The 72,089-nt window shown below is 47.7% G+C and overlaps 1 protein-coding gene and 1 pseudogene across 1 annotated transcript; both read left to right on the top strand.

The window, feature by feature from the left end:
• The first annotated feature begins 4,056 nt into the window (after positions 1-4,056).
• LOC144160013 (calcium-activated chloride channel regulator 3A-1-like) lies at positions 4,057-22,822 on the top strand (annotated as a pseudogene).
• A 10,104-nt stretch (positions 22,823-32,926) lies between these two features.
• On the top strand, positions 32,927-54,071 carry LOC144159082 (calcium-activated chloride channel regulator 1-like). The gene is made up of 7 exons (XM_077690352.1): positions 32,927-33,141; positions 33,876-34,175; positions 39,506-39,724; positions 39,900-40,176; positions 43,571-43,744; positions 46,150-46,449; positions 53,379-54,071. The coding sequence occupies exons 1-7, from the start codon at positions 33,037-33,039 to the stop codon at positions 53,999-54,001; spliced, it is 1,998 nt and encodes a 665-aa protein (XP_077546478.1). The 5' UTR covers positions 32,927-33,036; the 3' UTR covers positions 54,002-54,071.
• Positions 54,072-72,089: the final 18,018 nt, after the last annotated feature.

Below are 72,089 nucleotides of genomic sequence, written 5' to 3' on the forward strand. Positions count from 1 at the left end.
TTTAAGTTTTCCTTATTTTTTTGGATTTTCAAAAATTTTGTTTGACCGATTATCTCCATGCACGCTATTATAACGACTACAGGTGAAACACTCGCTAAATCTGCAGTATTTTTGAAATGCAGGGCGTATCGCGTTACGCCGTTTATAGGAATTTTGTAATATATTTCTCATTTTTTAGTTTTTCAAAATTTCGTTCGACCAACTATAAGTTTTATTTACGCTACTATAACGATTTATAGTTTATTTATAGTTTTATTTACGCTATTATAACGATTACAAGGAGAACTTTTGCGAAATCCGCATTATTGAGGAAATTCAGGGCGTATGACGTTTCGCCATTTTTCGTAATTTTTTATATTCTCCCTATTTTCTAATTTTTCAAATTTTGTCAGACGAATTATCTCCACTTACGTTATTCTAACGATTACCTTTGGAACATTCGCAAAATCTGCTTATTGTGGAAATGCAGGGTGTTACACGGTTCGCCATCTTCCGTTATTATTTTATATCTTTCTTACTTTTTTAGTTTTTGAAAATCTCGATCGACCAATGATCCCCATTTACGCTATTATAACGATTACAAGTGGAACTTTTGCGAAATCTCCTTTATTGTGGAAATGCAGGTCGTATCACGTTTCGCCATTTTACGCATTTTTAAATAGTTGTATGATTTTTTAGGTTTCCAAAATTTCGTACGAGCAGTTATCTTCATTTACGCTATTATGGCGATTAAAGGAGGAACTTCCACGATATCTGCATTTTTGTAGAAATGCGGGGCGTTTCACGGTCCTATCTGTGGGGGTACTCGGCAAACAATGCTAACATAAAAAAGTCCCTGCGCCTGATAGTGCAGCATTTTCATTTTTCTTTTCTTTTTTTTTGCGGTTATTAATGTTTAGACTTCGATCGGAATAACGGAATGGAATACAGTAGAACACACTATTGGGCAAGTTAGCGCATATTTGGTCAAACGTAGACCACGATTCAACAAGCGCTTGCGTTTGTCGTCTTTCTGTCGTCCTTGTTGAATCGCGCTCACAGTTTGACCAAAAAAAAAAAAAAGTAGTGAATACTAATACTGCCTGTGTGAACGCGTGTATGTCGTTGCCACAACACGACCAAGCTCGAAATTGGCGACTACGGGCGGCCAATGATGCAATATATAAACCGACATCGGTTCGCGACGCATATACCCACTCACCCAACAAATTTCGAGACGATTGCATAGTCATTCGCTGACATATTTTAGGCTCCCATACGTACCAAAACGTCTCCACCGCGACAGTACGGCGACCCGAATAGGGTAGTTCTCTTTTGGCGCCATCTTTCGGGGAAGTTCCTTTTCGGTGGACCAGTGGATGACGGTGATAATGAGCACAGGGTGATGTCCAGCATTATTCTGTGGACCAGACCACGGGGTAGTGTTAAGGCTTATTCCGGAGACCGCACCACGGTACATTTGATCCTTATTCGTGTAAAGCAAACTAAAAGATAGCAATACAAACTTATTGCCATCAATAATGCGTAGAATTGACTTAAAAGAACGGTTTACAGCAAAACAATTCACTTGAAAAAAAAAAAACACATAACTGCACTATGGGATTCAGAAGAGGGGTGCGAAAGGAGCACTTGCCCATTTTGAGAATAAATGTTTTTTCAACGATCTTCTAAACAGGGCTTTGCAGCAACTACAGCATTTTAGAAAGGACTCAGCTGTTGACATTCCTATGGGCTTACGACTTTATGTCCCCGCACTTAAAAAAAAAATCCCGGGCCAGATCCTGGTGAGGGGCGAACCATGCAGTGTACAAGTGTATTCTTGGTGCCGTGTAGTTTTTGCCAACGGCGATGAAACCGTTGGGGGTAGAGGTGCAAAGCTTTGCTGTAAAAGACTCCTCTCTTTGAAGCACAAAGCTCTCTAGCGAGAAGCGTAAAAGACTGTCTCGGTGTTTTTCAGTACGCGTTACATTATAGCGCGAGGCATAAACGAGTTTTCCGGTGTTCTAGTACCGCAACTACACCAGATAACGATTACGACGACGACGACAACAGGAGACGCCAACAGCCCCAGCCCTTGAGGGTATTGGCCCCTAAAAAGATGCCGCGTGGAGCGCAGCGCATACCCAACCACGGCACGTGCTGCAGCGGAACAAGAGAGAGAGAGAGAAAGAGAGAGAGAGAGAGAGAGAGAGAGAGAGAGAGAGAGAGAGAGAGAGAGAGAGAGAGAGAGAGAAATGTTTATTGACACCACTGGCCTAAGGGGTCGCCGCCATTACGGCTTGACACGCGGCGACCGAGACAGAACTCGGTGGCAGCGGCGCTAGGGCGTTCATATTTTCTGAGAAACAAGTTCGCCGTTCAATCTTATATTTGTCCTTTCACCACCACTATCGTATTTTTGAGTTGGCGCCTCGCTACAGTATGGACATAGTCTGGAGTTAAGCGTGATATTTTCCCACGTACTGTCTTTACTTAGTACACACTGTGCAATAACATGACAGAACATTTCACTGCATTTTGTTCAGTCAACTAGCAGTCCTTGGTAGGCTTATTTGCCTCAGGGTGTCGGAACGGAACGAAAACGGGACCATCATTTATTATTTCATTCAGCAGCGAAACCGAAAAAAAAATCGTTTCGGTTTTCGGTTTTGTGTGGAAAGTCATTTCAATTTCCATGCAGCGGGGTGGGAGATTTCCTTCGGTTCGCTGGCATAAAACTGTCTTTCGTCACGCTGGCGCCCTCTCTCTTCGGCAGGCTTGCGGCCTGCTTCCTTCGCAAGTCTCGATGGTCAGTGCTGAACGCCTCGTGTGATCGCGCACGCACCTGGCTGGGCTGCAGACGTCGTGGCCTTGCTTATTTGCTTAAATAAATGCATACCTTCACCCTACGGCGCTGTCGTAGGAGGTTGTTATAGGTGAATAACATGCGTCCGCCCCACGACATGCGTCCCTGCCAAAGTGAGTTAAAGCGTGGAAGTGTTCTAGTTTTATTTTACCGGGCAAACTTCTGGCTGACAGTTTCCCTTCCCGTCGTAGGCATCTTACCAGAGAGTTTTGTACTCCGTCTGTTCGGTCGTTTACGTAGCTACCGTGTTGACCGGGACCCGACTGCGCCTGCGCACGCGGAGGGAGAGGAGGCGCACCCCACCGGACGAATGCACGGGCATGAGAAAGAAAGAAACATCGGTGGTTTAAAGGGCAATACAAGTTTTAAATGAAGGTTCGGCGGTGGAGAGGATTCCCGGAGCGGCACTGAGTAAAGCGGCTTCACCGGAATGAAAACAAGAGGGGGGGGGTTACACATATACTGCTAGCAGTAAATGTCCCTATTGGACGATAGAGAGTTTGAACCGCGTTAATGCCATATTAGCAACAACAACGCGTTAAAGATACGAACTCTTATTGTAGTGGCCAATATTATTGCTATTTTAAGCACGAAGTGGAGACATATCCGGCATTTGTAATCACCGCTCAAAATTGATAACTTCACTGCAATGTGTGAATTCTGAACACTCAATAATCTTACTAATAATTTTGAAAACATTTGCATCTACGTGCGCTATTATTCCTAGTAGCATGATGTTAATTGTACGCAAAGCAATAAAGTAACCGGCAGTAATAAACTGTGACATACTTGTTATGATAGTACAATATCAATTGTAATAAATACCTTGTTGCGATCATAGCTTCCATAGAGACTGTTGACTTTCCGTTTGTAGTCAAAATTTCAAAACGTTCCAATATCGAAGTGAAAACAACGAGCCCTTCTTTCTTCAAAACATGAGCAACCGATGGATGTATAAACCAACTGATTCAATTCATCGCGTTTTAATCGCCACCCCATCTAAATGAACCGTTAGTTATTGCGTAAATAGCTGCATAATTATTAACCGGCCAATCAATAGGATTCTAAATTGTGCAGTAAATTGCACTTTTCAATTTGCCGGATCATTTTAGCTGTACACTTTTCCAATTTACTCTGCGTAGTTACGGCGCCACGACCTTCAGCTGCTCCCAACCACCCCTGCCTCCTCGTCTCCTCCCAGCATGAGCACCATGGCAAGGATGCTGATCGTCGCGAGTGCGTTGCTGTGCTTTCTGAGCACTGCGTCATCTCTAGAAATCGACCGCACAGACGGCGGCTACGAAGACGTCCTCGTCTCCATTAACAAGAACATCCCGCACAACGAGTCAATCATTGAAAACATCAAAGTGAGCGCGGGACCCGCATTTTGGGGGAACCCGGGTGGTTAAGAGTACGTTTTGAGGTTTTTAAACCTCACGTGACGCCGCTTGGCTCTTGTAGCGTCGAGCGTTATATACCCCGTGTCGGCGCGTTGGGAAATAGGGACATCCTTGCTCACGAATCAACAATGAATTTGCAACATACCGTGCGTCTTTTAATTCTAGTATGCAAAGAAGCATGAAAATGCGATGACGAACAAGCGTGGTTTATAGACCAAAGGGGCAATGGAAGGGCTGTGGTCAGCCTCCCATGTCGAGAAGGCCGTGAAATCACGCAGCCGTCACCGCCCAGTCGACCAGCATAGCTTAATGTTCACGGTCGTACCTAATGTGAGACGCAAAATAAGCACTGCAAAGCGGAATAAGGCGGAGGGAATGAGAGTTGAACTAGCCAAAAGGCAGATGGAACGTGTGAGTGTGCAACCGAGACTTTAGGGCTTTAGTAATTGAACCAGTTTACTGGAAGAACATGCAATACACCAAAACAGGAGTCACGTGTTTTTCGTGCACCCATTCTCCCCCCCCCCCTCTCCCCGCATGTAATCGGTCTGGTATGTCGCAGCATATGAAATGTTCTTCCAAGAATAGCGCCGTGAATGCGGCCAGTGCATCCGCATAACTTTGGAATGTTCGGCGGCTGTGGGATAGTTCACAAAGCAGATTCGTGCTTTTTTCGTGCAGAATCGTGTATTTTTTAAGTACTTAAAAAATACACGATAATGTGGAAAGCCGTTGCAGCGGCCAATCGGCAGGTGTAACTTTAAAGAAAGGGACAGATCTTGAGACGACACGGGAATGTTCATCCTTGCAGTACAGTGCGGATGAGGACTGACACATTTAGTGATCAAGACTTCTAGAGCATTTCGTTATTACCTCGACCTGCTTTTTACTGTTCTGGGAGGGTTCAAAGTGCCCCCTTTATTGGTCAGTAAGCGAGTGGCATTGTCATAGTTCGGGCTGTTAAAAGGCTTTCGGGCACAGGTCAAGGTGGGACAACGCTATGAAGAGCCATAGAATAAGAAGACAGGCCCTGTGTCCCGTGTTGCGGCGGTCCCACCCAGCTATGCACCAACTCCTGCTAGTTCAGACTCTCATGCTTTCAGGTCGCGCACCAGAAATTGCAGTACGTGATGACCGTGCTCCAGCTTTCGAATGTTCCCAAACGTGCAGTCCCTTTTCAAGTCGTCGTCTGAGTTCCTCCACCAAGCCACCAATGGACGAGTGTACTTCAAGAAAGTGACCATCGAGCTACCCTACACGTGGCCCAAGAGGACCAGCGCACTACCAGTGTCTGAGTCTTTGTTCGAGAAGAGTGACGTACGCGTCGATGTACCCACCAAAGCTCGCGGCGACAGGCCGTTTACAAAGCAAGTGAAAGAGTGCGGAGAGGCCGGTGATTTCATCCTGCTTACACCAGGATTCCTGGCCCAAGCGAAAAACCCGTCGGCGAGTGCTACGCTGCCCTCAGGCAAGTTGGAATTTCTCACTCTCGGTGGATTTTAGGTTTTTGTTTTAATTCAATTCGGCACCACGATAGTCCATCTTTTTTTTGCGTGCGAAAATTTTCGTCTTAAGGAGTACTCATACGAAATTCAAAGCTGAGATAACTATGTAAAAGATTTTTTTTGTGTGTATGGCGGTATCTCCCATCAAGTGTCTACAGAAACCGTTCAGTATTACATAATTTAAATCCATTTTACTGTCTGCGCGCACAAGAAAGCTCAGAACAGATACCGTTTCGCAATCGCCATTAGCATGACGCCATCTCCTCCTACTTGCCTCAAACTGCCGACGTGAGGACCCACGTGACGTGGCCAACGCGCTGTCTGCGGTTGGTGCGCGCTGCGCCGGCGTGCGCAACACTGCGAGTTTTGAGACTGACGGCAAGCTCCCCGGGCGCATGGAGATGGTGGACAGCACGGCCAGTCTCCCCCGAGGCGGCCCCTCGGTGTTCGTTTTGTCGAAACCGAAACTGGCACGAATACACAAGGCTGTAAATAATTATTTACGCTGCGGCCGACCGTTTAATGTGGCGTTCTAATTGCTGGGCTTGCAGGCACCCATAACAGCGAAAAAACGTAACACAGACATTTCGTGTCAGTGCTCCATTAAGAAAGCGCGTGATTTGTTTCGGAGTTTCGCTTTTCAATTTTAGCGGCGTCTTCGTGTACAAGAAAAGTTGCATAAGGCTTCTGCGCTTATGTGAATCTTACAATGTTGGCGCGCTAGCGCAATCGTCCTCTTTTTTGTGTGTGTTTAGCTCCTCCACGTTATTGCGACTAAGAGCACCAACCAGTCGCCCTTATTTAGGCTTAACATTTGGTAGCCAACGCTTTAGTCTTAAAAACGGGGCAAACCGACGGAAAACACATTATCAAGCAGCGTGTACCAGTTAGGAAGTAAGATCCCAAAGCAAAACGTTCAGCCCAGCGTCCGCTGCAAACCCGGAAGATGTTGTGGTTTTCTGGGCGTATATCCGTCATTGTCTCCTTTACCCCTCCTTAGTAACTTCGCCAGTCACCCTTGTCAGGCGGATGCTTAACGGTCAGTAGCATTAACTTTTAGCCTGTTGTGTGCATAACAACGTGAAACTCATTGCGCGTCAAGCTTCGGGTGGCGGTTTTCGACGCAAGACTTCAAACGGATCATTAGGCCTAACATCCGGTGGGCACCCCAAAAAGGCTGCGTTCCGATTCGCGGACAGCTTGGTAGGCAGGTTCATAACCAACGCAGACGACAACTTTGTAGCAGACTGTTGAGATACGGAAGCCGCACGTTTCGTAAATATTACCGTTATTATTACAAACATTAAGTGATTTAAAATTAAACAAAAGCATCTTCACCACTCGTAAACTATAATAAATATTTCAATAAAATAACAAGTTAATTTGTTACACCATTGGTACACAAAAAGGTGGCGCTGGCGTCAGTAGTTTAGACAGGATGGTAGTCTGCATCGTTACTGACTTCCATGCTGCCTCCTCGAAGCAGCCTTCATTGACTGTTTCGTTCGAATTAGAACGGGCTTAACATGTCGGACTCTTCGCGAAAACACCAACGAGGCCATCTAAAGAGGAAATTGGAACGCACCTAGAGACTACCGTTCTTTCCGCCTTGCTAAGAAGGCGTTACTTCCGGGCTCTCCTAGGGGTCACGGGGGAGTCACGGAATGCTACCCAAATAACGCTTTCGCGTGCACGTTCCAAATATGGTACGGGTAAATTGCTCGGCCCTATAGCCACAGTTGGAAGTCTACCTGCTCTTTCTAGGTAGTCGTTTTTGTCCCTGTTTTCACGTCTGCAAGAGTTTGCAGTGCGAATCCATTCGTGTTCGACATCAATTTCTGGTAATTCTACGAAACCAAATTATCTCTGCCAACAACTGTATCCACAAGTCACAATCTGCGCCTGGCCCGCGTAATTCGTAATTCCATGCGGTAATGTTTCCATACACGACCAATATTGCGTTTACAACTTGATGCCGTAGTTAACCATCCTATTTTGGCTATCCTGTTTGCCTGCCCCGCTAATTGTCTGTGCTTGCTGTGAGTTTTCGCCACAGGACCCTATACCTGGGTTGACATCCTTTGAGTGCAGGAGGGAAGACACTGACCATATGACGCATGGCCGCAGTCCTTGAAAATCATCACAAATTTAATTTTCCACTGGCGTGAGTGTTTCTGTACTCCTCTGGAGTTTTCTGGATTGAAGCACTGCGCAAACTAAAAAAAAGACAAAAACTGCTTCACGGATCTTGTTCGCACCGCATTCCATCCTTGCAGTTTTCTCATTTTTTTCGGTGCTGTGTCCAACCACAATATTTCGCAGAGGTAGCATCATACAGAATGTTCGACAAACCAAACCAAAAATTAATGATAATGCCGAAATTGTCGCTCCTTGGACCATACACCGGTTAGGTGAAGCAGCCATATATTCTTCCTGGGAAGAAAACCGCCTTTTGAGTGAGCTTTAGCATGCGGTAGCGAATCCCACCGGAAAAATAAAGAGGTCTGAGAGGTCAGAGCCCCTGTGAACAGCGTTCGCGCATTGCTCGGTTTCAGTTGTGGTGTTGAGACAAAAACTTACAAGTAAAAAGGTTTTCAAGTAAAAGCAGACGCACTGGCGCACTCGCGCCGGCGCCAGTGCGTCTGCCGCGCCTATGACGTCACTCCTCTAGATTGCGCAGACCGGCGAATGTGCAGACCCTATCCTCTACACACCCGTGCTCCAATTGGATTGGATTTCCAATCCAATACAATCTAATCCAATACAATCTAATCCAATGTTCCTCGCGCTCTCGCAGCGCGGCCATCCAAGGTCCACGCGAAACTGCTCAACCTCGGCCAGTGTAGCTTACGCTACAATATCCAGTTCGACAGCAGCTTGAAGACGCGAGATGGACGGACTTTCGAGGCTTTTACCCTGTATTACTGGAGAGAAAGCACCACCCGCATTTCTAGTATTGCGTAACTTGCTTCTCGTCTGCACTCAGTTAATCAGAGTTCCCTTGATGTGGAGAACTTGTAACGGACATAAAATAAACAATGCTTTGAATTCCACCGCAGGTGGCATAAAATGGCCTGCGGCAAAACGGGACGAACTTATTTACTTTCGAATTAGTTCAGCCTCAAAGGTCTACCTCTGGAAGCCGGAACATATATAAGAGTGCAGCGTTTCATTGGTCTAGGCTATACATTTTCTTTTCGCAAAGAACATATTGTCGGTATGTGGAGCACAGCGAAGTGTCGCGTCTGACCCTGTAATGCACGTTTCAGCTTACGTCTTCGTGCACGAATGGGCGCACTTCCGGTACGGCGTGTTTGACGAATACGGAAGCCAGGATGACAGAATGTATCCCCTCACCTACTGCACTAGTAATCGAAAGGTGAGTGTCAGCGTTTGTCCGGATACAAAGCGAATGCACCATACGAGTAAATTCTTGAAAAGAGCTAAAAAGTAGCCTTCAATGAAAAAAATTCACAAGGCAGTTGGAAAATGTCAACTGAGGGAAAAGAAAATTCAGCTTAGCAAAGGCAGGTGAAGGATATATCCTTCAGTTCTAATCATTCAGTTGTAATCAGTCATATTGAGGGGAAATCCCCAAGGTGGAGTAAGTTTCTATGAATGAAAGTTTGACTTCGAGCTGTTGATCAATTGGCTCTCGCGCTACAATTCAACTAGCCTCCTGGATTGATCAGTTCGTAGAGCGACTGCTCTGGTTAAGCGGTGGTCCCAGGTTCGAATCCTTGACCAGGACGAATTTTCCTTAACTGCGAAGTTTCTAAGAAAGCTGTATAGCTTTCCTTCGTAGCCGTATGGCTGCATTTAGGTGGGCGTCAAACTTCCCTTCGTAGAAGGATAGTTCTGCTGTGACCTAACTACCCAAATCGCCTTGACAGAAAAAGATAAATCAACCACATGCTAACTCACGAATCAGGACAATGGCAGAATAACTAAAAGGAAATCATGGGTACTGAAACCTGTTGGAACCTGCCAATCTGGACTCTTTCGGGCGGTCGGAGCAGGAACGAAGTGTGTATAAACAGTTACCGGAAATTACTCTGAACGCCCGCTGCAGTCGCAAACTGTAATTGATAGCTTTCCTTACCACAAGCGGCAGATATGACAACGCAGCCAAACAATTTTTTTTTACCGCTACAGCTCGAGCATTCACAAGCAAGTTTCAGCCTCTTGAAAGAAGGGCGTGTTAAAGGAGATTGAGTTCGAGTGAATCCCTGGAATGTCTCCGATAGGAGCACCACAGTAGGCACGAACTGAAGTCTTCGAAAACAAACGTTGCCGACATTGGGGCTATTTATGGAGGAAAGAATCCTTAGGAGGTAGCGTCGCGTGATAATTGGAAAGCCTAGTCGCAAAAAATAAAATAGGAAAAACACACTGGAAGTGCACACCGCCACATTGCAGTCAAGCGGTAGTTCTCTCCGCCTTCGCCTACCCGCGCTGCGTGCGTGCGTCTGTTAGGTGCCGGGCTGTCCGGACGTCGCGTCTAGCGTCCAACCACGTGCTCTCTCTCTCTCTCTCTCTTTTTTTTACACAAAGCTTTACAGCCTTCGTCCGGCGGTTTTGGGAGGATGCGCAAGTTAACCTTTTGACCGGCGACACACCCTCAGCTACACTCCTCTACGCGCTACGCGTGATTCGCCGGGCCCTCAGGCGGCGCTGATCACAATGCCCAGTTTTACGTCGTTCTACTCACTTAGCGGCGGCGGCCGCTACGGGCGTGGCCGCTCAGCTGATCGGCGGCCGACCAAACCCGCGGCCTCCCACGCATGCGCCGCTGCGTCGTCTCGGGCTATGTGACTCATATTGCGCCGCCTTCGCCCAGAATGGAAGCGAGGCCGGGTCTCCTTCTGTGAGCGTTGCACGGGACCGAACGGCTTCGAGCCGTGGTCGGCAATACAGGTACAGTCTTAGTCTTTGTCAAAATTTTATGGGCCAAGCCGGAAACGCGGAGGCTGCAAAAAATTCAATGTACCAGCTCACGTCCCGAACGAGGGTGAAACTTTTTATGCAGGAAAGCTGAAGAAAACACCTTTCTTTCTTACTGCACTAAAATATTTTGCAACGTTTAAAGGTACAGCCGATTCTTTGAATTCTTTGTGGTCGAGAAGGCTTAGGATTGACCCACAAAACTTTAACAAAGGGTGTACATCAAAGGTTAACCAAGCAAAACTAAGACTCAACCGGACCAAGCCAAGATTTTGCTTTGCATATACAAGGTTAGCTGGCTAAGCCGCTACTAATTTTTGCAAAATAAAGTTTACTCTCCCTCTCTTTCTCGATTCACTCACGTCCGCCGTACCGTGTGAGATGCGTACACGCTGGCACTCGCTCGCTGCCGCAGCAAGTCACTGTAGGGACGTGAGGGTGAGAATGTTCCGTTCTTCCAGCACCCGCCCCCAAAATCCGTGGTCCTGCAACGTAATTATTTTCCAATGACCAGAAGAAGACAAAAACGTACCATAAAATTCATTACAACAATGTGGCACATACAACGTACTGCCACGCCGGGTCCCCGATAATGCGATGGTATTGAAATGCGCAAGCGAGGGAAACCAAAGCTTTTCGCGCCATCTATCAGCAGTTAGCACCTTTGTTACACCGCTACGATGCAAAAGGGAAAGTGGCGCGATAACGGCCTCCAAAATTCCCAACACAATTCATCGCAGCAAACCTGGAAAACACTACACAGCCGTAGGCCGCTCTGTGCTTGTGAATGCTTAGGGCTGCGCGTCCGAGCCAAGCTGGTCCTTTTTCGAGCGATCTAACGTCAGAAGTCAAATTCAGCATGGAGCCCATGAGGGTTCTTCCTGCGTATGCGATTTACCCCTCGCTTTGCTTTGGCTAGCGGCAGCACTTCCAGCGGCGGTATTTTGGCGTTTTGTCCGTTTTTTGTCCGTTTCAAAAGTTTCCGTTCTGAGCGAGAAGTGGATACCCAGATGTGACGCAACGCAAGCGCGGAGGAGCTACTGCGTTGAGCCGCGGCTTCTCGGCGCAGACGATTTTGGCAGTTCAAATGTGATTTCACCGGCCATCTGCTTCTTGTTGGCTCGCCTGCAGAACAGGACAAGAAGTAATGTTGGCCCGTTCGAAATGCCTCAAGAAGTATTCCGCCTCTGGCAGAGATAGAGTTTCTTAGTAAGTATAGTAGAGAGGAAACTGCGCCTGGGAATCCATATCGACGTGAGAGCTATGGTGTTATGGGAAGACTACAGCTGCTGGCTTGGCATGTCTATAGGATTCTTAAAGGGACACTGAAGTGAATTTGTCAAGCTCCCGTTTTTGCTTGCACTGTGTAGACTGGCTCAAATTAACACACTATTCATCGTTTATCTGGTTGACAAATCGGTAATTATTTTACAAAGCGCGAAAGAAGAAAAACTACTATGCGCGGTTTGCGGCGGCCGCACCAACTAAAGGCTGTGACGTCAGGAGGGGGGGCACCGTGATTGGACGATGCCCAAGGTTAGCAATCAAAAGTTTCGGTTTCGGTTTCGGTTCTGTAAAACAACATGCTTGACATCTGATGGCGTTGTTGGATGGGCATTCTCGATTTCTCAATTATCGCCGTACCGCGCTTCTGCCATGTTGTCGGCTGTCAAATGTCTAAGATAAACCTCCCAGGGCGGCTTGGAATCGTAGAAATCACTAGACGAGGCCTACGCAGTGGATGAACGCCCTCCGCGTCACCGCAGACTCTCAAATGCCATGCGCTTTTCCCGCATATTTGGAGCTTGCCTCACTCATGTCTGTTCGTAAAAAGCTAGTTCGCACCAGGCCAAGGGTGTGCTGATTCAGGCCTGGGCCCACTGCCCGCAAGCAGTCGGTGCTTATGGCAACAGCACGCCAACGAAAACTCGCTAGCGCGTCATTGTCTGTATGCGCGCGTTCTGCGATCTCGCTCGTGGAGCAGTGAACGTTACGGCCCAAAAATGGTGAACTCAGTTCAGAAAACATCGGCCGCATACGAAAAAATCAACTTACAAAAAAAAAAACATGTACCCTGGGGGATTCGAACTTGCGACTTTCAAAACAAATTCCCGCGCCTCAGACCGCTAGGCCACGAGCCGGCGCTGGCTTGATGGGATATATAAGGTTTATAATGTATGACCAGTTTACACTTTTATTTATTTTAAGCATTTTAAGTACTTTATGTGACTATTTGTTGTATATCACTCCTGCAATAAGTGTCCCCCAAACTTCCACAATATCTCACGTCTAGCAATTGCATTTCTTTGACGGAAAAGCGTTCGCAGATGTGCGGTCGTGCTGCTGACCGCTGTGCTTGTTTACCCAGCGCAAAAAGTGCTTCCTGCTCCCTAGTTTTGCGCTGTACGGTAAAAGTTTCAGGTGAATTAATTTTCTTAGTACCTATATTGACTTCGCTGACTCTTCTCCCGCCTTCAATTGGCCTTAGATTTTCCTACTAGCGTAAAGTCAGCGAAGCGTCGCATGTGCACTTGTGCAGCGCTTGTGTGGAGCGACCCGGACTCTGAGTTTGACACAGTGTACAAACTAACAAAGTAAGGAAAGGCACATTCTTTCATTCACAAAGGTGTTGTGGCTTAGTTTCAATTGAGCGAGCGAATAGCGACGACCCGTCGGCGGCCGGCGGACGAAACGCTAGGCCGACTGACTCGATGGGTAGGTCGGCTGGTCGGCGAACCGTGCAGTAGCGCAGCCATTTTCCAGCTCATCTCCTGCTGACGTCACACGAAAACGCCACAGAAAATGGGCGAGCGTAAACAGAGGAGGACAGCATTTTCGAATTGATTTTTCTACTAAATAAATTCGCGTAAACGCGGCCAGAGTGGTCGAAACAATGCCTACGGACTCCGAACTACAATTTGCGCTAGTAATCCCGCAATGTTTACAAATCACTTCAGTGTCCCTTTAAGTGTCTTATTTGGTTTGCTGTCTACACTACGCCGTGCTATGTCTACGAGGTAGCCGCTCCGGCCGAAATGGCCGAAACTCGCTTCGCTTGGAAACTAGAAATTAGCTCCATTAGTTCATGTTACGACCATAGAGTTTCATACAATAATAACTAGCGAGCAATTTGGCACTGCGGTCGTCCGCCGCGGTGTACGTGATTTGGTAGAAGTGGATTCGGATTGGTACTCGATGGCTTCACGGAAAATACTATGGTGCATCCAGTTTCATTTTCGTCGTGGTCTTGTATGAACGCCTTTGCCTATGCGGCGTGTTGGGAAGAAGCGTTCAAAAATACGTTTCTCCTTGAACAGAACGTTCCACGCACTCTCTCGCCGCGCTGAATCGAAATGTTCTATAACCAAAGTTGCAAATCGAGTGGGTTATCGAACCATTGCCGGCACAGCGAGCACGAAAACACAAATAACGGCGCTGTATGCGGAGAATTCGCCTGTGAATACAGAGTTGACGGCGCTCATTCGGCAGCGAAATGTATTTTCGAAGCTGACGAAGATTGCGAACTGCTTGGGACAGCCACGATTTTTGGTTCGAACTCCGGCTCCTACGGCATAGATCAATCGGGCCGGCGGCCGATAGCAATGCAGCTTGATGAGTGTCCCCGTGTTACCAATTCAGGCCGAAATAACTTCTCTAAAAGCAAACAGTTCCTTTCTTTTGTAGGAGCACAAAACTTTTCTTAAGAAGGAAAACTGCAAGCGCTGAAACTTTTACAAATATATTTTAAAGAAGGCCGCGTGCCGCTGTAGTTGGCGGCAAATGGCAAACATACTCCGCAAACCTCTTTGACTCCGGTCTGCTTTTTATCCAAACACGCCGTTTTATTTATTTTGAGACGAATTTTTAGGATCTAAATTTTTTGTGCACAGAGTAATTTTAACACGAAAGTGTTTTATTCCGGGGTACACAAGCATTTGAGTGACGTCATACCCGTACGGAAGTGACGCCAGTACAACGAAGCAAGCGGCCTGTAAAGGGTGCACCTCTGCACATAGGGTCTTCTTGCGGGGAAGCTACTTCTAGAATCAAAGAGTGCGTTATGCTTAGGGTTCGTTTTCGGGTTTTATATTTTCACACGGAAGTGCTTTATCCCAGGATACACCAAGATTTCACTGGTGTCATATCCGTCACGGAAATGACGCCAGTGCACCTTTGCCAAAGCGAACCTCCAGCAGGACGTCGCTCCCCAAGCACACCCACAAGACAGCCGCCGTCCCGCAAATCATTCTGAGCTGCAGATTTCGCTGCACATTTCCCTTTCGTGTTTTACCGATTCCTATGACAGCGGAATCAACCACAATTTTTTTTTAAATAGCGAACCGCGCAATAAGTGAATTTCTGATAAAAACATGATATGCGCAGTAATAAGCACGTTTCAATCCTACGCAATCCGGTTCCTTTATCACCCATCGTTCCCATCAAAGCGCAAGCACCATCTCGGTGTTCGCGTTAACACTAGTGCCAGATTTCTCTCTAGTTATTATTGTGTGAAGCTCCATGGCTAAGACAGCTGTGCTTCATTATCAGCAAGTGGGAGACTGGTGCGGGCGGACGCTTATTAGTACATATTTAGACAAGTACAGCCCGCAATGACGACAGATTAGTTTGTGGTAGGGAGAGTGCGCTTCCCGGTTCGTTTTTGCAGTAGCCGTATATATGTTAATATTGCCCGGACATCTTGACAGAGCGGGTAACTTGCCACTGGGAAAGTTGTAGCAGACGGTCTGTTACGAAAACACGAACGCAAATACCGTGAAGGTGAGGTGCTCGTTTTCATAGGTACGAGCATAAAACCTTTCTGAGCTTTTCCAACAATCTGTTATGCAAAATGTCTTGAAAACAAGTCTTTAATGAGTTTCTCCCAAAAAATTTTCATTATTGTTAGCTGCCAGCTTGGACTGCAGAATCATGGCCATAACCTTTCTCGCAGACTCTCAGTAAAAATAACACGGTTTACTTTTTTATTTCTGTCGCTTCAAAACAGCATGTGTTGTTTTATGTATATATAATTACACACTCTTCTGTGCGTTTGTGCAGCGTTGTATTTGAATTTAAGGCCACTTAAACAGTTCAATCCAAGTCAATGTCGGATTTAAGGCAGGGGCATGGTATAATGGCGGCCAATGACGGCACAGATGGCCTTCATGTGAGCCGCATAGACGCTAGCGCCAAGTTCCTCTCTTGTGCATATTATAGCCACTAGAGCGTAGCTTATTTAGGGGCTCTGGTTTATTTAGAAAGAAACTCTGTGCTTACAGAGGGCTGTGCGGTGGCTATGCGACAAGCTGCGACAGTGAAATAAGCGATCGTCTGCGAGCTTGATGGCTGCGAGCAAACACCCAAAATTACACAAGCAACGCCCTGCATTTTCATAAAAATGGAGATTTGGTGGAAGTAACACCTTTAGGCGTTACAACAGCGCAAGAGGAGATAATTGGTCGAACGAAAGTTTAAAATACACGAAATATAAAATATACAAAAATAAAATGTTTACAAGTATAATCTGACCAAATAAAAATGGGTCTTGTACATCTCCCAAAAATACGAAAACTAAACACAAAAAGCTAGCAGAAGAATGTTGGAAACATTCCTTTTCCGAAGATGCCCTTGCATCTTCTGAAAAAAAAAAAAAACGTAATGAGAGACGTAAAGCACTTCATAGCCGTATGACACTACAAATATATATAGGAGACTCTAAATTTGCATAATTGGCCAAGCCCTATTTGGTTGTAGAGAACTCACACTTTAGACAAGCTTTATAGGAATACTACGCCCTAGTAGAAAATTATCTAAATTTCTGCATTTTTAGGGGCGAAGCCGCATAGGGGTTCGGGCTGTCGGCGTCTGATGTCGTTTTCGTAACCGTCGTCTTATGTAATCACGGTACAAAAACACCGGGACGTTCACTAACGCCTGAAGCTAGCACGTAAGGCGTATTAAAAAGACACCGGACACACGTGTACGCCTCGCGCTGGAACGCTGCGTAACGCGTATTAGAAGAGACCACCGCGACACTCGTTTTCCAACGCCCCGTGCTAGAACGCTTCGTGCTTCAAAGACACGAGGCACGAGACAAAGAAACCCCTCAACCATTTAATATCCGTTGGCAAAAACGTCAAGGCGCGAAGATTAATTCGCACTTCCCCAGGTTTCACGTTAGTGGAGATGGCTCGGGATTTTTTGTTTCACTCAAATGGCTATTCATCTCCTCAGGTTGCCCTCAACGTATGCTCAAGTCGGCTCAAGTTCGCGGCGAAACCTAAGAAAGGCCCCAGATGCAAGTTGGACAAGAAATGTCGCTTCACGGAAGACTGCGTGATTACTATCTACCAGCCAAGAGGGACACTCGTCGAGTCCTCCGTTATGTTCATGCCCTACATTGCAAATGTGAGGGTATTCTTGTGCTTTTTTATTTCAGTGATCACTGCACAGTTTGGTGTTGCAAGTTAGCAAGCCCGCGTTACAAATTTTTCAGATCAGCCAGACGAGTAAAACGCGTTATGTTTACTTGCTTTCCAGACGGCGTGTAGAAAATGCATTCTCCTCTCTGGAGGTGCGGTCAATGGACATTTTTCCAGTAGCGTAGCCCTCTTGCGGCGGCCACCCGAACCACACTTGCGGGATTATAGAAGAACACGCCCCCTTTTTTCCCCTGCCCTGCGCAATTGAGAAAGCCGTACCAGGCGCCATCGCGGTTTTTGTGGCAGATAAATTTTTCGATGGCAGCCGTAGCCCTATCTGTCGGCCGCTTTCAGGGCTCAAAAGACGGAGCAGCACTTTGCTGGGACGACGTCCGCAACTGGCTAATCCAATATGGCGTCGTTTTGTTTACATTTTGCCCCCAAGAATGGCGGATCGGTCACTGGGAGCGATGGTAGCGCATGCGCAGAGTGCTACTGGAAAAAGGTACATTGTTTCTTGTTGAGTGTTTATTTAGGGACGCGAAGACAAAATACAAGTTTGGGGCTTCAAAAAAAGTGCTTTGCCCTGATTACAATGAGACCAATTTTGTCGCAAACGTCAAGTAAGAGATATATTAAGGAAAACAAATGTAGCAGTGGCGACTCTCCAGATACTTTTTGGCGATTTTTCTATGACGTCACAAAAACATGTCCGTGCGATTGGCAGCGGTCGACCCAAGCCACCACCAAGAAACATGACTGGGCGATTGTGGTGGACGCCTGTGGATGTGGATGTAGATGTGGATGGATGTGGATGTGGATTGCGGATGGAGGAGACTTCTACACAAACATGCAGTAAAGAGAATAGAGACTTTTAGTTTGGCGTTTTTACGCACCGCTCAGCAGCTAAGCGGAGCGGGAGTGCGACTGCGCATGCGCTCTCCGCTTAGTGGCTAAGCGGGCTAGCGGAGCGAGAAGAACGGTCCGCTATAACGCAGCCTGAGCGGACCGTCGCGGCCCTCTCCGCTAGCGCGGCGGGGCGATGCGGCAGCCCTCTCGCGCGCGTGCGACGACTTTGCTTATTCTAAGATGGCTGCCACGCGTGCGACGAGCGCCGCGGCTTCAGGCGCTTGTTTGACGCGCAAACCGCGAGAGCGGTTCTGCATCGACGAGGGCTTGTGCTTGCTGCGAGAAGTGGCGACTGCGAACCGATTTAAAAGAGTTCACTGCGACAAAACGCCGCGTTGGATCGTTGCCGTCGAAAAGGATTCGAATGGATCTGGAACGCAACTTTGTTGGCTATTGTGTGGCTATCGTCAAGTCGAAAATTTACTTTCATTCGTTGTAATTGACCAGTAACGCAATACGATTGCACGTGTCAATACTTAATAAACAAATAAGCTATACGTACAGGTTTTACTTGTTTTCGGTTCTGTTTCATTACGCCAAACTTGGTCAGATGGCGCTGCTAGTCCGAAAGGACTAGAGTTCCTGTATATAGCTCCCGCAGGGAGCTGCGGGAGCTACATACAGGAACTCTAGAAAGGACCGGTCCGCTGCGCATTACGCGTAACTAAAACGAGAAAATCGCTCGCCGCTCCGCTGCAGCTTAGCGGGGCTACCCGGAGCGGAGCGAAGCGTAAAAACGCCAAACTAAAACTCTCTAATAATAACAATGCGTTAGTTCTGGCCCGTATCACGTCTCTCTTGCCCATATTACGTCACTGCCCCGCAAAATTTGAAAGTGTTTCAGTACCTCTTGCTCCTTTTTGGTTAAATCAACGTCTTGCAGAGTTTTGTCTTCATTGCCCCGTTAACCGTGTCCATTTTTAAAGCGGCCATGAAGACAAAATGCAAGTCTGGTCAATTCCAAAGACTGCCTCTTTAATATCATACTGACACCACTTTTAACGTAAACTTCGCTCAAATAAGCTACATAATTAGGACAAAAGGGAATGGCCATGCGAGCCACTAGCTCATTTCCCGCAACAGAACCTATGATGTCGAAAGCTTACTGTGTGATTGGCTGAGGCCGGCAAAAGCAAACGCAAACTAGGCACGGCTTATAAGATTGCCCCACAAGTTATCTGCGCTTAAATTTAGGGCGCATCCTTTTTATTGCGGTAAGAATGGTGGGACAAACAATGTAAGTTACGAAAATACACGTAAACATAGAAGTACCGATGCATACTGCTGTCGGTACTGTGCGCACTATGCTTGTCTTAGCTGCACAGGGCTTCGGGGCTTTGGGGTAGTCTCAGACGACACTGACCGATTGGCCTAAGCGAGGGGGTCTTACGGGACCGTATTTTTCAAGCGAACACCGTGTTTCACGAAACAAATTTTCTACTTTAACAAAAACAAGCCAGGTACGGATAGGGTCAAAAACAAAGCAAAGACAGAAAACGGCTCGACGCGGTATAGTGGCGGCGTCTGGGTTTGCTAACGGTAAACATGGTCTACAGCTTAGTTTTTTTTTTTGTAGGTTTAGATTGTAAACCTGCTCTTGTGATGTCATTACACACGGCAGGAAAACGGGAGAATCGAACTTTTAACCTCAATTGATTAATTTCTCAGTGAATAACGCATCGTTTGCTTCCGGACAAGCGCTGGGAGCACTACAAAACACGAAATCTTTTGAGAAAAACATCTTGTATTTTGTGTGAATGGCCCTTGAAGCACTAAGGAGCAAAATAAATACTTCTCCTGCTGGAAGCTACCACTTATGAGAAGCACAGGCAGCTCAAACTGGCCAAGATAAAATTGCTAGTAAGACGTATGTATAAATTGTTTAAGCACTAATACAACACTACCGTCATGTGGTTTTTGATAAAAGTTTTTTTGGAGGCCCTTTTTAGTTTCCACTTGTGCATGGTGGGTTTGTGACATACCAACTCATTTGTTTTCATTTTATAATATAGGCAATTATTCTGACCGTTCAATATCTATTTTTAATTCAAAAACTTCGATTCCCGATGAAGCTGCAGTTTCTTTTTCCTGGCTTTGCTATTTTTACAGGTGAGTCACTTTTGTGACGCGGCCAACAACCTTCACAGCCATAATCCGCTGGCCCCTAACAAGCAGAACGCCCTCTGCCAACAGAGGTCGACGTGGGAAGTGATCAGCGGGAACGACGACTTCAAAGGGTACGTGAATGTCATTTCAGTACTTAATCACGCAAGCCGAATTGATTGATTGTATGGTTTAACCCACCGACGCAACGCAGGCGATGAGGCGCGCCATAGTGGAGAGCTCCGAATTAATTTTGACCCCCTGGGAATCTTTAGCGTGCGCCGAAATATCGTACACACGGGCGTTTCTGCTTCTCGCCTCCATCGGAAAAGCGCCCACCGCGGCCGGGAATCGAACCCGCGACCTCGTGCTGAGCAGCGCAACGCCTTAGTCACTGAGCCACCGCGGCGGATCAGCAAGCCGAATTGATAGTTAACCTGAAGCATGACAATATGTACTCTTCATTTTATCACGCTGCTGGCATTGGTAGGAAAATAAGTGGCTACACATTCATTAAGTTCAAACTAAGCTTTTATTTAGGGTCTTTGAGGTACGAGAAAGTGCAAAATGAGGTAACGCTACGTTTTTATTTTATCAGGCGCAAGCGGATGACAGACAGCCTATAAGAACGCAGTGTCGGCGGAAACGTAACGGTTTATAAGGCTTGCTGTAGCCCCACGAATGACACAAGACAGCTCTTCCGCAAATCTGCCTTGGCAGTTGATTTTATAGCGTTATAGAATGGCCTGGTTGGTATTCCATGGTTCGTGGAGTACAGCGCGAAGAATACATGGGGACTGCGAAAATACACGACAAAAGTGGGCTACTACAACTAAAGTTCATTACAATGACACTCTCTTATAAGCACGCCATGAATAGATCAATCTGCACAAACAAGTAGAAAGAACAAAAAAAAAAAAAGAGGGGGAAAGTCACACGATCTAAAATTCGGCAGGCTCAGACACGCGTCATCAACCCCTCCGCCAGGAAACCCAAGAAATTCAATTTCTCTGGCCTAAAGGTGCGAAGATGGCACGCTGATGCACTTAGTATTGTGCAGTCTAGTGTGCCGGTCCTTCAATTTGACAAGTACCTCACATTTTTCAAATAACGGACTGCAAGCACCTTCTTTGCAATCTTTGCAGTGGGCGTCTAAGTGGCCCTCAATGCATCCCCGGCGTAAATTATTTGCATGTTCACGCGAACTAATGTTACGGCACTGTGCTGTACGGCCAACGTAAAGCTTTCCACATTTCAGAGGAAGGCGATAAACAACGCCTTCAACACGTCTAACATATTTCAATGCTGGATGTTGCAGAGCTTCTTTTTTTTTACTGCGGAGCAGTATTTGTCTCTCGCTCACAGTTTTCATTCCGGTGAAACTGACTTACTCGGCGCCGCTCCGGGCTCCTCCCCGCCACCGCCGACACCTCTTCCACAACGGTTATCACAACAGCTATTCCCTTCGCCACCACCAAGGCTTCTTTCACATGTTGCGCAGTCGGCTGACACCGGTCATAGCACCGTTATCAGAATTATTGCGGAGAATCAACAGCAACGCAAGTGGGTGTGAAAACGCTCGAAAACCGTCGCCACCGCCGCCGCCGAGAATGTAGCCGCGCCGGTTGCCGCCTCAAATTCCAGCTCGCTCACTATAGCTGCGGGTAATTGCCGGTGGAAGCAACTTGCTCCGTAAGAACGCCGGCGTGATCACATAATTCTTCTTGAGCTTGAAAGCCATCGCGAGCGACATTGTCGCGCCGGCGGCGCTCGTTGACCAGCTAGTCATAGTCCTTCTAGAGCAAGGATAAGAACATTTTTATTCTGTTCTGCCGCATATAAAGTCTTTCTCTCTCCCATCACCGGTGTATTTCACGCCTAATTATATATCTATCGCGGGTTGCTGGTACAGGCGTGCACGGGTTGGGTGTAGAGGGAGTGGGCATGCACGCACAGCAGGGCTTAATGGCACTACCGGTGACGTACCCGTTGTGTTGGGGGGGGGGGGGGATTTAAACGTGGGAGTCTCATCGCTCAATGCCCCTGTCAGCTGTCCTCCGCAGTCGAGCGGTTTGGGGCTGGGATGGTGGGTTGCTCAGACAATAAGATGCCTAAGAATGGGCAGCGAAATGGGCACCCACGTGTGTGTCCGCTAGAATAAAGGTCGAGCCCTTCCAGGTGTTAACTCAACTCGCTGTGGGACGGACGCATATCGTTCGCTTGGAGGAAGAGCGGAAACGGAAGAAGCGTCAGCCCGAACAGAAGCGCGAACGGGCGCGAAAAGAACGGAAAGCCGCTGGCGCCGCCGTTTTTCCTATACACCATTTTCCATAAGCAGCCGGGAAAGGAGGAAAATACTCTCAAACCAGTTCTCTCGGCGGCCGACCAGCGTTGCCTGAGCGCGCTGGGCTGTTAACATCGCTCGGCGCGGTGTGCTCCGCTGCGTAGTTCAGGAGTATTTCGCACCGTGTGCTTAGTTTTTGCGAAACTTTCAACTGTTTTAGCCAATGCTGCGATGCCGTTGAAGGCGCAAACGTCGCTTGGTCAGCACTGCGCGGTGGTGGGTTATTGAACAATCAGACAAAGCGAGAAACAGTCGCTGACAGCACGCATGTGCACGACACTGCCTGGAGAAAATGCAGTGCTGTTGCGGCGTGTTTTTCCGGCATCGCTTCCCTACGCAGACCGAGTTGAGATATCGGTGGATTCCGTTGATAAATCGCAACGACTTTGTACCAACGACCAACTCCAGGGTTTGTTGGGTGCACTTGGACGGCAAGCAGACGGAGCAAAATCCATTTATCACACGCAAAGCTGCGACACGGAACGGAACCCCCTGAAATGTTAGAAGCAATTTTATCCTTTACAATACAGCATTGATTGGTTGGTCGATTGATTCATTCATTATGGTGTTTAACGCCCCGACGCTTCATGGGTGATGAGGCGCGCCGTAGTGGAGGGCTGCGGGTTAATTTTGACCACTTGGGGATCTTTCACGAGCGCCGATACAATATAACACTACAATAACTTCTGGTTCCTTGTAGTCAATTTAAAATACCATATATTGTTTGGTCATTACGGCCGATTGGCATTAAACAATCCCGTTTTCATCTAATCTAACCTTTAAAATCACGGCGTTTTGTTTACTTGTTTTCAGGCCAACGCATCACACTGCCAAACGATATGAAAGGATAACTTTCTCCATCACACACTGCTTGTCGATAGCAGGATAAGCAGGCAGCCAAATGCGGAAACGCAGCTAGAGATACGCGTGAACGGTGCATTTGGAAAATAGCTCAACCTGTCCACAACGCGTCAAAGGAAAAGATTCTAATCCTTTTGCGTTGTCACGGAATCTAAAGTATTACAATTACAAAACAGTTACTGCTGGTCGCGTAAAGCATTTGTGGTGCATGCAGCGGTTTCACAAAGGTGGGTTTCGAGCGAAAGGCCACATGCGCTGCGCAGAGTTAGGTCAATCATGATCACGATCATGATCAACCAATATTAACTCGCCCGAACGTGAACCCTTTTGCTCAACCTTCGAATAGTAATTTGACTGGTGGTGCGGTCGTGTTATTTTTCCCCCCGGGTAATTTCGTTTCGTCAGTAACCGTCATAAGTGTAGTTAAGAAAGATTATATTGCATTGCAATGTCAACAGCGTAGCCATCGCCTCGTCGAAAGTCCATCGCGAGCACGGATCACCGTGACCCACATATGCTGTGCGCGCTCCGCATTCGACGTCCGCGCTTCCGTAAACATGACTTATCGGTGAACATAACAAGCACGGTGGCATTGAAAACACGTATTGACTCCCCGATATCGATTTCTATGTCAGTCGGTGCCATACCGGTACGTTTGCATCGCGGAACTGCGGAGCACCACCGGCACCACCACCACACTGCTACTGCTGCTCGCAACAGCCGGGGTCGGAATTTCCCGCTCTGGCAGCAAATTAGGACCTAAAATCCGCCCGCAGATGATGAAAACAAAACAGAACACACACACACAAGCACTGCAACCGCCAACTTAACGCCAAACCACTACGGTTCACTCGGTAATGCACGGATACCGAGCAGACGCACGCAAAGAACGATTAACAGCCCAGCGCGGAGGTTTCGGCGGTCGCTTCATAGACGGCGCTAGCGTCTGGTCAGAAAAAGCAAATGGCGGCGCCCACCTCTAGCAAGGAAAATGGTGTATAGTTAGAGCTGGTCGAGTAGCTGAGAATATCTCCCGGATGAACAGCAACTTGCCCGCTTGGAACGCCGACGTGAGCCAATATGAGTTGTTCAGCTTAAAGGGCTTTTGTGGTGACATTTTCGACCATATCTTACACTTCGAAGCACCCGCTCATGATCGGTTTCCGGGTTATGCACGCACGGGTTGGGATCGGAGGGCGGGGCGGAAACGAGTACGCGCAGCTAACGGTTTCATGCCCTTACCTATGACATGTCCGTTGTGTTGGCGTGAGGGTGGCCATCAAAACGCCCAATGCGACGGTCCCATGTCCTTAGTGGTATAGTTAATTAGGTTGGCTTGTTACGTTTTCAAACAATAAGATGCCTACGACGCCGGAGAGAAAGAGACAGCTCGAAGTTGTCCGCTAGAATGAAGATCTGGTACTTTTCAACGCGTAAATGTGGGCTAGTTGGTTCGAACTGTGAAACATGGTTAAGTAGCGCTAGTCTTGTGTGGTCTTTACTTTTGTCCCGTCCTTACCGCGCTATTTAACTATGTTTCAAAGATCTCGTCTTCACAATTTTCATCCAGGTATTCTGCTTGGAAGTGTGCTCGGTCGTAAATTACAAACAAACGTGTTTTGTTTCGTGCACTCCGTAAAATATTGCAGCTTCGCAAGTCATCCGTTTTCAGGAAGCGAAAGGGCACTCATTCTTTTTGTCCTTTCTCTTTGTTGTAGTTTTATCTGTTCATACCGTGTCTGTAAGACAGTGTCTGAGTAATAAACTCAGTCGCTGTCCAATCATTTGAGTTGATTTTCAGTTGATTCAGCAATTATGAACTCGCTCCCTGGCGCAAAAGTTGATTGAATGAGGGGTTTAACACCCCAAGGCTATACCTGGGCTTTGATGGGCGCTGTAGTGGAGGGCTCCGGCTTACTTTTAGCAAACTGTGGATCTTTAACATGCGCCGAAACCTCGACATCCGGTCGTTCTCGTTTTTCGCCGAGTGCTGGAATTTCTAGCTCAGAAAATAACTTTTCCGTTAATTGCTGAAACCGTTTTGGCAAAACCTTGTGGTGTCTACGTGGCGCTTCGGCCAAGTGTTCCATAGTAATTCAGTTACAACACACGCAGCCGTTCCTCACTGTTTGTCCAACTTGATACACAGAACAATACCAGTGCGAAGGGTTGAAGGTTCGGTTATGGCTCGTTGACGTGGGTATAGTGTGCTATTTCTTGTTTTGTCGTCCACTTCCTCCTCGCTTTCTACGTGGGCGGGGATGCGAACGGCAACACCGAGCGTATTACGGACGGCTGATACGGGCTGTTGTTCGTACAAAGGCGTCCGCAAGATCTACAGCTTCCGAACGCAATGACTGCGAAGACAAACTTGCAAACCCAAACCTAGTATAATTATCCAGCATATTCTACGTGTTGCTGCCACGATTATGTACAAAAGGTTACGTTAGTGTTCGAGTGATTAGGCTAAGAGCTTCAATGATTATGAGGTCTAACGCGCCGACGCTATAGAGGCGATGAAGCGCGCCGTAGTGGAGGGCTCCAGATTAATTTTGACCACCTGGGGTTATTTAACGTACGCGGAAATCTCGAACCCACGAGCGTTTCTTGCTTTTCGCCTCCATCAGAAAAGCGGCAGCCGCGGCCGGGGAGCGAACTCGCGTCCTTAGGCTCGGCAGCACGCCTTAGCCGCTGAGACACCACGGCGGGTTACTAAGTGCTTCAAATTAAGACGCCGATGCTCACGTAGCATCTTTTTGTGTCATAAGACTCAACCGACAACTGCTTCAAACTACTACTGGGAGATATTTGAATTTCCGAGGGTGTTAATATTCATAAAAAAACTTTATACGTCTGTATTTGCAGGGTGTTAATATTTATCAAAAAATGTATACGTCCGTATTTGCTTTTTTTAAACATTTGTATTTGCTTTCTTTAAATGGGGAAAAAGCATGAGTGATACAGAAATTACGAGCATTTTTCTTCTTCCGTCTTTCCAGTCTACCCGAGCCGAATATGTCGAAGCTAATTCAAGTTACCTTCATGGAGAAGCAACAGACTGCGGAGCTTGGCCAGCGCGTCGTACTTGTCTTAGATGTATCGAGAAGCATGAAGGTAAACATTACCTAATAACTTTTCACAAGATTAAGCATGCATACATAGATCCGCGTTCCGATAAAACAAAAGTGGGAGAGCTACTTCACGGACTGCGGAAAACGAACCGAGAAACTACATGATAGATCAATTACATGATACAGTGCCTTGGCATATTCTTTCTTCAAATGAGAGTTGTGTTAGTCGTTGCAAACACAAAACGACATGATGGTTATTGTAGACAAACCGCTATACTAATGAAACGGGGTGGCGTCGATGCGGGGAACCTCTACTGGCGCACCCAATACTAATTCGAATTCCTAGGGGGCTTGTCTGGACTGTAGGGTCCCGGATCCTCTCATGCACTTTGCCACATCAATAGCCGCCTTCGTGCGTGCCATACATGTCACGAGCCCAGTGCGTGATAAAAATTAGAGCAGTTCCACTCAACGTAAAAGCTGTCAATTGCGTAGCAGTGATTTGCTCGAGGGGCTGTGAAACCCTCTCTTGACTAGTTGCAGTATCAGTATGGCGTTGATTCCGTAAGTCGTCCAGAGAGGGCGCCGCCGCCACTAGAAAGGCCTCTAAATAGACACTGGGTTCAGTTTTGATTAATCTAGGGTTATTATTCCGTTAATTCATTGTTTTTCTTGTTTTATCATTGTCTGCTTATTTGCGGCCTAGAAACGGCTGCCGCCGTGCCGACGGTGCAGTGAAAAGATAACCCGAAACACTCTGGATAGGGAACCAGGGTCAATCCCCACCAGGGGAAGCGGTTATCTTTTCGAAGCCTCTGTTAGGGGGCGTGACGCCGTGACGCCGTGACGCCATGACTATGGTGGCTAGATATCGTGACCCCGGACAAGCTGCGACGACAAGCCGGGACACGAAGGGTCTCCTAACCAAAAAAAAAAAAAAAAACGGCACAACTTGCACTAGTTGTACAAGGCTGGAGAAACACCAAAGCTGGCGGCCTCTTTCCCTTCGTCGGAGACCGGGCTGTTGCAGTACCTTACATTTCTTTTTGAAGTTCCCGCTGAAAGCTCTTCATGACTGGCATGACCGAATCGTTCGTTCGTCCGCAGGCTTTCACATCTCTCCCGAAGTGGACCGCGTTTGCAAGTCCAAAGCCAACACCCGCGCTACGTACGAACACAAAGTAAATGCTTTGAGCCTGGAATGCGATGATAGCTCCATTGGATAGGCGCCGGTTTCATAACGCGAGGGGCCCAGGTTCAATTCCGGCCACAAAAAGCGTTTTTTTTTTCGGTTGGCGGCAGATGTTACTGTTCCCTGCTGCTGCTAATCTTGTATCCCTCGGGCCTTGGGGGTTGGCCCAGTGGTTAGAATGCCGGTTTCGCGGCGCAGAGGTGTTGCTTCCCGGAACCACCCTAACCACATTTTTTTCTTGAGACACAGCCTAAACAGCTCCGCGGTTAAAAAAATGTACCATTCCTTCATGAAGACAGTAGAGAGAAGCGGGAAAAGAAGCGGGTCTTATATTAAGGTATAGAGGCCCTAGGATTTTCGCTCGGCGAACGAGCCTATGGAGAAATGCCTTAATTTTTTGACAGGACGCTATCGGTGCCATTTGGGGAAGCTTTTGCTTTAAAAATGGCAAAGCGCCTGAGGATTGGAACGCTTTTACGCACCACTTAAGCACTTCTACGTGAACGCAGCATCAATAAATTACGCCCACCTCCCCTCGCGCAAACCCTGGTGTGATGCAACGCATCTCATGGGGGGTTCCACTAGCGTTTTCCATCGTATTGACTACGCTTATAGCAGGGATTCTCACGCGAAGGCGCCGGAGCGCGGCATGCCGCTTTATACTCACAGCGCCCGAAGGAGAGGAGAGCGCGGAGAGAGAGAGAGTACTGCACATGCGCAGCGCGCGCAGCGCCGAGCGCAGCGCCGCCCACCGGCGCCTATAGCAACGGAGTGAGAGCGCGCTGCGCCAACCCGCAGCTGTTTGGGAGAGAGTGTTCGCTATCGGAAAGAGGAGAGGAGGAGAGGCGCAGCTGTGCGGACAACGCCGGACAGACGCAGGAAGGACAGAGGGGCGAGCATGAGATGCGTTGCATCTAATAACCATTCTCAGCACATCTGTATTGAACAGTTTCGAACATATGGGGGAAGTGTCCTTTCAGAATATACGAGGCGAAACAGGTAAGACAGCAGCTGGTGCGAAGAGGCGTTTTAGGTGCGGAGTACCTTATAGGGCCGCACAATGTCCGTCCGCGTCCGTGCGCATAGCATTTATAATCGCAAAAAATCACACAGGCACCGGCAGGATTCGAGCCTGTGTCTGGTAGACCAGACAGAGTTAGTGTCAGTCGTCTTACCCATCGAGCTACGACCGTACCCGAGAGTCAAACGGCTTACTCCCTCACCTGTAACTGTGCGGAGTACCTTAGGACTTCCCAATGTCCGCCCGCGTCCACCCGTGCGCACACCACCATCAAGCGAAAAAACGGCAGCATCTCCACTCCGTGGATGATGGCGAAGGTGTGGAGTACGGGGACTCGAAATGACATGCAAGTTGCGCCCCGAGTGACGTCCGATTTGTGCCCCGACCATCATTCGATTTGAGCCGCGAGTTGCACCTTGATTATTACCGAAATGAAACTGCAACTCACGACTCAAATCGAATTTCGCTTGATTTTCACTTGACGGTGGTGCGCGCACGGATGGACGCGGATGGTTACTGGGAGGTCCTAAGGTACTCCGCACCGTTACAGGCGAGGGAGTAAGCCTTTTGACTCTCGGGCACTAAATCACGGTCGTAGCCCAATGGATAAGACGACCGACACTAACTCTGTCTGGTCTACCAGACACAGGAAAAGCTATGCGCACTGACGCGGACGGACATTGTGCGCTCTAAGGTGCTCCGCATCTAAAAACAAACGGATTTCGATTTCAGCCGTGAGTTGCAGTTTCATTTAGGGAATAATCATGAGGTGCAACTCACGGATCGAATCGAATGACGGTCGGGGCGCAAATCGTATGTCACTCAGGGCGCAACTTGTCATTTCGAGTTTCCGTACTCCGCACCCTCGCCTTCATCCATGGAGAGGAGATGCTGCCATTTTTTTTTCTTCTTTTAATGTGCTGATCTATACAGCATTGAATGTCAATGGCTTTGCAAAAAGCCTGGTAGGGGGCACCCACTTTTTCGCCATGTATGGGTTGCTTTTCCTCAGCACTTCAGCTTGAATATACAACACGTAGTCGTTCAACGAGACAACCGCTTACTTTCTTAGTAAGTATACGAAGCTATAGTAGACCCGCTTTATCAAAGAGATATTGGGAATGTAGCAGACATTTTAAAGCGAAGCTTTCTACCTCTACCTGCCAACGGTTCCTTCGTGGCACGCGGGACAAGAAACTTCGAAGGCGGATGGGGGGGGGGGGGGGGGGGGGGGTTCTCTCCCGGAGCACAGTGTAGATGGCGCGGCGATAGGACGCTCTTACAAAGCGTTCCCCGCGCGCAGCTGCCTGCTCGCACCGGCGGGCGCGTTGGAGGGTCGGCTGTGTCGTCCGCTCTAGCGACAGTCCTTTTGAGCCTGTTTTTGCTCGCGTCCATAGCGCGCTTCCTCCGCACGGCTTGATGAACTTGTTCGACAGGACCTGCTGTGTAACCCGGACCCGACGGAATTAAGTGGTCGTACGGCAAAGATACGTTAGGTATTGGTTTGCAAGGCGAGAAAACAAAATGTAGAGGACACATACAAACATCAGGCCGCTACATAAGCACCACCTTTTTCATACTGCTTGCCATGAATGGGACGCCGTTTTCTAAATCGGTGAATACCAATCGGTTGTCTTTTAACAAGTATTAAAAAAAGCGAAAGGAGCAACTGGATCTGATAAATAGCGATTATAAAAGTTCCCTGAGCTTTCTCGCAGTTCTCAAAATGGCTAAACTAAGTAGTTTAAATCGGTATAAATGGGAATCGCTAAGCTCACATGCCGAATTGTTTCGGAGTCTCCGCTTGTGTCGCGCGGTGGTGTAGCCCCAAGCAAGCACATCAGGATGGCTAGGTTCCACTATCTCACCCTTCGAAAGACGCTCCTCTCCATTCTCTATCTCCCGACTCACGGCCGGGGTACAGCGGCGGCGTCCGCCGCTTTAGCCCGGCCGTGGCCGACGCTGCTGCTGCGTTCGGGACGCCGCCCCCCCCGAATTCCAGGTAACGGCTGGCAGAATCTCTGGTTTCGCTCTGTGTATAGCCACGTGTGTCGATTCAGGTGATGTCGCTTGGGCAATTGTGTGGGTGTCCTTTAAAGCTTTGCTTTCCAACCACCTTCACAGCGTGGATTGGAGCCAATTTTTTAGATGCAACGCATCTCATTCACTCGCCTTGCCCCTGCATCCATCCGGCGTTGTCGGCGTCCACCCCTCCCCATTCTCCTCGCCGCGCCAGCTGCGCTCTCCGCCGCTCACCCCCTCTCCTCTCCGATAGCGAACACTCTCTCGCGAGGGACATTGAATTGGATTCGAATGGATTGGCTTGGATTGGATTTGGATTGGATTGGATTAAAGTGGATTGTGTTGGATTGTGTTGCGTCATAGCCGCGGCAGACGCACTGGCGCCGGCGCGTCCCCTCACCGTTATGCGCGCTATAAAACGCGGTGCCTGCGCCGCTCCCCTCCATCGTTCCAGCGCCGTTCCTTCGCTGTCCAACGCTGCAACGTGAACCCCCTATGCGTCGCATCTACACAGGGGTTTCCGCGAGGGGAGGTGGGGGTTTTTCTGTTTTTAACGGTAGCTTCGCGAGGATACTTCGCAGGCAAATCGGGGCAGTTTGGATTGCTAGAAGTGTAATAGCACAGCACAGTTAGAGTTAGGCCACGTTGAGCTACGCAACACTCCATTTCCTATTGTGTGCACAAGCCAGCATTTCCTCTGTGGACCTCGCGACATCTACTGCTTTACTATCGGAACACTTACCTTCTTTTATGCATCTGCTAAAGGCGATATGCTGTTCTCCCTTCAGTATAAAGCTTTGGGAGTACAGTCATTGGTTTTAGAATGAACGCGTTGCGTTCGATCCATTTTTTTTACGGCCCGTGATTTTTGGCTACAATATCTTCCCTGGGCTCAATTCCGCGCATTTGTTTCGTTATGAAAAGTGGCTGGACTGTTTTAGGTAGGCATAGAGGTGGGATTCGGCATATCAACACGTTTATTTGCGTTTTTCATAGCACCGGTACTGGCCGCCTTGCCCTATGTTTGAACGGGAATCCGCGTTGAACTAACTCTTGACCTCGACACTGGACCCAAACGAACCTTTCCTCCAACTGCTAACTTTGCAAGGAAATTTCGCGGAACACAGAAGTACTTTGGGCACTTAGTCGTAAAGGTAGCGCGGGTAGTGTGATTTCCCGGTGTATTGGATATCTGCTTGTATTCTGATGCTCACAGTGAACCATTTTTGTTCTGTGGAAGCAATCGCTATTTTGCTGACATGGAAGAAGTAGTTACAGATAATTTGCTATGAATGCATTTGTAGAATGATAGACTCGTGTGATATGCTGGCTGGTTGATTGGTTGGTTGTCCGCTTACCTACTCGCTCTTGCTTTCTTGCACACTGTTTGGGCCTGCGCCCATCATCCCGCCCTCCCCGCCATAGCTCACGCCACCGTGGCCAACTACGAAGACACATATTCTTGGGTGAAGCCGGCGCGAACTTAAACAAGACGACGAAAGTACAGCACAAGGACAGCCGCTAGTCTGACAACTAAAGTTTGATATCAAGAGGGGCCGACATAAACGCTTATCACAAAACAAGAAAAGACACTGCGCATGAGCGAAACAAGTTTACAGAAGCCACGGTGATAAGACAACTGGAAAGACACCGGCTACAGTCAAGGCCCACGCTGATGTGCAATCTCTGGGATTAAGACACACGCTTGCTTGGCTGACAGACTTGTTTCCTCTGCCTGCAATGTTGAACGCTTCCATAATTTCGCGGCGCGTTTGTTCGCGTGCCTAAATAAAATGTCAGTGGCTGGAAAATTCGGCACCAAGTGCGTTAGTTAAGCAAGCGTGTGTCTTCATTCCAGAGAGATTGCACATCTACGTGGGCCTTGACTGCAGCCGGTGTCTCTGCTGTTGTCTTGTCACCGTGACTTCTGTAAACTTGTTTCGCTCATGCACAGTGTTTTTTCTTGTTTTGTGTTAAGTGTTTATGTCCACGCTTCTTGATATTGAACTTTACTTGTTATACCAGAGGCTGTCCTTGTGCTCTACTTCCTTTGTCTTTAAGTTCATGCTAGTTTCATCCAAGAATGTCTTTCCAAGTAGCCCAGCTTGCAACTCTTCTGCTAAGAGGCGTTGGCCCAATCACGATCTCAATGCCCAGGTGGCCCCCTCAGCTTCATACCGAGCGCAGCCGCCAAGTCGGACCTTCTGCTAATAAAGCTTCTCTCTCTATCTCTCTCTCTCTCTCTCTCTCTCTCTCTCTCGTCAATTCATGCAGGATTACGGCCGGCTGGAATACCTGAAAGAGGCCGCATCCCACTACATCAACGACATCGAAGACGGCTCTCAACGACTGGCCATAGTTACCTTCAGTAATGTCGCAATAGTCCTTCACCCCTTGATGGCAGTGAATGCATCCACGCGACAGGGGTTCTTGGAGAAGGCAGCACGCCTACAACTCGAAGGAGCCACGTGCATCGGATGCGGCTTAAAAAAGGCCCTCGAGGTAGGCAGTTGATAATTCAAAATGGGCACGATTTCCCACGCGGCCGGGCTGACGTAGTATTTGTTCTGTCGAGTAGCATAGCTATTTGACGTAAACGTTTCCCGCGAATCGCAGTGCGAATTGCCTTTAGTTTATTTGCAACAGTCAGCAAGCGGAGTGTTTTGCTTCACCATTTGTGGCGAGACGCTTGCGAACAGGAGAGTTGAGGGTCTAAAAAGGATCATGGAAACAGGGTAGGGAACGGTTCCACAATGAGGGAACTTGCATTAACCTGCATCCACAAGAACCACGACTTGCATAGATTCCAAAGTAACGGTGGCGTACGTCTTCGGCGCTTGCGTTGGGCTAGATCAAAATAGAAGCGTCGTCCCACTTAGCTCGAAGGGTTCTTGCTGCACTTGCGCTTTCGCTTACAGAGGGTGATTCTTTCGAATCATTATTTCCTGCAGAAAGCTTATTGCTTTTCAGCCAGCGGTATTTTGAAGCCAAAAGAAATAAGTGCCGATTGTCGGCTTTTGTTCACCCAGTTCATTGTAGTTTTGTAGCAACGAAGAGGGGTAGGGGCGCTCAGCTGTCATGCTCTAAAAGTACAAAGGCTGGCGCGACTATTGCTACTTGAAATGTAATTTTGATCGTAATGGACGGTGTACGAGAAAAGAAGAGAAAATCGCATGTTTTGTATCGGTATTTTTAACAGCGAGATGGTCTGAGGGTGAATGTGTAACTTGTCGCAGGTGCTAAACACCGGGAGTGAGATGCCAGAGGGTGCAATCATCGTCGTCTTGACCGATGGCCTTGAAAATCGACACCCCAATATTTCCAGCGTGATGCCCCAGCTCAAGAAAGCAAAGGTCACGGTCAACTCGGTGGGAGTGGGGGTCTTGGCAGACCCGAAACTCGAGCAACTCGCAATGGCAACAAAGGGAACGGCACATGCATTCCAGGACCTCCGGGGAAACCTTGCTCTCCAATTGACAGCGACCTTCGTTGAGTCCACGACCACACAACTGGACGATACCCTGAGAACGCTAACGGTAAAAAATTACTAATATCAAAATTACTAAAAACTACTAAACTACTAATTACTACTAAGTAAAATTACTAATATCAAAAAACGATATCCATCCAAAATTCTTGATTGATGAGGAGAGGAAACATTTAGAAGGAGATCACGCGTTGGCGCATATTCATCTAGTGATTAGTGAGAAGTTTAGGGAAATAGAGGTCAGGAATCCTGCACCGGTAACATCATAACCTCAAAAGACTGCGAAAAGGGAAGTAAGTTCGAGCAATTTTCATTGGAAAAAAGCAGAGCAAAAGGTTTATCTTCAAAGAGCAGTGGGCCCGGACGGAATACCAATACAGCTGATAAACCTGCTTGGACCTAAAAAGTAAGGGATCGTTTATTAGGGCAACAGATAAGATGATACAAACCAAACAAACACCGGAGGATTGCCCAAAAATAGGATGAATTTAATATGTAAAGGCAGAGGCAACAAAGCCAATATTGATACATACAGACCGCTCACACTAACGTCAATGTTGTATAGATTGGTATTGCAGGTGATAAAATCAGAAATTTAAGCAACGATGGAAGAAAAGGAAATCCTTTGGGAACTGCAGAATGGATTTAGACAAGACAGGCGATGATATGATAATTTGTCCGTGACAACACAATGCATTGCAATTGCGAAAGCGCAGAATAGACTACTCCAGGGATTAGATGACGAGTTTATACAGTTCCTTATAGCAATTAATAAAGACAGTAGAGTACACTTTACATGGGAAGGACAGAAATGCGCCCAGCAGGTCAACACCCATCGGGGACTGAAACAGGGATGCCCTTTGAGCCCAGTACTGTTTATGCTTTACCCGCAGGGTTAGAAAAGAAACTCGAAGTAAGTCAACTTGGGTTCAACCTAAGCGCATATGTTGCAAAGCGAAGTGGTACAACAGCGTATTCCGGGAATGTTATGCGCAGACGACATTGTTCTTTTAGCTGATAACCAGACCGATGTGCAATGTCTCATAAAGATTAGCGGTCAGGAAGCCACCGACCTCGGGTTAACTTTTAGCACACGAAAATCGGGAATAATGCAATGACGCAGTGTCTAAGCAAGGCGAATTACCCAGAGTGAAGGAATATAAATATTTGGGAGTGTGGATAAAAGAAGGGGATAACTACTTAAAGGGACACTGAAGTGAATTTGTCAAGCTCCCGTTTTTGCTTGCACTGCGTAGACTGGCTCAAATTAGCACACTTTTCATCGTTTATTCGGTTGACAAATCGGTAATTATTTTACAAAGCGCGAAAGAAGAAAAACTACCATGCGCGGTTTGCGGGCGGCCGCACCAACTAAAGCTGTGACGTTAGGAGGAGCGGGCACCGTGATTGGACGATGCCCAAGGTGAGCAACCAAACAAGTTTCGGTTTCGGTTTCGGTTCTGTAAAACACAACCGTTGGTGTTGTTGGATGGGCATTCTCAATAACTCAGTAATCATCGTACCGCGCTTCTGCCATGTTGTCAGCTGTAAAAATGCATAAAGATAAGCCTCCTAGGATGGATTGGAATCGTAGCATTCACTAGCCGAAACCTACGCAGTGCATGAACGCCCTCCCCGTACCCGCAGACGCCCAAATGTCATGCGCTTTTCCCCCATATTTGGAGCTTGCCTCCCTCACGCCTGTGTCGTAAAAAGCGTGTTCGCACCAGGCCAAGGGTCTGTTCATTCTGGCCTGTGCCCACTGCCTGCAAGCAGTCGGTGCTTATGGCAACAGCACGCCAACGAGAACTCGCTAGCGCGCCAGTGCCAGCCTGCGCGCGTTTTGTGAACTAGTTCGTGGAGCCATGAACGTTGCGGCCCAAAAAAAGGCGAACTCAATATAGAAAACATCGGCGGAAAACGAAAAAGTTAACTTACAAAAAAAAAAACAAAAAAGCTCTTACCCGCGGGGATTCGAACTCGTGACTTGCAAAATACTTGCGGTGCCACACCTAGCAACCCAGACCGCTCGGCCACGAAGCGGGCTCGGCTGGCGTCGGTAATATAGGGTATATATTGTACAACCAGTTTACACTTTTCTTTAGTGTTGACATTTCAAGCAGCTTAGGTGACTATTTGTTGTATTGCGCTCGTGCAGTAAGCGTCGCCCGAGTTTGCACAATAGCTCATGTCTAGCAATTGCATTTCGTAGACGGAAAAGCGTTCGCAGATGCGTAGTCGTGCTGCTGACCGCTGTGCTTGTTCGCCCAGCGCAAAAAAGTGCTTCCCGCACCCTAGTTTTACGCTGTACGGTAAAAATATCAGTTGATTTTATTTCCTTAGTACCTATATTGACTTCGCTGACTCTTCTCCCGCCTTCAAGAGGCCTTATATTTTCCTACTGGCATACCAGTCAGCGAAGCGTCGCATGTGCGCTCGTGCAGCGCTTGTGTGAAGCGACCTTGACTTGGAGCTAGATACAGTGTACAAACTAACCAAGTAAAGAAAGGCAAATTCTACCATTCACAAACGTGTCCTGGCTTCGTTTCAACTGAGCGAACGAATTTCGACGACCCGTCGGCGGCCGGCGGACGAAACGCTGGGCCTACTGACTCTGTCTGAAGGCCGGGGAGCCGTGCAGTAGCGCGGCCAATTGCCAGCTTATCCCCTCCTGACGTCACACGAAAACGCCGCAGAAAATGGGCGAGCGTAAAGAGAGGAGGACAGCATTTTCGAATTAATTTTTCTACTAAATAAAATCGCGTAAACGCGCCCAGGGTGGTCGAAACATGGCCTGGGGACTCCGCACTACAATTTGCGCAAGTAATCCCGCAATGTTTACATATCACTTCAGTGTCCCTTTAAGAACTCCCGAGGAGCAACTTAAGGGTAAGGGAAAGCGAAACGCAGCTAAATGAAGCATAGAACTCTGTGGGGGTATAATAAATATAAAGTAGTGAAAGGAATGTGGAAAGGAGTAATGGTTCCGGGACTCCCATTTGCGAGTTGTACTCTGCTTAAAATCAGACGCTCTAGCAGGCCTTGAAGTGAACGAAAGAACGGTAGGTTGTTCGGTCTTAGGAGCGCATGGAAAAACAACTAACGAAGCAGTCCATGGAGATATGGGCTGGGCGTCGTTTGAAGTTAGAGAAGCTCAGAGTAAAATATGCTTTGAGATGAGCTTGAGGGCAATGGATCAACGAAGGTGGGCAGCTAAGGTTTTTAGGTACCTATACTTGAAAAGCGTGGACACGCAGTGGTTAAGAAAGACTAGAAGGCTAACGATGAAATACGGAAAGAACAGTGGAGAATCCAAAACAGCCAAGGTAACCAAAAAAGAGGCAAGGCAGATTGAAACGAATAAATGGAGGGAAAAATGGAAGCTAAAACGTCGTTAGAGATGTACAGGGCTGAGAAAATGAACATCAGAAAGGAAAATTTCTACGATTATTCCTAGGGCAGTGCTTTGCTTTTTGAGGCTAAAGCAGGTTGCCTGCGAACAAAGAGTTTTGTGAGGAAGTATTCACAAAATGATGGGGTATGTGTGGTCTGCGGAAAAGAAACAGAAACTATGCGGCACATAGTGTTAGAATGTGAGGGTATCCATCCAAATCTACATGAAGGGAATATTGGGCTTCCAGAAGCCCTAGGATTTAAGGCTATCAGTGAAGGAGTTATCTTCAAGGCTGCCGAGGCGACGAAAAGGAGATTAGAATGTTGGTGGACAAAAAGCAGAGAGGGGAATGTTTCTTAGGACAGCTACCCCCTGTAACAGAAAAAAATAAGTATTTTGTGCGTAATAAGTTTTTTGTGCCTGCTCTAAGAGCATCGCTAGTATTAAACAAATATAAAAATAGGTATATTAGTTGTTTTTTTGTAAGGTGACATATCATCACCCCACTACAAAGGAGATACCGCTTGCAATCATAATCATCATCATCATCATTTTGAATGCAGCAGCGCGGGACGCGCTCGGGAACTCTCCACCGACAAAACAGACACCTAGTAGGCACATGTTGTCAGCGGTGCCACAACATGGACGAGCGCAATGTATTGTCTCGTGCCAAACGCCCCCCACCGCTTTACTGAACTTATAATAAAATGCAATTTATAACGTAATAGCACTATGTATTTTTACTTCAAGTTGATAAATGTTTGCTTTTCCTTCTCGGATTTCTTTTCCACATATATCTAAACAGGCCGGATTGCGCCTAAACGGGGAGGCACCCTTGGTGCCAAGACAGTGCGCGGAGCGACGCCGACGACGCATCGCACGCACGTATTGGACCATGCGTCTCAAATTCACGCGTACGACTAGTCGTGGCCGCCATATTACCGACCAGTCGTGCATCGCATACGACGGCGCAGTGGTGCATGTGTTTCGCGCTTAAAGGAGCCATGAAGACAAAATACAAGTTGGGTTTATTAGAAAGACTGCTTAGTCCCGATAACAATGATACCAATATCATCGCAATCTTCGAACAAATAACGGAGATATTAAAGAAAACGTTTGAAGCAGTCGCGACCCCCTAGCCAATTTCCCGCAACTTTTCTATGACGTCACGGAACCTTGTTTGTGCGATTGGCGGCCGCGTAAGAGACCTGTCGCGATGACACATGACTGGACGTCTGTAATGGGGCCTCTAGTTCCATTTGACCGCATCACTTGAATGCTAACGTGCACTTAACGGACTGATAATTATGTTTTATTGTTGGCCCGTATGACGTCATTCTTGCTCATAACACGTCATTGTGGCGCAAAATTTGAAAGTTTTTAAATGCTTCTTGCTTTTTTTTCGTTAAAAAACATCTTTTGTGACTCTAATGGAGCTGAGTGAGATACTGAATCCTCGTTCTTTCAAATTAAACGAAGTTGTATTTTCTCTTCATGGCTCCTTTAAGGATATTGATTGACGAAGCTCTACACTACGATACGACATCATGAGTACAATTACATCACAATTTGAATGCTTTTTTTCTGCCCGCAGCTTCGTCGGTGCCTTCACTCCGTCTCTTGCGCTCGGCGTCTCGGGCTCGATGTCCCTACCGTGCCGCCGCTCCGATGCCACAATAGAGTTTTAGTATTCCATCTGTTCCGTCCTTTCCGTTCGTACCGTATTGACCGGGATCCGACTGGGAACTTTCGCATTTGTTCCGGTAGGGTGGATTAGTTCCGCGGGCCGGCCCTCGCCATGCCCGCGCATTCGCTACGGTGGGAGGTGTCCTCATCGCCTTGCCCGCGCACGCAGGTGCAGTTGGGTCGCGGTACAAACGGAAGAAACGGAACAGACGGAAAGCTAAAACTCCCTAGTGGCGCTCGCTCTCTGCTTTGCGACGACACGAGCTAACGCTTTTCTTGCATTATGTTTGTCCGCACAGCTGGTGGACGCAGTTGTGACATTCAAGAACAAGTTTGAGAAAGCATTCCCCATCGATGGCGGAGTGGGAAACAAAACCGTGGTCGTCATTCAACCTAACAGCCGCAAGAGTTTACGCTTGAAGGCGCGGCTGGTGGATCCCAGTGGAAACGAATGTAAAGAGTGCAAGGAAACACCTGATGGTCCCGGCATCGTCATCGCCATTCCAAGCCCGGCTAAGGTAACGTAAATTTTTGTGTACTTCTGCTAGGAACGGGATGAATTGCCTGTCGGATTTCAATGCCGCTAAACGTAAACAGCCACGTTCGTGCGCTTTTTAATGTATTCGCGGCGTTTTTTCATGCTTATATCTATTTACCTGATCTTCCTCGGTTTCGTTAACGTACTCGTCATAGGTAGGGACATGGAAGCTGAAATTGGAGACTGAAAGCCGAGACGAAATGGATGTGACCATCCAAGTCAAAACCAGAAGTAGAGGTGGCGAGCCGATTCGTGTCACTTCGAAAATCGGGAGCATAATCGTCGACAAGCCGTACAAAGCGATTGTGTATGCAAAAGTTACCAAGGGTAAGCAAGCCGTCTTGGACGCTGTTGTTCGTGCCGAGGTCACCGGTCCCAAGGTGCAAGGCAAGCCTGACAAGTGGACGATTCAGCTCCACGACGACGGACGAGGTACAGTGTCCCAGCTTGAGGAACACCCTTGAGCTGACTTGAGCAACACGATTAAACTTTCCCGGCTACCATTGCATTATTAGAAGGTGGTCTTGGCATGCTGTAATGTTCATACCATTTCATACTACCATCTTTTAATGGCGAAAGCGTCAGACACAAATACCATGGCTGATACCGTATTTACTCGCATAATGATCGCACTCCTGTAATGATCGCATCCCTGAAGTTCGCCGTCGAAATATGACTTTTTTTATTTCCCGCGCAATGATCGCACCCTAACTTGCCGCAGCCATATGTCGTTGTGTGCCAAGTCTAGACGACGGTGGTCCTGCTTACGTTAGTTTCCTCCTCTTTCAAAGCGGACATGGCTACGTTATTTCCGCGGACTTGATATTAGCGATATCGGCAAGCGTGCATGAGTTCATTATTGGTGCGGAAGAAACTCTCACTAAATGCACCTAATGTACTCACAAAAGATTAAAAAAAAACGGGCTCAGCTTGCTGCGTCGGCAGCCATGTCTTGATGTCCCACACTGTGATAGCAGCAGTCACTTATTGGTCTATCTGTTCTCACCTCACAGCAAACTCGTTCCGTAATTCCGTAATTCCGGCGCGTTCCGTAATGAAAACACTGCATTTTGCATCACTCGGTGGTCATTCGGTTGTCAGTGTAGTTTTTATTATGTTTTTATTTCTTTTGTTTATTATGTTCATGAGAGTTATCGTAAACATTCTGACCTGCAACTTGCATTTCCTGCGCTGAAACTTTTTCCCGAAAAATTTACCTCGCGTGATGATCGCACCCCTAACTTTGCGTCATATTTTTGGAAAAAAAAGTGCGATCATTACGCGAGTAAATACGGTAATTGGCTTTTGATAATTTGTCTCTGCCATGACTAAAACGTCTATAGCGCTTGAGTAGATCGGTTGAAACGACCCTTTTGATTGGTAGGTTGTTGTCAAGGAGCCTATCAAATCTGCTTTTGTGAAACTCATGGCTGCAAGTCCGCTAGACGGCTCTGGTGAAACACCGACGCACTCTGAGGATTGGACGATCAATGTTCTGACTTTGAGGACGAGTACACAGGTTTTAAACACTGGATAGCATAAAAAATAGGCTCCAATCTTCGCTGTAAAGGTGGTTGGAAAGCAAAGTTTTAAATGACACCCACAACAATTGTCCAAGAGACGTCACTTAAATTCACACACGTGGCTCTACAAAGAGTGAAACCAGAGATTCTGCCAGCCGCTATACCTAGCTGAAAATCGCGGGGGCCGCGTCCCGAACGCAGTAGCGGTGGCCTGACTGGGATAAAGTAGCGTCACTAAATAAGCTACGCTTAGTGACGCTAGGATAAAGCGGCGGGCGACACCGGTGTAGCCCAGCCGTGCGTCGGCGGAAAGAAAACGGTGAGGAGCGTCTTTCGAAGGGTGAGACAGCGGAACCTAGATATATTCTGATGTGCTAGCTCGGGGATACACCGCGCGACACAAGCGCAGACACCGAAACAATGAGGCATGTGAGCTTAGTAATTCCCATTTATACCGATTTAAACCAGTTAGTTTAGTAAGTTTGAGAATTGCGAGAAAGCTGGGGGAACTTTTGTAATTGCTATTTATCAGATCCAGTTCTTCCGTTCGCATTTTGTAATACATCTTAAGGCACAACCGAATTAGTATTCACCAATTTAGAAAGCGGAGTCCCATTCGTGGCAGGTAGTGCGCAAAAGGTATACCGTTTCTGTAGCGGCGAGATGCCTGCGTCTCTACATTTTGTTTTCCCGCCATGCAAACCAATCCTTAATGTATCCTTGCCGTACGCTCACTCAATTCCGTCGGGTTCGGGTTACCCAGCAGGTGCTGTCGGAAAAGTTAATCAAGCCGTGCGAAGAAAGCGCGAAATGGACACGAACCAAAACAGGCTCAAAAGAACTGTCGATCGCTAAAGCAGACGACAAATTCGTCCCGCCGACCCGCCCGCCGGTGCGAGCACTCACCGGCGCGTGAGGAACGCTGGGTAATAGCGCCCTTCCCATCCACAGCCGGGTTGGGAGGTTCTTGTCCCGCACACCACGAAAGAACCGTTGGCTGGTAGAGGTAGAGAGCTTCGCTTTAAAAGTATCGGGAAGTTTTTCAGTGCTTGCTGGCCTTCCCACTTCTTGGGAGAGTGTGTCCAATTGGTCATTTTGTTCAACCATTGCTTAAAATTTAGGTCGCGCGGTAGAATAAGGTGACACACGAGCAGCCAGACAAGCCGGCAGACTGAAGAACAGACAGACCGAGAGACGGACATACGGGCTGGCGGAAATTTTACCGTTTAGTTAGCCCATAAGAGACGATGGTCTTGATTATATCACCATTAATTAGGTGCGAACCACCAAGTTGTGGTACAGCCATCGAAAAAGGTTGTTTTGCACCCAGCAAGAGTACCAGAAATTTCTTCACTTATTCCCCACACAAGTTACCACTCTTGTTAAACCTGCTTTTAGTGAAAATATAAGCTGTTCCCATCAGTACCGCTTACGTAGTTCTCCCGAGAAAGCTATTCTAAAAAAAATAGCAGTGGCTTAGCTCGGCTATGCCCGGATATACGTAGTGTGAGCTAAGGTTCAGCTGGTTATTCTTAGCTTTCATAGGTGTCTGGGATTAGCTTGATTTTCATGCTTACTGCTGCTTCAATGACACACACACGGTATATGCATTATGTCACACATGTATATTTATTATCAAGCGGCTCCGGCACAGCGTCACCAATTGCCCCACAGCTAAGCTGGTTCCACAGGCGCTCGCAGGCGTTGCTGCGACGCACGAGCCATAGGTTGCACTCCCGGTCACCCCTCGCATGATCATAAAGTGGACCAGGCCGCCACGTGCGGAATGCAGTTCGGCGGAGACGCTGGGCGCGTGGGGTGTGTGAGAGACGCCGGGCAGCGAGCAACGTTCTGTGCACCGTATGACGTCACTGCTCCTCGCGCATGGGCAGCACAGCTCTCCAGGAGCCACGCGAAACTGCTCAACTTCGGCCAGTGTAGTACACGCTACAATAGATCATTATCATCATCATCATCATCACCATTTTTTCCCAAGGGCCCCTTTTAGGATAATACCTAAGGCCTACTGTAGCTTGGCACTGAACTCGGAAATTAGCTTGGTCGAAGCAATTTGTATCGAGCAGGTGTTTGTTTGCGACAGCAGATTAACAAACGAGGATTGAGAAAAGGGCGTTTGCTGAACTTGCAACTTTTTGAATTTCCAGCACCTAATACATTTTCTTAGCCCCGCCTACACGTGCAATCTTTCAGTTTCTTAAAAAAAAAAGGTGAAACACACAATAAAGGCTTAAGGCACTGTTGAGACTGTTTTTCTTTCTCATACCTTTCTCCCGGCGCTCTAGATCCTGACAATCACGCCGACGACGGGACATACAGCGCATACTTTACCAAATTTATCGGCAAGGGCAGGTACGGCGTTACTTCCCACGTATCAAATCAGGACGGGACTCGACTTGCTGATGATGTGGGAGGCTCGGAAAGCTTCTTCAGCAAACCCAACATCACGGTGGTAGTAGGTGAGTTGGAACCGAGGGAGAATTTTTTGCTGCCAGCGCAACAAATGGTTATTTAACGTGTATTTGAATTTTCGTAGCTTTGATACTTCACACGTCTCAGGAGCGTGTAAGCGCTGTGATTCGACTAGGACTTGTTTAGAAAAGTTGATGGCTGATTAGGATATAAAAGAGCAAAAAAATGAGGTGAACGGCGAAAATGTTCTTCGGTTATTGTCTTTGGTTTGCAGTCTTTTTTCGGCATGGCAGACAGTTTTTGGTATATCACGAGTGACGTCACTGTACATGAGAATTATTTCATGGTTCTTATTTCTTCTTTGGCGGCATGTCTTCCTGGCTGACCGCCGTGCCATATAAACTTTTAGGGTAGCACCAGAAGCTTCATTTGTATAAAGCGCCGTGCGTGTCTGTGTTTTCCTGTCGCCGCTCTTGACCTGCACTTTGGCTCGAACGTTTATTAACCCCTTTTATTCACCGAGAAAGCTTTTATAGCTGCATAAAACGAAGTGAAAAGTTTTCTTTTTTTTTGAGCTGGCAGGGTAGCTGACTTCAAACAAACAAACAAACAAACGAACAAACAACGCACTCTCCAGGTTTAAGCTCCCCAAAAACGCTCTGAGCTATCTGTTGCGCTCCAACGTGCAACAAACAAAAAAAAACAAACAAACAAACAATAAACTATCCATGTTTAAGCTCCCCGAAAACGCACGGAACGATCTGTGGCACTCCAACGCCCACCAAACAAACACACAAACAAACAATAAACTCTCCAGGTTTAAGCTGCCCAAAAACGCACTGAGCTATCTGTGGCGCTCCAACGCGCAACAAACAAACAAACAAACAATAAACTATCCATGTTTAAGCTCACCGAAAACGCACGGAACGATCTGTGGCACTCCAATGCCCATCAAACAAACACACAAACAAACAATAAACTCTCCAGGTTTAAGCTCCCCAAAAACGCACTGCACGACCTCTGGCACTCCAACGCGCAACAAGCAAACAAACAATAAACTATCCAGATTTAGGCTCCTCGAAGACGCACGGAACGATCTGCGGCGTACGTTCGGCTTCAGCGAAGCACCATCGCCAGAAGCGCATTCATGCCCGTTGCCCGACGAATGCTCATATCCAGTCCAGAATTCATATCCATATCCAGAATTCATATCCAGTCACTTCGTGCGTTCAGTACGCAAAACCACTTTTGGCATCCCGCAGATTCTCTTATTCTAACATAGAGTTACCTCTTTTCCCGTACACATTTGGTTCTGTCTCTGTAAGCCCTTTTCAAACCATATTGGGTCACAGTTTGTCACTTCGCAAAATGTGCCCATCCGAAGTTTTCTTCTAGAAGGGTTTATTGCACATAGAATTAAAATAACACATTCTATTTCAGCAGCGCTATTTTCTAAGAATATTCTACGTGAGACTGTACTGCATATGAGGCAACAAATGCAGTGCTAGTCTTATTGAAAGATGGTTGCGTCGTCTCCGGTGTCACTCCCTATTTTGCACGATCGTGGTTACGCGCGAATTATACCCGAGTGAAACCTTCCAGAAGGTCATAATCGAAGTCGGAAGTACCTAAAAATGATTCAAGTGAATTGAGAATATTGTCAGGAAGCCAAAGACTACGCGGTTATCTTCCAGGAAAAAAACAAGTTTATTGGAGCGAACTTCTGCACCCCTATCAATTCAAAGAATACAGAGGTGGCGAAGCCACAGTCCACAAAGTGACGTGCGCAGGCGAGTGTCGGCGAATCGAATTCCGTGGCTTCTGCTCTGCCGGCACCTATCTCTCGGCGCGAGTGCTTTTCGAACCATCGAATTGCATCCAGAACACCGTAGATTGAAGAAGATTATTCCAGACTGGTGACGTTAGTTTGAAACACTCTACCTATTAACACGTGCGGCATACAGCATGGGGTTCACTTGGCCCACGGATAATACATATAACACAGCCCGGCGCAGCCGGCCGGCAAAAACAAAAGGTAAATAAACAAACCAAATGCATGGTTTGCAGCAATATTGTCAGGAATAAAATAAGGCGTATTTTGCGATATTCACACTATTTACTATGGTTGCTAATGCAGCAGCGCATAGACGAACGGTTCGCAAGTTGGCCAATCAACCTTCTCTTATTCTTCCTCGAACCAAGCACCGACCAGTGTCTCGCGATGCTGCTACGTCTTGGTTGTTTGCCGGTGTGTTTGGAGCGCCACGTAACAATATTACAAATATTTTCCACAAATATGTTCCCGTAAGCTTATCAGCTAAGCAGCTAAGCTCACGTAAAGAGGGGTAGTAAGAGTTGTAATTTGTTTGTCTAATTTTAATTTGTTGAGTAAGCGGCTTTTGGTTCGACGTGAAGTTCATTAAGCTGTTCTGTTTTGTACTTTGGCCCCCAGGGGTAGCCCCTGAAGCTGAAGAGGGTAAAGACGAGTATTCCGTGGATGACTTCGACATGGAAGACACACCGAACGATGAGGAAAACCCAACGACGCCTGAAGTGTCGAAACCCATGGATGATTTCGTAAGGGTAGGCTCAAAAGGTACCTTCGAGGTCACGGAAAATATTACGGAAGAGGACGTGCCTCCCGGGAGGATCAGAGACCTCACAGTGGCAGGCTCAGAACCGGGCGGCAACGGGACGCTCCTTGTGGACCTTACCTGGACCTGGCCAGGAGCGCACATGACCGAAGGAAAAGGTGAGCGTCCTAGGAATTTGTCAAAGCAGCAGCAACTAAGGAGAATATCTTGCTTGGAAGCGTACTGCGGCGGGAGCGTGTGTCACTGCTTTCGTACACATGAGCAGGCTTTCGAGCACTTTCGGCGTTTGTTTGAGGCAATGGAAAAGACGCGTCGGTAAGCGGTAAGAATTATACGTAGCACGAGGTCGCGGGTTCGATTCCCGGCCGCGGCGGCCGCTTTTCTGATGGAGGAGGAAAGCAAAAACGCCCGTGTGTACGAGATTTCGGGGCACGTTGAACATCCCTAGGTGGTCAAAATTAATCCGAAGCCCTCCACTACGCCGCACCTCATCACCTGCGTTGCGTCGGCGCGTTAAACCCTACAATAGATCAAAAATTATGCGCAACAAATTACGCGGGATTGCATAACGCGCGCACGCGCACACCCACACAAACACGCACACGCGCGCGCGCACACATACACACACAAATCAGTAGGGTGAACTTTGATCGGGCACAAACTCATGTTCGTTCTTCGGCTGCAGAATCGATGAAGCCGTATCATCTAGTTCAAATCAAGGGTCGGCAACCTGCGGACCGCGGGACAGTATTAGGCATCATTCACACAGCCGTTTTCACACCGTCTTCCGTCATCGGCGGCGGTTTCTCACGCGATTTCTCGCCGAAAGCGGTGCGACGGTGACGAGAAGCCGAGCCCTACGTTTACGTTCTGTCAACGCGACGGGAACACGACCCGCGGTAAGCCAGCCCATCAGAAAACAAATTTTTACTTCTAAATTTAGCGAAAAGTGAGCACATGTACAAACCTAAGCCATTTTTTTTACTTTTCAGATTAACCACGCTCAATTCTAGGCTAAACTGATCACTAGGCAGACGACCCTGTACTCTGACGGAGAGCTCCAGTTCGAACGCTGCTCCGTTACGTCTCCGTCGCGGTTTTTTTTTTTTTTTGACGTGACGCTGCCGTGACGGAAAAGGTGCCGGCTGTGTGAATGAGGGCTCACGAGGCCGCCAGCAGGTCGTCATAAGCCTCATACCTCCACCTGTCACTTTCTTTTGTAGCGCAAGTTACAGCACGCTACCTTGGACAATCTTCGTGGGGTGACCAGTTTTAACCTTGAGCGCTAGAGGTCAAACCACACTCTCTTCCGCGAGAATAGAGTGTGGTTTGACCTCTGGTTTGAAAATTGCCCATTAGAATTTTTCACTTGTTTCTCATTTCCAAGCATGCAGACTACAAGTTAGTCGCATTCACTAAATGTTGTTTCAAAAAACAGTTTACTCAAAAATATTTATTTTGGGACGCAATGTCCTGAACAAGCTGCCTGTTCTAGCCATTAACTGGCAATTTATGGCATCTGTGGTCGGGCTTAAACTAATGACACCCAATGACAATTGACAACTGTAGATGCCCCGAGTAGATTCAGTGCTTCATGCTGACCCGCCGCGGTGGCTCAGTGGCTAAGGCGTTGCGCTGCTGAACACGAGGTATTCCCGGCCGCGGCGGCCGCTTCTCTGATGGAGGCGAAAAGCAAAAAACGCCTGTGTGTACGAGTTTTCGGCGCCTGTTAAAGGTCCCCAGGTGGTCAAAATTAACCAGGAGCCCTCCACTACGGCGCGCCTCATTGCCGGCGTTGCGTCGGCGCGTTAAACCATACAATCAATCGGTGCTTCATGCTCCGACGTGGCACCTTGACTATGAGCTGCACCAGATTGGAGGCGTACGTGCTAAGAAAAACACTTTTAAAATCCCTCACTCCAGCCAAAATCTAGCATGCAACAGGGTTTCTAGATTTCGGTCACCATTGAAAATGAAGGCCCCACGGCGGGCACTCCAACCCGCCGCCCAGTGTGGTCGAGCGTAAGGGCTTGGCAGTAATCAACCCCTTTTGGAAAAGGCAGCTTCGGTTGCAAAAATGCCTGCTAACTACTTCAATAAATTTTATACATATTTTACCTCGACTGACGAAATTCGTTGCTTTTAGTTTGCGTCGCCTCGAGCGGTGTTTTGTTTACTGACATGTAAAAAGGTTGAAATTTGGAATAATTGGACACTATTAATCATTAAACCAACAGCGCACACACCGGACATGACAAAAACGTTAATGAAGATCCAGCGAGCGCTGTATGAGCAGCGCTTGTTTCGTCCCTTTTGGAGTTCTCGTTCTGTCCACTTTGTGCGCTGCTGTTTCTGTGATATTTACATGGAACATATCCGCACTTTAAACTTCTAGCTGACTTAAAAACGTTGAGCGAGTGTACAACGCAGTCATTCTTAAACAGCCTGTTGGTATAAAAAAATATCGAGAAATTCACAGAATTTTCTTTTAGTGTGTAGCATTCTTATGGCGCTGCAGTCTTCATTAAGCTCTTTACAGCCAGATCTGGCTAAGAGTAGGCAAGGATTCTCGGTTTTCTCATTGCTTTAAAGTTTTCTTTTGTTTTTTTTTCTCCAAATATGTAAAATTATACCGTTACAGCGATTAGGTGCCTTCACTTTGCCAATTAGGTATTTTTCCGTAGATCCGAGGTGCAGTGCAGGGTCGGCCCGCGTTCAATATTTCTTTTATTCGTATTTCTGAGGTTCTTTCCCGGGCCTTTGAACAGCCGAGCTCTTTAGAAAGACCCAAATACACCCTGCGTAGACATAAAACTCGGAGCGCACGTGAGCGCGTTTCTCGCGGCGACCGGCCGGCGTTTTCCAGGCTTGCGCTTGGGCTTACGCCACGATGAGCCCCTGCCTACGACGTCGTCGTCGGCATGTAGCGACCGGCGCACCACGGGTCGGCCGCGCCGATGACGATGACGGCGAATCCGCAGGCCATCCTTTCACAATCAACACGTGGAGACGGGCACCGTACGGATGCGAAACAAACATAATTAGTGGTGAATCTAACGCACCATACACAGCATGGGGATATCCAGTACACAATGCGGCCCAATGACACCGCCTCACCCTGTGGAATGACATGCAATCCCCAACGCGGATTGGTAATTGCGTGCCAAAAGACACCAGCCCAGATCTCGCCTTCTCGAGGGGAATACCAGACGTAGAATGGGAGAGGCTAGAAGAAATACTGGGATGTAACCACCACATTGTCCAACTTAGCCTCAACCACTACCATGATTGAACGAAAATTCTGATACACAATTCCATCAGTCTCATACATTTTTGTACTGGGTGTATAAGATACGTATTAGCCTTACACAAACTTGTATCAGTTTTTCGTATCAGACGTACCAGTATAATTAAAATGAGCCTATTAGTGTGTACACATTAGTTTAAAGATTGATAGAGCGTTAATAGACGTCAGAATTATTAGATTTTATGAGTTTAGTACGAAATAATGGATAGAGATGCATTAGTTTAAATACAAAAATATATTCAAATGGACCCAGAAAGCGCAACGTCCTAAATTTTTATATTGTCCTGAAAACAACAACAAAAAAAGTTGAAATGAAGATGCCTAGGCAATAATTTTTCTTTGGTATAATATTATGAAGTGTTTTGTTCTCTGGTATTGGATTACATTGCGACTGCGAATAAAGCACTATTGCCATATTTTCATGACTTGGCCGGAGTCGTTATCGCAGATGAAGCCAGTCCGGCTAGGGGCCCCCCGCTCCCCGTCATCAGGTCGCCGGGGTCCTTTTGCCTGGCTACAGCGCCACGATCACTCGCTGGACAGACCGGTGTTGAAGATCTTGATCTTCAGTCCGCACCGCCTCCTCGAAGGCAGGCGGCATCCTTCTTGTTTTTAATTCGCCGGGTATGAGAGGAAATCGCAGACGATGTGCTCGAGTCTTGCTGGGGCTTTGCGACATACCCGACAGGCGGCATCAGGGTGTCTCCGGGTACATCTTGTGCTTTAGGTAGGGGCTCGGGAACGTCTTTGTTTGGAGTTGCGTTTAGACGACCGCCTGCTCCTTGCTCAATTCTTTGCAGGGTGGCGGGAGGATGCATCTGGAAAGTCGATAGGCCTGAGTAATTTTTTTTGTAGGTAGTCATCCGGTCTCGTGTGCTGTGCCACAACTGCTCTCCGACACTTTGCTCGGCGCGGTTGGTGAGTTAGCCCGCACAAGCATATGCGGTTTCATTGTGGCTCACAGCACTGTCCAACACCTTCCCTGCAAGGGCCGGAATCCACTTGATTCTTGTCTTCCCCATGAGGCTTGGTTGTTTTCGCAGTAGTTTCTCCGTTATGGGGGAAACTCTGCTTCTTGAGAAGTTTCTCAGAGTTTTCCTAGAATCACTCAGGACCGTTGTGCAGCCGCGATCTTCGACGGCCAGCCCGATCGCCACCTCCTCTGCTTCCTCGGGTCTGCCGCTTGCAACGCTGGCCGCCGCTCGGAAGTTTTCCTCGGCGTCGACCAGCGTCGCCACGAAACCCAGTTCGTTGTGGTATTCTGCTGCATCGACGTAGCGGGCTTCGGCGTCCCCGGCGCGTAGCTTCGACAGCGGCTTGGCCTGTGCTCGCCGCCTGCCCTTGTTGTACTCCGGGTGCATGTTGCGTGGGACTGGATCCACCTAGATTTTGTCCCTGGTGTCGTCTCGTAGCTGCGTCTTGGCGCCCTGCTGTTCGTGGTAGTTGCAGCCCAGCTTGTCCAGGATTCTTCTGCTTGCTTTGGTTATGGTCAGCCGAAATTATGTCAAGTCGCTAAGATTAGGTACACTACCATGCTCGACATTTGACTCCCTGGGGTCCTGCTTCTTTCATGGCCACTCATTGGCGGCCCTAAACCATTGTATTCTGAACCACTCTTAGAGTGATATTACCCTGCACCACCAGCAACACCGCCGAACCCTACATACCACCACTTCCTCATCACTGCTGCAGCTAACGTGTGGCGCTTCTGCAGACACACACACCCCTAATTGCTCGGCATGTGGGGATCTGAGCACCCACTACCACTCCTTTTGTGAGTGTCCCGCTTCTCCAAGCAATCCTCTCCCCTCGTGCACCCCCTGGGAACAGGCCCTAGGGAACCCGGACATCACTGACCATTGGTGACGCCGGGGCACTGGACCCCGTGGCGGCCCTGTGGGCCGTGGATTGAGAGTCACTCTGGCTTGGTATTGAAAAAGTAAATTAACTCGCCCCAGAAGCGCACTACCGGGCTGCCGGCAAGGACGGTGAAAATTCCCCAAAACGGAATCAGGGCCTCGCCTAAAACACTACAGGGAACTTAGAAGCAGTTGCCGCAACCGCACCCAAATCTTTAATGACACCAGCAGACTGCATTCAGACAAGCGCAAGTCCGTACGCTACGCACAATGGCTAGATTAAACCTCATGCAAGGTAGAACGACACATACCATGTTCCGCTCCTGCAATTCCGTCGCCAATCAACAATACAAATTATAGCAGTGCGCCCTCTATGCACAAATTAGACAATACTAACACTGAAGGCTGGCAGGCCACACAGAAGACCTGGGAAGAGCAGCGTCGCTTGGTGGCCTTCATCGAGGAGGACATCAGTGGGAGCCTGGACGAAGACACCCAGGCTCCAGGAAACTCTCCGACAGTCATTCTGCTCAGTTTTGCTAAAAATAAAATTCTCTCTCTCTCTCTCTCTCTCTCTCTCTCTCTATCTCTCTCTCTCTCTCTCTCTCTCCGCCGCCTCCTCCGTAAACCCAGAGACATTTTGATCCCTCTCTCCTCAGTTTGTTCTCTCTCTCCCAAGCTTCTAGACCGGTCTCTCGGTATCCACTATGCCAAATCTGGTGGCCTAGCGGTTGTCATTTTACTTACTACGTGGCCAGCCCCTTTCCACCTCTTTTTTTTCCTTTATTTAAAATGTAATATTATCTACTCGAGTTTGTTCCATGATCAGGAAGATCGTTTCCTGCTTATAAGTATTACCGCTGTCACTATTTGTTCAGTGGTCCGTTGAACCGACCTAAAACTGCTTTGTTGTATAAGGTGCATATTTTTGATTTCGTCAGATCATTTTTGTAAAATTTTTGCCTTTTCAATTGTCTTGTTATTGGGCTTTTGAAATTTCTGCTCAAACTGAAACTTCCAATAACGCTATTATAACGATGTTTTAATGTTTTTCCGCAAGTTGTGCATTCTTGTGGAAATTCAGGCCGTTACACGGTCCTGGCTCTGGCAGATATGAACTCATTAACCTACTTTACCTTTTTTTGTATAGAAACCCTTGGTGTCACTTATGGAGGTAGTTGCAGTTAATTTTCTGAACACTTATCGCAAGTATAGTTGAAAAGTTACTACGAATTTTTACCACGCACAACACATGGGTCGTTGCAATTGTAACATTTTAACATTCAGAAATGTCTTACTAGGAGTGTTTCAACGAAATGTGTTTTGCCAGGAAAGGTAGACCGGTGCAAGAAATCTCGATGACGCTGCGTTTATTGAGCTAAGCTCACGTCACAGTACTAGCGAGCAAGAGTTCATTGTTTTCGAATCTCTCCTTTGTGCTCTACAGCATGAATATCATGGCTGGTGATACGCAAAATCTTTTGAAGCTGTAGTAGCGAGCAGTGGTACTGGGCGTTTGGCGATTTAAAAAAAACGCTGATATCCTTTGGTTTATTATATATGTACCTCTTGATATGTCTATAGATACGTGCAAGCTTGTTTTATTTCATCACCTTTCATATGTTAGTTGCATCATTCCCAAACCACATATATCAAACCCATGCAGTATTCGCTGAATAAAGCAAACCCGGAACGGACGTTCCGAAATTTTTTGTTGAAGGAATTATTCCGGTAATCAAACAGAGAATTGTGGTGCGACATTCATGCTTGCAAGTGGATTTTTCAAACGCATCGTAACTTTAATTATGAGCCTATTCATGGAAAAAAGTGTCGTGAGGAATTAAAATACCAGTGGCTGAGGATAAATTTTGCGGGCTATAGGACGAGCAACGTCTCACCTTGGTTTCTGTTTTCTTTATAGCTTCAAGTGTGACGATCCGAGCAAGTGAAGACTACGCCAGCGTGAAATCAAGCTTTGACGACCAGACAGAGATCACCAAAGACGATGTCGTGGCCGGAAATCTCGACCCGCTTCCTTCAGGTGCCAAGCACGCCGTAACGGTCGCCCTGCCTGCAACATTCGCAACTCCTAAAAGCGAGGACAAATCTGGCTGGAGTGCGTACATAGCAGCTCGCATCACAAACAGTTACGGAGGGATTTCCAACACATCAAATATTGTGGAGGCCTCGTACACACCTCCGCCCGTTACAACTACTAGGGCGGCTGTGACGAATGAGACCTCGTACACACCTCCGGCCGTTACAACTAGTAGGGCGGCCTTCACGAACAAAAGACCGTCCCCTGGAGGAATTTTTGTGGGTACTACAACAACAGAAGACCCAAATGCCGAAGGAGACAGCGACTCTTCTAAAGGGTTCCTGTCGATCTGGTCTTGGATCCTAATTTTCATTGTGGTTGCAGCTGTCGTAGCTATCATTGCCATAGCTATCATGAGGAGAGCCGGCAAAGAGAGGCCATCGGGTACGGATTATACAAAGTTTGGATCAACTATGACATCAACTATGGACTCAACAACTGGATAGTTCGTCACGTCGTGTGCTTGAGACAGTGATCAAACAAGCAGATCCCTTCCCTTGTGTTCCTTCCCTTGTGCCCCCCTGCCCTAATAAAAAATTAATAAATGAAATAAAATGCAGTTTGCGCACAGGATTAGACCACCCCTGCATGGTAAATAAGAAAGCTCAAGACGCTGCTAGAGTGTCCCTGCCTGCTATATCCTCCAACAAAACTACTCCCCGACAATACCACAATTCCCGGAAAGTTTCGAGCATGGAGAAGCCACTCCAGGTATGGAAATTGCAACGTTGCACACGTATATTGCAGGCGTAGCTGATAACGTGCGTACTTGCAGTGACCGGCAACCGGTGTGTTTATTAAACATCCGAGTAAGACGTGCTCTCGGATCTTAGCATTTGAAGCACCAGGGTCTAATCGTCGAGTATAACTATTGCCTTACATTGCGCCATCGCGTGTGAATCCGTGAGCGGTGTTGGGAGGAGGAGGGGGAGGGAAAGCTTTATTTGGTCCTGCAAATAGTGATAAATGAACCACTAAGCGGGCCGCTCCCACGTCGGGACCGAAAGGCCAAGCCTCACAGCCACGTCGTGAGCTTGCTGGACAGCCCAGAATTGATCGTCCAGGTTCGGACTGCGAAGTGCAGCCTCCCACCTGGACGCGTCCTTGATAGCCGGATCTTCAATTCGCTCGCAAGACCAGAGCATGTGTTCCAGTGTGGCTAAATCACCACAGTCCATGCAATAAGGCTCCGTATACGTCTCAGGATAAAACATGTGGAGCCTCCGCGGGCAAGGATAAGTGCCAGTCTGCAGTAAGCGTAATGTAAGTGCCTGAGCCCGGTTTAGTTTAGGATGCGGCAAACCGTAAATCCTGCGGTTAAGAAGATAGTACTTAGTTACCTCATTGTATGTGGAAGGGGGGTCTCTGTTCTCAGGGAGTGCTGTCACGCCGTGGAGCGGGGCAGAGCTGAGGGTAAGGTCTCGCGCTGCCGCATGAGCAGACTCGTTGAGATTCAGAGGGGCTCCTTCAATCACCCCAAGGTGAGCAGGAAACCAACATAAGTAGCGCTGAGAGATCTCACAGGTCTTCATAATTCTGAAAGCAACCTTAGCCACCGAGCCCTTCTCGAAAGCCCTAACGGCTGACTTAGAGTCACTATACACAAAAGGCCTGCTCCTGTCAACCAGGGCGAGCGCAATAGCCGCCTGCTCGGCGTCCTCCGGTCTAACAGTCCGAACAGAAGCAGCGTTGACGACCGCGCCCTCATTATCCACGACAACTACGGTAAACGCCTTCCTTTCTTCGTTAAAAGAAGCGTCGACGAAGCTAACCCTCTGATTCTTATTGCGAATGAGTCTCAGCAGGCAAGCCCCCCTGGCCTTTCTTCTACCGACATTTCGCTCCGGATGCATGTTCCTAGGAATAGGCATCACTTGATACCGCTGACGGGCCTTCAAGGGTATACCGACGTGAAGCAGCGAAATCCTCTCCTGAGGAACACCTAACTCTCTCAGAATCTGCCGACCCGCGCTAGTCGTAGAGAGACGCACCATCTGCGCCCTCTCCTGAGCCTCAGCTATCTCATCCAAGGTATTATGTATACCCAGCTGGAGAAGCCGCTCGTTGCTGGTGCACATCCGCACTCCCAACACCTTCTTGGTGATATTCCTTATCTGCGTTTCAAGCTTCTCCTTCTCTGAAGGCTTCCACTTGTGCATAGCCGCCACATAGGTAAAGTGACACAACACAAAGGCGTGCATAAGCCGAATTAGACTGTCCTCCTTCAACCCATTCTGCTTGTTGGCCACCCTCTTCACTAAGCGAACCGCATTCTCTGTCTTGGCAATAAGTTTCGCGATCGTCAGCGTGTTGGCGCCACTAGACTCAATCAGCATTCCCAAAACCCTGATGTTATCTACCCTAGGTATCATATTCCCATTCCTAGTGCGAAGTTGAATGCTAATCTTGTCCACGGGAACCCAGGCCCTGGGCTTGGGTCCCCTTCTAGCGGGACTGTAAACCAACAGCGCCGAATTGGCGGGAGAGCACCTTAACCCCGTTGGGACCAAATAAGTCTCAATTGCATCTACTGCCTCCTGCAGAACACTCTCGATATATCCCTCACTACCCCCAGGACACCATATGGTTATATTGCCGCGAACCATACATTGGGTTTGTTTATTTGTGTTTTGCTTTTACCGCCCGGCTGCGCCGGTCTGCGTTATCTCTGCGCAAAGGGAAGCGCGTGTTCCATTCTTTCTTTCTGTGCCGCATGTGTTATCTTTTGTGATAGGGAGAGCATTCCGATCTAACGTGAACAGCCCAGAATAATCTTCTTGGATCTACTATGTTCTCGATGCGAATCGACGTTTCGAGAACCACGCGCACCGAAAGATAAAAAGCCTGCAGTGCGGACGCCGGGGCATTCGATTCGACGACACTCGCCTGTGCAAGTCACTTTGTTGACCGCTGCTTCGCCGCCTCTGTATTCTTTTGAGTTGTTAGGGGAGCACAAGTTCGCTCCAATAAACGTATTTCTCATTCAAGACAACTGCTTCGTCCTTGTCTTCGTGACAATATCATCAGCATACATGGTATGTTTAATACCATCAATTTCCAAGAGCTTTCTGGCCAATCCGACCATGGCCAGATTGAACAATGTGGGCGAGATGACGGCCCCCTGAGGAGTGCCCCTGTCCCCAAGATCCAGTGTCCGAGACTCCATCTCCGCAACCCTCAGGGTAGCCTTCCTACCTGACAGGAAGGACCTCACATAGTCGTGAAATCGCGCCCCCAAGCCTAGATCCGAAATAGACTTCAGAATATATGAGTGTCGAACGTTGTCAAAAGCCTTCTCTAGATCCAGCCCTAGGATGGCCTTAACGCCCCCACTACCCCCGTCAATGATCTGATGTTTGATAAGCTTCATTGCGTCTTGAGTCGACAGCCCGGCCCGAAAACCAATCATGGTGTGGGGGTACACTTCGTTCTCCTCAAGGTACCTCGTAAGCCGATTGAGCACCGCATGTTCCGCCACCTTGCCCACACATGAAGTGAGCGAAATGGGCCTTAAGTTATCAATGCTCGGGGCTTTGCCAGGCTTAGGAATCAGCACCGTGAGAGCTGTCTTCCACTGCTGCGGAACCTCCCCATCTCTCCACATAGCGTTAACCTCCCCGGTAAGGTACTCGATCGATCTATTGTCCAGGTTCTTCAAAAGCTTGTTCGAAATCCGGTCCGGCCCGGGAGCGGAGTTGCTGTTAAAGTTATGCAAAACCGTACGTATCTCTTCCACAGAAAAGTCTTCATCTAAGGAAAAGTTGTCGTCCCCCGTGTACGTCTGCTCCACCAGATCATCCGGGGCTGCAACAGGAAAGTATTTGTTGGCCAGCTGCTCGACCAGCTCTTCCTTCGAGGGCAACAAATTAAATTTTGGTGTTCCACTTAAAATACGCGATCATGTATTCCCAAATTTAACAATGCCTGGTTAATGTTACTCACACCAACCATGTGTTCGCTGGTTGGTTGAGAGACTGCTGCAGTTAAATCTCCCGTTCCCAGATGCAACGGTCTGGTATGCCGAAATGATAGGCATTTGCAATCCCAAAGCGCGCGCAGATTCATGTCGAAAGATTCTGTGGTTTCCTGTGGCCATTTCAGCTTGACACACGTACATGAAAAATGACATTAAGTGTTTAAGGCCTTAGGATATCGAATGACATTAATTGGGCGGGCCGTGCTACACGCGAAAACGCATGAGGCATTAAAGGGACCCAGAAAAGCCTTTTGTAAAAGTTACAAAATGCCTTTATTGTCGCGTTGTGCCAATATAGCGATGCAATGCCGTTGGAATTATTGATCTACATTCAGTATTAGCTGCACCAGAAGCAATTAAGTGCACCTCTCCCCCCTTGCCGATCGATTCCTCCTCCCTCTCTGCTTCTTTCAAAGCAGCTGGAAACACTGGGAATAGCCATGTGACATCGCAGCGCTCGACTTCCGTTCTTTGCTAGCTACATTCCTGCGCCCAGGCACGCGTGAATCGCTGCGGACCCGCCTTTGCCTCGGGATGGCGGAGGAAGGAGGAAGAGCAGCCGGAAGCCAATTGCAGTGACGTTGCCGGTGACCGACGATCGGCCGAATCAGGGGGGCGCCTCGCCGTTGCGCCAGCCGCGGTCGGCGTTGCGTCAGCCGCGGTCGGCTCGCTGCGGCGGCGCGCTCATCGGCTGAGAAAGGCGATCTTCAAAAATTGTTTAGAAATTATCCGTACAACGCATGTGGCTCACACTTGGCTGAAAAATCCCCCGTTATGTGTTTTACCACCTGAACGCATTTGATTGCCACCTTCACAAAGCTTTTCTGGGTCCCTTTAAGTGTGTTAGACATGATGGTGTAACGCAGAGAAAAACGTCTTACAAGGGTTAGAAATGTTTTTTGTGAAAGAAAACAAAATGAAAAAAAGCGCTTTCTTAAAAATGGTGTGAGCCGTTTCTAAAAGTGACTTCAGCAGCTGCCGTCGCAGCTGCCAGCGGTAGCCAAATCCTAACACGGCGAGTAACACGATATTTTGCCTTTTGCCGCTGTCTTAGTGAACTTCATTTGCAAAACTTTGCCACCAAGAGTGCACTGGAACAGCCTTGTAAAATCTGCTTAAACTTGTCCTCCCCTCAGCGGTCATCCTAGCTTAGCAAGAACATTGCAAAGCTTAGCAAACATAACAAAACTTAGCAACACCTGAAGAAACTAGGTCGACCCCCAGCTCGGCATGTTCTTTTTTTGAAACTGAACTCCTATTTCACACCGCTTCACCAACCTACAGAAAGCCAAGCGTGTTGCAGTCGGTAAACACCCTTTTCGCTCCACGACTGTAGTCTTTCTTAATTTTGAAGGTTCAACTTGGTGTTTCACGTGCCAAAGCTAAACTTGCGGCATGAGGTGCACCGCATATGGAAAGGAGCGATCATTGTATACCAGCAAGTATTTTTTTTTGCGCTTGAAAATTTGCGAGTAGAGGAGTATATGAGGGGACGTATTCTTTATTACAGTTCTATTATGCATCCAAATATGGCCTTATTCAATTCACAGCTGAATACCTTTTCCACGCCCTTTCAACACCCTAAGAAAAACCAAGGGTGTTGAAGTTGATCAAAACCCTTTTTTTTCACGCAAAAAAGGTGTAGACCTAGGAAAAGGGTGTTGAGATTCAAGAAAAAGGGTGTAAAGGGCTCCCAACACTCTTTTTCCACTTATGCTACACCCTTTTTGGCTACAAGGGTGTAAAACGTTTAGTGTGTACATTTTCGCAACGGCATACCACATGTACGCATATCTGCATTCTTCTGACGTTGTGATAGCCTCGCTACAATCTTGTCGCAACTTTCCAGCTAAACCTTTAACATGCAGTTTACATAGAAAGAACGTTACTTCAATGTTCAAGCAATGTTATTTCATGAAGTTGTTACAACATTGGTAGAATTTTGTTGCGACTTTCCCGCTATGCTTTCCTAACGTGCGGGTAACGTTTGGAGAACGTTGCTTTATGTTGAAACAATGGTTCCTACAACGTTACAGCAACATTCTAAATTAAATAAGTGCTTATTTTTCAAACCATCGAATTATATGGGGAACACTGGAGATAAAGGAAGATTATTACAGTCTAGTAAATAAAAAATAAGACAACCCGTGCGGCATAAAAAACTACAAGTGGAACAGGTGCTTCACTTGGCACAGATGTAACACAGCTGGGCGCGGGCGGCAAAAACAAAACACACAAGTAAGCAAACCCAAAGCATGGTGCGGCATTACCCTTCCCGTAAGAGTGCATCGACCCGATACTAAAATAAAGCAACAGTCCGAACAAACAATAAAAGGTCCGTCATCTTCCATAGTTCGCTTGAGGCGAACCACGTGGATGACATCGGGCCGCGTGCATCGTCGTCCTGTGCCGGAATCACCGCCACGGATTTCCTTGTAGGTAAGCTGTAATCCAGTAAGGTCTGAAATACCGTCGCTGAAGCTTCTGAGTCCGCTTCGTCAAATGGGAGTCCAAACCCACGCAAGATTCCCTGGGTGGTACTCGGCGTCGGAGGTTGTAGCATCCGGCATCCACCAGCTTCTGGTCCGTTGTAAGAACTCGAGCAAGCTGGCGTGCCTCCTCCGCACGCTGAAGGTATCCTTGGACATCGGCGTGAAGTCGTCGTCTTCTACGTGCGGCAGCATGACGTCAAGCATCGTAGTCGGCCTTCTTCCGTAGACGAGCTCGAACGGTGTCATCTGCGTAGTTTCCTGGATAGCCGTGTTGTACGCAAACGTGACATACGGGAGTACTTCGTCCCCTGTATAATGTTCAACGTCCGCGTACATACACATACAACTTATCCGCGATCGTCTTGTTCAAACGTTCCGTTAGTCCGTTCGTTTGGGGGTGGGACACCGTCGTTCTTCGGTGATCCGTGCTGCTGTAGCGTAAAATTGCTTGCATGAGCTCCGTAGTAAAGGCCGTTTCGCGATCCGTGATTAGGACCTGAGGGAATCTATGTCGAAGCACAACTTGGTTTATGAAGAACTTCGCGACTTCTTGTGCAGTCCTTGCTGTCAGCGGCTGGAACGAGTTGGGCTTGCATGGCGGCTTGCAGGGGGCTTAGGGAGCATGTACCCAGCACCTACCACATGTCACGTAGCCAGAGACGATGCAGCTTTTTTGAAGGAAGAAAGTCTCTTGCAGCGAACTTGTGTTCCTATAAGAACTCACAGAATACAAGGCGGCGAAGAAGCAGTCAACTAAATGACGTGCGCAGGCGAATGTCGGCGAATCGAATGTCATGGCGTCTGCTCGGCGAGCATTTATTTTTCGGCGTGATTTTTTCTCGAACCGCCGAATTATATGGGGAACATGGAGAACAGGAAGATTATTCTAGTCTAGCAACGACAGGGCAAAACGCTCTCTCTACCAAGTGAGATACCCCGTGAGTCATACAAATGAAAAAATAAAACACGCGCTTAATGAATTCGCTTGGCGCACAGATAGCACAGCCGGGCGTGGTCGGGCGGAAAAAACAACACACACAAGTAAATAAAACAAATGCCTGGTTATTGCAGCAATATACAGGAAAGTTTAGAGTTCCATCTGCCTAATATTAAACAATAACTAAGTGAAAATAACGGAAGTTGATTGTTTCCTAGTGGGACGATCGGTGAGTGCATGATAAGCGAACAGTTTAAACCTCGTCGGCATAAAATCCTGATGGGTACAAAATGGCATTTTAGACCTGTATATTCTGTAAGGCGAAAGCAGACTGGCCCAAGGGGACGGTAGTTCTAAGGCACGCCTCTTTACTCAGCTCACACGGAACTCGGTGAATCCGCAGAACGAGCACCCGAAGATGATGATAATGCACAAATGATGGCTATAGTGGGCATGTACAGGTGAGAGATTGGTTCCCCTAGCGAATAACAATTAATTATGTGGTTGGTTGGTTGTGGTTTGCGACGGGAAAAGGAAAGGAAATTCACTGGGGATATTTTGAGCTCGTCAGGGAGCTCACCTGCATACAACCCAGTGCAGGGGAAGGGAAGTAGAGGGGGAGTGATAGGATAAAGCAGAAAGAGAGAGAGAGAGAGAGAGAAAGGTATAAAGAGAGCTGTCAGTCCTAGAAAGCTGTCAATCCGGGCACATCAGTCAATCACTGCACTCCGGGCTACAGCCGCTGCGTAAGGCCGGTCGTCGCCAGGAAATGGAGCAGATAAGCGAAGACGTCCCGTTTGGGTTGCCGCAGGCCTCTTCGTAAACAGACGGTCCTCCATGCCGGCGCTGGGAAGGCCTCGACGCTGGGGCGCTCGGTGGAGCTCTGCTCTCGGCCCCGCGTGGTGGGGGCAGAAGCAGAGTAGGTGCTAGAGCGTCTGGCATCCGGGGCAACGAAGATGCCGACGCCCGCGCCAGGCAGGCCCACCAGGAGGGCACCCCAGTCTCCCAAGCCGTCACCGCGTTCGACGAGGCCCGCACTTCCCTGGCCCGCATGGTGCAGACGATGCACCCCGACCGTTGGGTCGTGAGCGGCCTGGCGCCCAGACCGTTGCCCGCACGCATCAGCAGGGACGCCGGCTGCCTGCTTCTCCTAATGCGGCTCACCTGCTGCAGTGTGGCGGAGCGTCTGCACGGACACGGGCGCAAGGACTCCCCTACATGTGCGGACTATTCCGAACTGGAGACAATTAATTCTGTCCATGAGTCCTCTGATGCAACCAGCACACCCATAAACGCTCACACTTCCTACCCCCTCGCTGGGAAGCGGCCGCCTGGACGGCTGTTAAGGGGCACGCTGGGTGAAACGCTTCATGCGAGAAACATGGACTACTTCAGTTCCAAGTCTGCGACGGTCGGTGGAGGCAGCTGCAGGAGTCGCTCTATAGCTTACAGGTGATGTTTGTTCCATGACGGTGTATGGACCAATATAGCGGTTCAAAAACTTCTCGCACAGGCCCGATGATCGTGTCGGTGTCCACAATAGCATTTCTTCACCGGGGTTAAAATGAATGTTGCGCGGCATCGTAATGGGCTTTTCGTTCTTGCTGCGTTGCTTCAGTGTGGATGCGGGCTAATTGTCCGCATGCAATGCTAAATTAAAGCTACTATTCTAGCTGAACAAAAGGGTGCTGCACAAGATTGCAAGAAAGAATTTCTTTTCATCATCCAACAAATCCCAACTGTCTGGACTATAATGGTAATCCAGACTGGTCTGTGCACTCCAAACTACTGTTCTCTCTGCAATTACGCAATAATTGAAGTTCTTCAATGCTCTTTGCGAGCCATATACTACTTAAAGGGGCCCTGAGATGGATTTCAAAGTGTATTTGTTTGTGTCAGAAAACTACTTTATAGTTCTTGTAGAAACAAGTCCAAAAATAGTAAGCATATTCGCTCACGCTAACAAAAGTTATTACTCCGACGAGACAGAACTATCTGTTGGCTCGGCGGCTTGCGATGACGACATAGTCCGACCTCGTCCGAGGCGAAGCACTCAGTTCATGGTTGGCCGCCGTAATGTCCGCGATTGTTGACGGCGGCGGTCGTTGTTTTACAGCGTCGTCGTTACCATGGTTACTTGTTAAAATAGGTGCAGTCGAAAGAAGCACAATTATCAATAAACAGAAAAGAGAGAAGGAAAAAGAACTTCGCCAACAGTTAAGGACCCTATTCTTAGAAGAAAACGCAAACGCCAGCGAGTTTAAGCAAGAAATAAGGACACAAAAAATAAACTAGAAGTCATCGATACTGAGCGTTATAGGGGGGCTATAATGTGAGCACGGGCAGATAAGATGTGTTTCGGTGAAATGCCTACAAATCGTGCGTTGTTTGATGAAAAACGGTACAGTACAATACAGTACAAAAATGTTGCTATGGCCCAAAAAGAAACGATTGAGCGGGCGTTCGTCGAGTATTACACAGAGCAGTCAGACACGCGCATTCCAATGAGCGATGGCTTTGCTGATGAATTTTTATCGCTTATGCCCAAGTTAGAACCAGAGCTTTGTGAAATAATGGAGCACCAATTAGTGTGTGGGAATTGGAATACGCAATAGATGATCTGAAAACCTGTAAGTCACCCGGGTCACACGGGTTAAGCGCGGAATTTTACAAGGCTTTCAAAAGGGAGGTAGCGGTATCTTTATATGAAGTATTAGTAGAGGCTTACAAACTAAATGTTCTCCCGCAGTCTTTTAAGGAGACGCAAATCATCTTGATACCGAAGTGTGAAGATGCAGTAAAACTGCTGTCCGTAAAGGCGTACAGGCCAATTAGTCTAGCCAACGTCGACTACGAAATTTACCTGAAAGTCTTAGCTAGACGGTTGCAAAACGTAATTCAGTTTTTGGTAGGAACGCATTAAACTTGCGGTATTAAACATCGCACGATAAGTACCGATGTGCACGTCGCCAGAAGGGTGTTAAGAGTGCTGTGATGCCTTCTCAGGTGGTGCGGCGATGGTGCAACTCGACCTTGAGAAGACTTTTGACCGGGTGTCCCATGACATACTTTTCAGAATGTTAGAATACAGGAATGTTGGGTCTGTTATCTCGGAGGGTATAAAGATGGCACATGCCGGATGCAACGCGAGCATAATTATTAACAAAAATTTAAGTGAAGGTATAAATGTTGGTTGTTCGGTCAGGCAAGGTTGTCCGTTGTCGCCACTTCTTTTTGCGTTGTGTCTCGAGCCTTTCTGTTTAAAAATATTCAAGCATGAATGAATGCGGGAGTTTGCATTACAGAACACTAAAGTAAAACTGCTCGCATACGCCGATGATATAGCAGTTTTCTGTCCCCATCAAAAGAGCATAAGCGAAGCAGTTAAGGTGCCGTTCACTCAAGTTTACAGAAAGGGTTGTAAGAATTTTTACTGTGTGAGCTCGTTGCGGAGAGAGCTCGTTGTGGAGATGCGCTATGCATTGGCCTTGAGGTGAAATTTAGGCATGGTGTCACGAAACGTGTAAAAAGCCGTACGGTGTGTTTTTAGGTAGGGGGGTGATTTCACGACCCCAGAAGAGAGGACGCGGCCGTAGCGTTTACGCCGAGGGGCCCTGTAGTGTGCCTTATGCCAGCGAATGCGTCGATGTAAACGCATTTTGCTGACGTGCTTGCTGTATGCGTTTGTAGACGCACGTATCCGTCAATACCCGCCGCAGTGGTTCGGTGGCTAGGGCGTAGTGCTGCTGAGCCCGAGGACGCCGGTTCGATTTTCGGCCGTGGCGGCCGCTTTTGTGATGGAGGCGAAAAGAGAAAGCGCCCAAATGTACGACATTTAGGCGCATGTTAAAGATACCCAGGAGGTCAAAATTAATCCGGCGGCCTCCACTACGGCGCGCACACCATATAATTGATAGATGCCGTCAAAGCGCGTTGGTGAAAACATATGTTTATATTGTAGAATATTCGGTGAGCATAGAACAGCTTTGCTCGATGCAACCGAGGTATGCAATGTTTCTTTTTTTTTTAAATTAGGATATGCATTTGTTCTTCAGTACCCTATCCGCAAACACTTATGCTAGTGCGCAAGACAGTGCTGCTTGTCAATGAGATCGAGGGAATCTAGCGAAGCACTGCGAATCCTACCAGTTTCAGCTATCATTTGTCTTTGTACAGGTTTTCAAGAGTCAAAAATTTAGTTCACCATGAAGGGATAACAGAAGCATGTTCCGACATAAAACCCCAACAGTAAGGAATCCCCAATGCCTCATAAAACTTTTTTGAAGGGTGCAGTCAAAAGTACTTTAAACATCATTGGTATTTGTTGGCATGCCACTACATTACCTGTATACTCGAGCAAACCAAAATAGTTCTAAAGCAGGCTAAAATTCTTTTTGTGGCTAATAATGTAGCCGTATATAGGACAAAAACATGAAATTGTTGCTTTTGGTTTTGCAGGTGCTGACCGAGGAGTTGGGGAAAAGTTTGAGCCAAGATGTCCCTGGCATGAAGCACGATGAGCACGTGAAAGGTTGTTCTTACGTTGGAGGTTATAAAGCGTTAAATAAAGAATTTTAAAGCTTTGCGACTTCATTTCATCTGGTTTGCATGCCACACTTTGCAACATGTAATCTGCAGTGTGCTAGATCTATTTCATTCAGCATATTTGTTTTCAGCAGCCTGCTTAACTGCTCAATACTTCACTTTTTCAAGCTAGCGCTTTGTTCTTTAGTGTGAATTGCTGGAAGTGTTGTCTTAGCAATTTAATGTAAATATCCCAAACATACTCCGTATAGATTCATAAAGCTTAATAGTGTAGGTTTCAGTTTTCTAGTAAACTAGAGAAACTGTACGTGCTGTAAATTTCAGTGCTTTATTGATAACACGCCTTGAAGCACTACTCCAGCTTTAATAATACTCGATACAAAAGACCCTTCTGTAGCTTGTTTTGACAAAACCCTAATTATAAATGCTTGCACCACACACTGTGTCGACCGTCAACTCCACACCCTATTCATTGTTTTCTTGGCCAGACTGGAAGCAGTGATTTTTGGAGTAGCATAATACAGTGGAAAGTTGCGAGCTTATTATCGTAACCACTTTTCAATGTGGCCTGTCAGGTTGAAGCATCCTGTTGACCGAGGTGGGCTGTCAAGTTGAAGCATCCTGTTGACCCAGGTGGTTCCTGCCTACTACAACTTATTCGCATTTATGTTGACACAACAGCCCGCAGTGTATGCATAGTCCTTTTTGAAAGGTCGTGACGATAAGCTTGGGACGTTCCACTGTATTATGCTTCTGTAACATCACTGCACTCTTAGCAAGACAAATATGAATAGGGTGGGGAGTTGCCTGTCCACAGAGTGCATGGTTCAAGCATTTATAATTAGGGTTGTGCCAAAACAAGCTACAGAAGGGGCTTTTGTATCAAGTATTCTTAAAGCTGGAGTAGTGCTTCAGGGCATGTTATCAATAAAGCTCTGAGGCTTACAGCAAGTACAGCTTCTTCCTGATTCGAAAAATTTGGGACCAGAAACGGACGTCCGGCGGACATCCATTATCCGCATTTTGTTATCCCCTGAATGTACCCTGCTCACTTCGGTTTCGAAATGTCCGATTTTGAACATCTGCCGGATGTCGGAAAATCCGGCTGGGACGTCTGTCGGGCGTTCGTAGGATGAGCAATTCCTTTGCATCGGACCATCCCACGGACGCCCGTAAAACGACTCCTGGCTTTCTGCGGATGTCTGACGGACGTCCAAATGTCCGACACCGGATGTATGACGGATTTTCGATGGACGTCTGTGGTCCAATAGGTCACTACGTTGGTCAATTACCAAGTAGAAATTACCACGGTGCTTGCGGGAGACAAGGTGGCTCAACTTTGAAGAAAAGCTTGTTATGACAACCAGAGCACGCTAGACACGACAGAGAAGCTACACGACGGGGTAAGCACTCCCGTCAGGCTTGTCCGATCTCGCCATTTTCGTCTTGCTTAATAAAGAAAAAATAACCAGGAAAGAAAACTCTGTCTTCGTAACTTCATGCTGTAGAAATTATTTTTTACCGCGTTTGTATTTTCATTCAGTCACCGTCAATTTGTGATGAACGAAATGTCTTTGAAAACCTTTTTAATTGCGAGGTTTTGTTAAAACCACACAACTGACATCGAGCAATGCGCGAAGGCTGTTATCAGTGGTAAGGACCTTTCAGACCGTGCTACTTTCCAGGTGTTATACGCTCCCACATGTTCAGGCTCACTCAGGCGGTTTTCTCTACATGAATAATATATCGCTCCTTCACCTAACAGGTGCGTGTTGCAAGGAGCGATTTCGACATTTTTATTGATTTTTGTATAATGAGTCAATCGGTATGACCTTACCTTTGTGAAAAACTGCAGTTAGACACACCACTGGAAAAAATGGGAAAACTGCAAGGATGGAATGCGGTAAAAACATGATCCTCGAAGCCACCTCTTCTTTATTTGCACAGTGCCTCAATCCAAAAAACTGCAGAGGATGGCAGAAACAGCCACGCGAACGCAAGATTAAATTTGTGATGATTTTTTCGGCCACTGCAATGCTGCCATGAGTCACGGTCAGTGTCTTCCCTCTTGCGGTCGAAGGATATAAACTCAGGAACAAAATCCTGTGGCGAAAGGTCATGGCAGGCACGGGTCATTAGCGGGACAGCCAGGAAGGGTAACTAAGAAAGTGGAGATGGTTAGCTACCGAACCACTTCGTAAGAGAAATATTGGCCATGTGGGGAAACATTTCTATGTTTTATTACGAATCACGCTGGCCGGGCTTGTGGATACAACTGTCGGCAGGGATAATTTTGTTTTGCAGTATGCTCAGAACTGCTGTCGAACCGGGATGGATTCACACTGCTAACTTTTGCAGACGTGAAAACAGCTTGGGTAAAAAAACTGAACAAGTATGCGTAAAAAAAACCTAGAAATAGCAGGTAGACCTCCAACAGTGGTGAGAAATTTAGCAGTACCACATTTTTCACATGCACGCGAAAGCATTATCTGGTCAGCCTTCCGTGATTCCAGCTTGAACCCTAGTGGTGCCCGGAAATAACGCCTTCATACCAAGGCGGAAACAACCGCAGTCTTTCTAGGGTGCCCACTGGATGTTAGGCGTAATTATTTGGTTTGAACTCTTACGTCGTAAACCGGCGCCCGAAGGTAGACGCGCAATAAGTTTCACGTTGTTGTGCACACGCCAGTACTAAAGTTAAGCCTGTCGACCATTAAGCATCCGAGTGACAAGGGTGACTGGCGAAGTTACTAAGGAAGGGTGAAGGAGACAAGGACGGAAATACGCTCCGAAAACCAAGGCATCTGCCCTGTAGCCGACAGAAGCTGGGCCCAACGTTTTGCTTTGGGATCTCACGTCCTCAACTGGCGCCCGCTGCTTGATACTAGCATTGGCTCCCAAATGTTAAGCCTTAACACTGGCGACTGATTGGGGTTTCTAGTGGCAGCAACAAGGGGAGGGGCGAGGGAGGCAAGACATTTAGAAAAAAAGAACACGATTGCGCTTGCGTGCCAAGATTGTAAAATGCACATAAGCGCAGATGCCCTACGCAAGTTTTGTTGTAAACGAAGAGCGCGGCAAAAATTAAAAAGCGAAACTAACAAACAAAGTACAAGCACTCTTAAGAAGAAAACTTCCTTTTGCAAGCTAAATAATCATAGAATACAAAAAGCGCGAGAAATTTCAACTGGTCTGCGTGCAACTTGGAGCGTGCCGCCGTGTTTTGTGCTTGGGCCAGGAATCCTGGTGTAAGCTGTATGAAGTCACCGGGATAGCCGCATTTCTCCACTTGCATTGTGAACGGCTTGTCTGTACAGGTTGCGATGGGCATGTCGACGCGTACGTCGCTCTTCGTGAAAGTACTCTCAGATATTGGTAGCTCGATGATCACTTTCTTGAAGTACACTCGTCCATGAGTGGCTTGGTGAAGGAATTCAGACGATGACTCGAACAGGGCCTGCGCGTTTTGGAAACATATTAAAGGTGGAATAGGGTAACCACGCAGTTGAATTTTTTGGTGCGCTACCTGAAAGCAGGAGAGTTTGAACTAGGAGGATTAGGTTCTTCTCAGGGTGGGACCACATTAAGACGGGACACAGAGCCTGTGTTCTCCTTCTGTGTCCCGTCATAGCGCTGTTCCACCTTGATATATGTGCACGAAAGCCCTTTAGCAGCCGAAACAAAGAATTGAGACAACGCGGCTTGCTTACTGGGCCATAAAGCGGCCATTGTGACCCCTCCCAGCACGTTAAAAAGCAGGCAGCGGTTACAACGAAGAGCTCTGCAAGCGGTAATGACTAAATGTGTAAGTTCTCATCCGCACTGTATTGCAAGGATGAACATTTCCGTGACGTCTCAGGATCTTGGCCTTTGTTTAAAGTCACACCAGTGGATGGACAGTTGGAATGGCTTTCCGATTTCTCATGCAATTTTGGATATTTTGTGGTCTGCAGAGCACGAATCTGCTCTATGAAATACGGACAGCCTCCGAACATATTTAAACCCGTAACATAAAAAGAACGAGGACATGCGGGGGAGGGGGGGGGGGGGGCGAGAAGTGCTCTATTGCATGGTCTTCCTCCCATTTGGTCAACAATTAAATCCCTCTCACCTCAGTTGCACACTCCTGTGTTTCATCTGCCCTTTGGGTAGTTCATCTATCGTTCCCTCTGCCTTATTGCGCTTTGCAATGCTTATTTTGCATCTCACATAGGTACGACCGCGAAGATTAAGCTATGCTGGTCGACCGGGCGGTGACGGCTGCGTGATTTCGCGGCCTTAATTTTTGTGGGCATAGGAGGCTGACCACACCCCCTTCCATTGCCCCTTTGCTCTATAAACCACGCTTGTACATCATCGCGTTTTACGCTTCTTTGCATACTAGAATTAAAAGACGCACGGTCTGTTGCACATTCAATATTGATTCGTGAGCAAGGATGTCCCCATTTCCCAACGCACCGACACGGGGTATAGCGCTCGACGCCACAAGGGCCACGCGGCGTCACATAAGGACAAAGATCAAAATGCAGTCTCTTCACCCTCCGAGTTCCACGTCGAATGCGGTCCTGCGCTCACCTTGATGTTTTCAACAATAGACTCGTTGTACGGGACGTCCTTGCTAACCGAGACCAGGATCTCTTCGTAGCCGCCGTCTGCGACGTCCATTTGTACAGATGAAGCAGCCCTCAGGAAACACAGCAACGCACTCGCGACGACCAGCGCCGGGTAGGAGACCTGAAGGCCGTGAGCTGGTGGAGGGCGTAGCGACGTAACTATGCTGAGGAAGCTGAACAAGTACACAACCAAAATGATCAATCAAAGTTAAAAGGGCAATTTAGTGCATAATTTTGAAGCCTGCTGATTGGCCAGTTAATAATTATGCCTAACATGCAGGTATATTTATACGATGACTAACGGTTTATATAACTGGGGTGTCGACTAAATGCGATTAATTGAATCACTTTATTCATCCATCCGTTACTCATGTTTTGAACAAAGGCCCGTTGTTTTCACTTCAATATTGGAAGGTAAACAAATATATTTTGAGTGTGAGCAGAAAAATAAAAGAACAGTCTGGAACAAAGCCATGAGCGGCCAGCTACGTATATTTGTCATGTAAAGCTAATCCCTACTAACAGTTATATATTTAAATTATTTAGTACTGTCATAATATTTACGTAATAACGTATTACTGCCGGTTACTTTATTGCTGTGTGTACAATTAAAGTTATGCATAATAAAAAAGGTTGATGCAAATATTTTCAAAATTAATAATACGATTATTGGGTGCTTATTAGTGGCACATTGCGCTGAAGTTATTAATCTTGAGGGGTGATTACAAATGGCATGTTTCCACTTAGTTCCGAAAATAACGAATATGGGCCATTAAAATCGGAATCATTACTTTTAACACGTAGTTGTTGCGATTACGGCATTGACACGGTTGGAAATCTCTCGTCAAGTAGTGACATTTTGCTGCGAAGCCGCAGATGTCTAACCCCCAGCTTTCATTCCTGTGAAGCCAGGTGAAGCCGCCTTGCTCGGCGCAGCTCCGGGGTTACTTCTCACCGCCGGCGACCCCTCTTTCACAACAATTATTGCCCTCGCCACCACCAATGTCTCTTTCGCAAGTCTGGTAACGGCGGTGACGACGTTATCAGAGTATTACGGGTAATCAACAGAAGCGCGAATGGGCGTAAAAAATTCTCCCACCTCCCCTCGCGGGAACCCCTGTGTAGATGCGACGCCTAGGGGGTTCCGTTGTTGTTTCCGTTAGGTTGATTCTCCCATCGCGTGAAACGTGCCGTGAAGCCCCTGCCGCGGCTATGACGCAACGTGGCGCGGCTATGACGCAGCACAATCCAACAAAATCCACTTTAATCCAGTCCAATCCAAGCCAAGCTAATCCAATCGAATCCAATCCAATGCCCCTCGCGAAAGAGTGTTCGCTATCGGAGAGGAGAGGGGTGAGCGGCGGAGAGAGCAGCTCGCGCGGCGAGGAGAATGGGGGAGGGGTGTGGACGGACAACAACAAAGCCGTATGGAGGGACAAGGCGAGTGAATGAAATGCAGTCGCATCTAAAACGACCGAAAGACCAAAATTTTACGGTAGAGATCCGGGTACTGAATAGACGGGGTTTTTATGGGCGAAGCGGTGCTCAGAACAACTGAAGCAAGCGAGCAGAAGTAAGAAGAACCCACACCACAAGCAGACAATGCCGCTCTCTCTAAAGCTTCTCATAAAAACCGCTTGGCGGCGTTTTACATAGTCATAAGCATTCATAACTCGTGAACTGCTGGCGCTTGTCATACATCTCCTCGTTGTTTAGCGCAAAAAAAAAACTATAGGTCCATTTGAGGCAAAATATGCGTAATTAATCGGCAGCGCCCGCGTTCATTTAGTTAGGAACGCTCGCTGGTTTGGTTTTTACGACAGTAAGGGAAAAAGTGAAGGTGCAACGCCGGCACCCGCGGGAGGAAAAGCAAGCACAAAAGGAACAGAACTCCCGCTGGCGCAGTTTCCGGCAGGGGGCGCGCGAGCACTGCAAAGGCTGGAAATATGAATTGCATTGGGTGGTAGCAGC

Source organism: Haemaphysalis longicornis, unplaced genomic scaffold, assembly GCF_048455015.1.
Source record: "Haemaphysalis longicornis isolate Haplotype H1 unplaced genomic scaffold, Haemaphysalis longicornis Haplotype H1 scaffold_10, whole genome shotgun sequence".
Classification (NCBI taxonomy): Eukaryota; Metazoa; Arthropoda; class Arachnida; order Ixodida; family Ixodidae; genus Haemaphysalis; species Haemaphysalis longicornis.

Coding starts and splice junctions, on each gene's coding strand:
- LOC144159082 (XM_077690352.1), top strand. CDS start 33,037: ATGGCAGTGAATGCATCCACGCGACAGGGGTTCTTGGAGAAGGCAGCA. Junction 33,142..33,875: donor GCTTAAAAAAGGCCCTCGAG/GTAGGCAGTTGA, acceptor AACTTGTCGCAG/GTGCTAAACACCGGGAGTGA. Junction 40,177..43,570: donor GCTCCACGACGACGGACGAG/GTACAGTGTCCC, acceptor CCGGCGCTCTAG/ATCCTGACAATCACGCCGAC.